This window comes from Salvia hispanica, chromosome 4, assembly GCF_029641045.1.
Source record: "Salvia hispanica isolate PSC_SH4W2 chromosome 4, Shi_PSC_v1, whole genome shotgun sequence".
NCBI lineage: Eukaryota > Viridiplantae > Streptophyta > Magnoliopsida > Lamiales > Lamiaceae > Salvia > Salvia hispanica.
Genome location: NC_142695.1, coordinates 32,774,568 through 32,846,656, shown reverse-complemented (window position 1 = coordinate 32,846,656; position 72,089 = coordinate 32,774,568). Strand labels below are relative to the sequence as shown.

The following is a 72,089-nucleotide window of genomic DNA, read 5'->3' as shown; positions in this document are numbered from 1 at the left end:
ATGCATTGCAGACTCTACCATGGAAGCCGAATATGTGGCCGCTTCGGAGGCTGCAAAGGAGGTTGTATGGCTCAAGAACTTCCTTATGGACTTAGGTGTGGTTATGAATCTGCCCAAGAGCATCACCATTTATTGTGACAATTCTGGTGCTGTGGCAAATTCAAAGGAACCAAAAGCTCACAAAGCGAGCAAACACATTGAGAGGAAGTATCATATCATCAGAGATATAGTGCAGAGAAGAGACATACAAGTGGTCAAGATTGCGTCAGAGAACAACCTGGCAGATCCTTTTACTAAGGCATTGGCGGTCAAACCGTTCGAGCGCCATGTAGAAGGAATGGGAGTTCGACTCGCTCGAGACCTCAACTCGCTTTCAGTATAAGTGGGAGAATTAGACGTAGTGCACATTTTTTTGTATACTCAAAAGCTGTTTTGAGTATAAGTGGGAGATTGTTAGAGTTTGTATACTAGAAATCACCTTTCGACTGATTGAATACTGTTAAAACTCTTATTTTATTTTCCAAATGAATAAACAGATTATTTTTGTCATAATGTTGTTATGTTTTACATTTAATGGATGTTTATTGCATATTTAAATGTATAAGTAACTTAACAAAGTCTAAGTCTTTGTTTTAGTAGACCGGTTGTGGGCGTCGTCCATTTTAAGGTAACATGGTCAGTTCTAAACAAAGAAAAAGAATAATTTCACAACCTAGATAGGCTTAGACTACCTATCGTGAAAGGTTGCAATGTCAGTCCGATTATTTCTAAGCCTTACTAAAATAAGATGACGTTGGTGTGGTATAGCACTGAATGGATCTAACAGCGAGACAGTCTTTATGCTATCTACTGAAAGGCGAGGTCTCGTAAATTATTTCTCAATCAATGTACGTTAGCATTGAGCATACGGTATTGATTATGCACTACTTTGACTTACCAAATGGTGCGGGTTTTTCGCAACCCAATAAACCTGGTATATTGGGTAGTGGTGATTAATATCTAGCGGTGCTAGGATTGCTATTATGTTGAATCGTGCGCGAGGTGAGTCTCGTTTGATAACATCCTCAAGTGAAGCTTGAAATAAGGTTTTATTATTCGGAACCTAGCTAGTTGGAGTTTAATTACTCTATGAATAATAAATAAGATTTTCTTGCTGAGTCCTCTCTTGGAATAAATAAGATATTAATTAATTAAGTCCATAGCAGACAATAATTAATTAATGGATGTTTCTATCTTAAGCGCGGGAAATAAATATAAAGTATTGGAAACCCGAAGTACTTGTAATTTCGGATTTGGATGGGGAGTGCAGTATTACTTTTGTAGTGGCTGCTCGTAATATTCTAATTTTAAGCTTATATTAAATTGGTTTTAATTTAATTAGTAAAAAGCTAATTGGGGGAGCCCATATCCAAAGCCTTCCATAGATCCCTGACTGGGCCCAATATGTGACTTATTATAAATAGGAGAATAAAGGAGACAGAAGATATACTTGTTTTTCTCTCAAAATTTTCGGCCCTCTCTATTCCTAGTAGAGGTCGAATTTTTCTCCTCCGTGGGAAAGGATTTCTGTCTTCTCTATTTAAGTCCTAGTGCGCTGGTGAGATCAACCCACCCTGATATCAGTTCACAGTCCGGGAACCAGTCAGAAGATCCGTGGTTTTGTACTGAAGATCTTCACGTGGAGAAGGCGCTAGCTATCTTCGATTCTTTGGAGAATCATCAAGGTATAATGGCTAAACCTTAGAACAGCATGTTTTAGGTTTCATTTAATTTAAAGCATGTTATTATTTGAGTTATCAGCATGATACGTGAGATAATTACGCGAATAGAATTTGTCTAAATAATCCGTTAAATAGATCTGATTATTATGTAATTGATTTATGCATGCACTTCCGCTGCCAACCCCTTCAGTTACATCTATGTAATAATTATATTTTTGTAGAATTCGGATATTGCATAGTCTTGTCTAATTTATCGAAGTTATATCCCAAAACCCTAAGGCTTTAGTAATCCAAAATGGCTAGGGTGTAGTACCTAAACACCAAATGTTTGTTTACAGTTTTGTACTCCGTACATTACTTTTTGCTATGTAATTTTATGCATAAATTAATACATTAACTAATCCTTATAATTAAAATATTATGAAAATTTATTTTGATTGTAGTTATTAGGTTTCTGCATCTATATTTAATTTGAATGTGTTAAAGTTATTTGTATCTATTAAAAGTTTAACACACGTTAAACTCTAGGGTTATTTAAGTTTATTTATGTTAAATAATGTTGTCAATCAAGAAGTCAGTTGTGATCGCTACATTATTTCAAACTTTAGTAATTTGTTATGCTGTAGAATTATTATTTTGTATTTTATTTTTGCATTGATTATTAAATATGTTTACAGATTTTTTCTTTGATTGTCTAACTTCATTTATGTAATTTAAATAATTGACAAAGTAGTTGTTGCAGTGCTTCTACGTATTTGTATGTATTGAAGGTTGCATAGATAATCTAAATCACTGTTTTTGAGGTGGTTTCATTTATTGTTGATTGACATGTTGTTCAAGATTTTTCTTAATTTAAATTTATGATAGAATGTTTATATGTGTGTATGTATACATTAATTTATATGTATATGTTAAATTTGTAATAATTATCTTTCGGCAGAAAGTTGATATTGCCAATTAATGAAAAACTGATATCATTTGTAGTAATGGGTATTGCATTTATTGCTGATTGACATAAATTAAAAAGTTTAATTGTGAGTATTGGGTAAATTGTGCTATTTAGATTGTGGGTATTGATTTTCGTTTTTGTTTTAATAGGTTCAGAAGTCATGTTTTTAAGTAGATAGTGTTAGTATGTTGTTGAATTGTTGATAGTTTATTTGTTTGTATTTATTTAGTTGGTTATTGATAGTGTATTTGTATATATTTATTGAATTAGTTGTTGATAGTGTATGCAAAATTTTGATTTACTTGTTGTCACGCCCGCATTTTCGAAGGATAGAAAATGCGGTTGATCGCGACTAAGGGAGGGTTAAAGAAACGGGGAAGAAAAGGGGAAACATACATATTTGACCAAAATATCTAAATAACTGAAATAACTTAGAAAAAAAGCATAGTTCATCTCAACAAAGTACCAACTCTTAAGGAAATAAAGACTGGAGCGTAAACAATTTTGAAAGGAGTTTGACTCTCAATGACAAGACAGTTCTAAAGAAAGAAAATGCACTTAGCGGAAGCATTCAAGACACGGAAAATGCCGAGTATGAAGACACGACATATCCAACAATTTCTAAGCAAGACAATAAATAATCCATGAAATCTGCTCACATCCTCCACGCCCGTCGTCGCTCAATCTGCACATTAAGAAAAACAAATATGCAGGGCTGAGTACTTGATGCACTCAGTGGACACATGCCAAAATTTAGTTTGTCAAGCCATAACGAGTGATCTTAGGGGTTTTAATTTAAAAGAACCCAAGTCACTAAAAACATTTTCACATAAAATTCGGTTGCAACCATTTTCTATCCACATCCACCATCATCATATCTAAACTACATGACAAGGAACGTGGCCACGAACCAAGTCACTAGACCGGCCAACTCCGATGAGATAGCGCACGATCTACTGGGTGTACACCAATCCGAGCAGTGTTTGCGGCCCTACTGGGGCCCGAATTCGTTAATAATACATGGCATAGCCACTTCAGATAGGTTCATTCAAATACAAAATATGGCAAGACAAACCATTTTCACCTCCTTTCACATAGTAAAAATATTTAGGACATAGTCCTTATTTAAAACGAAAGCCCACCTCACAAGCTTACTCCTCAATCACCTCTTATTCCAATCGCCAACAACGTGCACAAGCTCACCCTTTGGAATGACAGAGCAACAAGAAGAATTGAAACCACGTCTCTCTCTCTCGGTTCTCCTCTTTCAACAACTTTTCATGGAGAAGACCCTAAAATAACCGCAGATGAGAAGAATGATGAAATTGCGTTGTTGGGAAATATATGAGAAGAAGGGATTTTTAGTTGGAGATTTTTAAGGATGGTGGAGATATGGAAAAAGCCGTGTATTATGAAATTAGGAGTAGAAATTTGGGTTGACCAAGAATTTGATTGCAGGTTTTTAAATATGGATTGGAGATGAATAAAAGTAGCCCAATTAAAATGGGATAAATGGGCTAGGACAAGATAGATAAAAGTTATTGGTACAAATATTTAATTTTAGAATATTGACTAAATTGTGGTGTTATTCCAAGTACTTGTAAACAAATGCCCAAATTTTCCCATCGACGAATCGCACGTCAATCTCACCGACTATTTTCACCATGCGATTAACCAACAACAATTCAAGCATTCAATTTTTCCATCACAGTCAATCAAAACAAAGACAGTATTTTACTCAAGGTCTATCACTCGCTCGTTCTCAAAACAAAATCTTAACATAAAAAGGTAATAATAAAGGCGGGTGTTACAGTTGTTGATAGTGTATTCTTCCTATTGAGTACGGTTTCAAAATTTTGATAGTGGATTTGTATAGTGGATTTGAATAGGTTCAAAATTTTGATGCAAAATATTGAGTTAGTTGTTGATAGTGGATTTGTATAGTGGATTTGTGTTCTTATTTTTTTTATTGTTATATGTATCTATTGAGTAAGGTGTTGATAGTGTATTCTTCCTTTTTCTATTGAATTAGTTGTTGATAGTGGATTTGTATATATTTTAAGTTGTATTTTTAAACATATTGTGTTATTATTTTTTTTATTGTTTTTGTTATTGTTGTTTGACAATTATTTTAAGTTTTGATCGAAGTTTATGATTGATTGTTGAGATGTTTGCATGTATCGTACATATTAATTTGTATATATATGTTAATCTTTTTATAATATTTTGATGATGATTTACAATATGATGCACGTTGCATGTTCTATATATTTGATCCCAGTTTTTTTTAAATGTATAAGTAAACGATTTGTCTCAAATAATTTACTTATTGGTTTACAAAATTTGGTAATATCTATTTATTTCTAATTGTATATTTATATGTAAATCTACTCTTTGTAAATTCATATCTACAGACATGTTTGTTGAGAACTGATATGAGTACAAAACAAAATTCTTTTGCAGTGAGTTGTTGTTCATTTAGTGCTGATTGACATAATTTAAAAGTTAAATGATGCATGTATGATTTGAAGTGTTATCGATATTTGTTAGGGTTAAATGATGCATGTATGTTTACATTGTTGATTTATTGCTGGTTGACATAGTTTCAAAGTTAAACTATGGATGTATGTTTAAAATGAATCCTTATATATTTTCTTCTTTTCTCTCTTTGTTATAGTTTAAATAACAAATGTCTGTAATGCTATTTTTGTGTTAGATGATTACGTAGATGATTAAATCTGAAGAATATTTTATTAGTGTTATATGATTTTTTGGAATGCTATAAATTTTATGTTTGTATATTTATAAAGGGAATTTCAATTAGAAGTTGGAGTGTATAATATTTTATTATTGTTACATGTGTTTTTAATATTTTATTATTGTATCTCGATATACGTCTATATTGTTATTTTATGAATATATCTCGATATATGTTTATTCTTGTAATCTTATCTAATGATGATATATATTGACCCATTTCATAAATTGGTATTGTGTTAATGACATGCACAGTAAATTGACAACTGGCTATTGATACAAAACAGATATGATTTTCATTGATTTGTAGTGCATTTATTGCTAATTGACATTGCTTTAAAGGTTTAATTGTGATTATAATTTATATTGTTTGTTTTTATATGTTTAAAAGTTTTTGTTTTAAGTTAATAGTGGAAGTAAAGATTGTTGTATTGTTGCTGGAAATGAATGTTTGTAATTCTTATTTTCTACATATTTTGTAATTTTATTTTATTTTTTGAATGTGTTATTAGATCGATATTTAAGAGGAAAAATTATTTGATGTTAATGCAGTTTGGTTATAAATGTTATCTATTGTTAAGAATGGTAAAGTTGATATTTATGGTAGATTATTTATATGTGTGTATGCATATATTAGTTTAAAAGTATTGGTAAGATCTTTATTTTGGTTGATGGCTTATTCTTTTTCTGAAAATTGGAAATTGATTAGATAGTTTCATCTTTGTAATAATTATATTTTGCAGAAATCGGATATTGCCAGTTGATACAAATCAGAAATCATTTGAAATGATTTTGTATTGCATTTATTGCTGATTGACATGTATTGATTATATATTTGTTATAGAGTAGTATTATTTTTTGTAGATGTTTGCATGTATTGATTATTTTTATTATATATTCAACTATATTGATTTACATTTTTTTAATGTTTTATTAAATTTAATTTATGATTGTGGAATATTGAGATTTTTAGGTGTTTGTATGTATGTTTTAGGTGTTTGTGATGTACGAATTGTGTTAGTTTCTGATGATGTACTTTTTGTGTGAAAATCGAGATGATTATTCTCTTTATAAACTTAGGGTGATATGTTTATTGCATTCTCTCTAAATTCTCTTTCTGCAGAAATTGTCTACTGGCTATTGATACAAAACAGAAATGATTTGTATTGAGTTGTAGTGCATTTATTGCCGGTTGACGTAGCTTTAAAAGTTAAATTGTGACTATTTGTTTTTGTTGTTTGTTTTAATTAATACTTTTAGAAGTTTGTTGATGGTGAGTTTGTATGTATGAACTTGAGTTAATAGTTGATAGTTTATTTGTATGTATTGTATTTTTAATCAGATTATGTTATTATTTTTTTATTGTTGTGGTTATTATTGTTTGACAAGTGTTTTAAGTTTTAATCAATTTTATATTTATTATGTATTACTGAGATGTTTATATGTATAGTACATATTAATATATACATATATAAGTTAATTTTTTATTTCAGTTGGTGATTATTTGCAATATCTTGCACTATCCATGTACTATATATATGCGATCATAGTTTAATTTAATGTATAAGTAAATTGATTCGTCTAAAATAAATTATTTATCGGTTGTACAAAAACAGATCGAGATGTATAAATATTAATCATTTTATTTTGATGCTTTTTGGTTATAAATGCTAGCGATTTAAAAAAAAAGTAAAGTAGTTATTCCCTGTTTGAGTTTTTAGTTTAGATATGTTAGGCTCAATTGAATGCTAAAATAAATGTTCCTATTTTTGGAGATGCAGTAGATAAATTTTGTTTTTGTTTCAATAAATTTACTGTCTGATTTAAATGGGTTTTTGTTTTGTCGAATGTAGTGTAGTTATTATTTTGCTTTATCGATATATTCACAGTGCAATCATTTTTTTTCGTAACCGTCACCTAATAAATTTTGTGATGCTTGTATTTATTGTATATATTGATATATAATGTACTTGATATATTGATTTATTATATTTTAGTTTAATTATCCTAAACTTAGAGTAATTATCATCTTCGCTTAGTTGTCAACATATGTTTGTTTTTGTTATTGTTTTTAGTGTATTATATTGAGATTAGCATATATAGTTGAGTTTGGAGAATTTATTTATTGGATTAATTAATGTATTAACTTATTGATATATATTGTTATTATTAATATTAAATGTTAATATATTCTGTATTACATATTTCAGTATTAGATCATCTATTATACTAATTCTTTTATTCTTCTATTTGATTTATAGTTCCTGTGTTAGGGTTAACACACAGTGTATTAAATGTGATATACTTTAGTTCTGAGAATGAGCAATGATTAGTATTTATGGTTCAACAGATTGTGCTTTGGTTTTGTTGCGATATAGTTGTAGTATATAATAAAGTGAGTATCAGAACTTGGATTATAATATATTATAATGTTACACGTGTTTTAAATTGTTATTTTATGTATGTAGTACTATATTTAATAAAGGGAAACTCAATTCCGACGTTGGAGTAAATATTTTATTATTGTTACACGTGTTTCTGAGTTTTGTAATTTTATGCATATATCTCAATATCTCAATATCTGAATACATGTCTAAATCGAGATATCATTCGGTGAGTTTATATAATTGTCTTAGGTATATTAGGCTAGATTTGGGTTATAACCAGTGTGTAATATTTTGGAGCCATTTTTTCGATTCAAAATTTTGCTTACATTTTGCTCTATGAATAGACTCATTTGTGACTTTGTTAATCGCTACCACTGATCTCAGGTTTAATTTTTTTTTTTTTGTTGTTTTGATTGTAGTTTTTGCATTTTTTATATGTAATTCTAATCGTTTTTTATTTTAATGATTGTATTTTGTAGTTTGCAGTTGATATGGCGCAAGGTGTTACGTTGCTGGCTAATTTAACGAGGGCAAGTGTTACACAGACTATTAAAGTTAGATGTGTCTATAAATATAATACTTATTGGTCTGGGAGAGAAGAAGTTATTTCATCTCTTGAATGTATAATGCATGATGAGGAGGTATTATTATAATAAATTTTTTTTGTATATACTTGCGTAGCATTTATTGTCAAGATTATATTATATATATATTGACAAATGTCTTTAATTACAGGGCGTTATAATACATGTGTCATTTCCAAAGGCTATGATCAAGAGAAAGGGTCGTTTCATCAAAGAAGGAGATATCTATTGTATCAAGAATTTTTTCGTTAAAGACAGTCCGAAAAAATACAAAACTACTGTGCATGAATTCAAAATTCAGATTTATGAAAAGTCTTCTATCATAAAAGTTGAAGTCCCTGGATTTTGCGTTTGTATGTATAATACTATGAAAATCAATGAGATTCTCAGTATTAATGATGTCGGTGAATGTGGTTTGTTTGGTATGTTTTAAATTTAATTCTTTTTTAGTTTCCAGTCATATATTATATGATTTTATATATATATTTTTTATTTTAATTTTAAATTGCAGATGTGGTAGGAGTAGTTCGAGATTGTGTGAGGATGGTTGATGAAAGGTCTTCTAAATTACTGGAATTGGTTCTGGAGGATGAGCAGTATAATTTTATTTAATTTTATTATATAAATTATTGTTTTGTTGCTTATTATTAGAGTATATCAAATTTTATGAAATTTGTATTTTTTTTCCACCCATGTGTCTATACATTGCACTTTATGGGGAGAATATGTTGATTCCTTCTTGAGTCAATGTGAGTTTGACATTAAAGTTGTACCAATTGTTTTGGTACAATTTTGTAAGGCTACTACTTTCACCGGTAGTTTTTTTTATGATTATTATTTTAGTATATGTTTGCGTTATGAATATTATAATTTTATTGTTCTTTTAGGTCAAATTAGTTGCGGGACCATTTATAATGCATAGAAAGTGTCTTTGAATAAGGATATTGATGAGATCAATCGACTTAGAGAAAGGTGTTCTTTTGTGAAATTGATTTTTGTATTTTATAGATTATTTTTATTGAATGATTAATAGATTTTGATTATTTTATAGGGTAAAGGATGATGAATCTTTTTGTGTTGATTTACCCTTGTGCTTAAAGTCTGTCAAGCCTTATGTGGTTGATGATATTGAAGGAAATTTGAAGTCTATCGAGAGTTTATTTTGCCAAGAAGTATGTAACGTTTTAATTATTTTTGTACCTTTTGTTATGTTTTATTTGTGTTCATTAAAATATTCTGCAGTTATTGAATGAACAGGATGGAAATTACTGCATTTGTGCAAGAGTTGAGGCCGTGAGTTGTTACGGTGATTGGTATTATATATCTTGCAAGAAATGTGGTAAAAAAGTGGTTAAGGAACGTAACCAATTTTTGTGCTCTGGTTGTGGATTATTCAATGGTTCTGGATTTATGAGGTAAAATTTAATATATTGTTTTGATTTTTACATCTTGTTGTATTTTTTTATATTTCAATTTTTTGTTATTATTAATTTGTAATTTTATTATAGATATATATTAAAATTTGAAGTCTTTGATGGGACAAGTACTGCTCAATTGGTTCTTTGGGACAGAGAGTGTGTTCACATTATGAACAAGAAGGCTGCTGAAGTTAATGTTTGAGAGGTATGTTGAGAAAAATTATTTTTTTCGTACATATTTTTTTTTATTTTAGTTTAATTAGTTTTGAAAGCTTTTTTTTAGAGGGAACATCATTTTTGGTCCACGAACTTTGCCAAAGTATCATTTTAGGTCCGTGAACTTTGAAAATATCATTTGAGGTCCATCAACTATGGAGTAATATCATTTGAAGTACTTTTTTACTATTTCCAAATTTTTTTGGATGAAAATACCCTCAATATTTTTAAGGGTATATATTTTTAATAAACTTATGATATACTCATATTTTTTATAAATATCTTTACTATATATTTTTGATGAATTTTCTAAATATAATTTGACTTTCAATATTATCACTTAATTTTGTGACATGCAAGAAATAATCCTTATTCAATTTTTTTATTATTAAAGAAGTTCTATATTCAATTTTAAAATTCTTTAATATAAATAATTGAAGAAGCAATTTAACTTGCATGTCACAATATGGTCAAATTATATTTAGAAAAATCGTCAAAAATATATTGTAAAGATATTTATAAAAAATATGAGTACATGATAAGTTTATTAAAAATATATACCCTTTAAGGTATCGAGGGTATTTTCGTCTAGAAAAACTTGGAAATAGTAAAAGAGTACCTCAAATGATATTTTCAAAGTTCACGGACCTAAAATGATACTTTGGCAAAGTTCATGGACCAAAAAAGAAGTTCTCTCTTTTTTTTATTTATATCAGGTTGTTTCTCTGAACTGTGTGCCGAGGGAAATTGAAAATTTTATTATTGGCAAAGTGTACCTCTTTATGATAAGTCTTAGGAAAGAGGATGATTTCCTGAGGCTGAAACCCTACAATGTCAAAAAAGTTGTTTCTGATCATGCTGTGATTCGCAAATGTTCTACCAATATTCTTTCTAATTTGGACAAAGGGAATCCTTCACAGTCATTAGATGATCTCTTCTTGGAAGAATATGATAGGCTTTCTCCAATTGTAAACTTGGGTCAGGATAATGATTCTCTCCAGGTATTTTTCATTAGTTGTTATTTATTTTTTATAGTAATTAGTGATTATTTTTATATTTTATTATCTTTAAGTAATGTTCCTTATTATTAGGTGTGTGGTGATAAGCTGCTCTCTTCTGGTTCGAGTGATGTGAAAAATTTTGTGGATCTACAGTTGATTGATGATGTTGTTAGTGTTGATGGTATTTGTAAAGTTCCTGAACTAGTGAAGGATGATCTTGTTATCGACGTACTGCAGTTGACGTTTTTCCATCAGTTGAGCGCAAGAAGAGTAGTGTTTTGAAAGATGAATGTGTTGATGTTACAGATGGTTTGAAGAGGAAGTTTGGTGACGACTTTGATGGTTCTGTTAAGTATTCCAAGAAGAAGAGTAAGCTGGTATCTGTTAAGATTGAACCAAAAGATTGAAAGTAATTGTGTTTGATGATTTTGTTGATTAAGTCAGCAATTTATTATGATGTCTTTTGTCGTTTATGTAATTATTATTAATAGTTTTGGTTTGTGGCTTTGCTCATCTTTTTAATTTCATTTTGTTGTCGACTTTGTTTGTATTCAGATTCAAGAAAGATGAGCAAGCGTGTAGTTAGTTCTGATGCTGTAATATGTAATATTGGCAGTTGTTGTATTATTATCAGTGGTTTATTTAAATTTGATATTTCACATATATATTAGCAAGTATGTGTATATTAATAGAATTCACTTTCAATGTTATTTTGTACTACTGTATTTAAGAATGATTAGTAAGTGTGAATTAGTAATATGTAGCCATTTGTATATGTTGTTTTCTTTGACTTTTTATTTTTTGTTATTTTATTATTTTTTATCTTTAGTACTTAGAATAAATTTAAAATTATACAATGTAGTGTACAGTGGTTTTTAAGCTTTGAATATGGTTTTTACATAATTATTTATTTAGATAATTTTTATATTGTCATTTATCGACTTGAATTTAAGAAAATGTATATTTATTTTGTTAAAGAAAATTATCTTATTTAACTTATAAAAAATATGTTTATGTTTGTTAATAAAATACGTTGTTAAAGTATAATCAAGATTACTTTTCTTTATTGTTGTTTTTAATTAATTTGGTTGTTGTCATTGTAGTTGTTTTCTGTAATGGGAATGCCGGTGTTTTTGTAACGATTGGAAGGGAAGGGAATGAGAATATTCTTATTTTTCCAGTGATTGGATTGGGATAGTGTAATGTTTATGATTTTTTGTTTCTAATTTTATTTAATGTAGTATTAGAGTATAATTATATTTTTTACATTGATTCATGTCCTATTTGTAAATATCTTATATATATTTTTAAAGATTATTTTTTTGTAATATATATATATATATATATAGGGACGTCCTAGTATAACAACTAATTTTAAAGTTACAACGTACATCCAATCTGGTGTTGCCATGTGGCACAAAAAATGTAATATTGTAAACACTAAAATGCAATATATATTTGTAGAAGCTATAAATGAATTTTTCCAGATTGCATTTTTGTTATATGCAGATTGCATTTTTTATTGTTGAGTTTTGCATTTTCACATAAATTGCATTTTATATAAAGACGGATTGCATTTATATATGTGAAAATGCAAAACTTAACAATATAAAATGCAATTTATGTGAAAATGCAAAACTCAACACTATAAAATGCAATTTACCTACAACTAAAATGCAATCTGCGGAAATGCATATACAACTAGATTGCATTTTTGTGTTTAAAATATTGCATGTTTTGTGCCACATGGCAGCACTAGATTGAATGTACGTTGTGACTCTAAATAAGGGGGCACCCTAGTGCTCCCCTATATATATATATATGGTTTTGATCTATGAAAACTAGATTTAAATACAGAAACGCAGAACACAGTCATACGTAGGGTATTTTTAGGTCATAGTTAGTTTATTTTTAGGTCATGCTAACAAAGCATGACCTAAAATGATCTTAACATGACATAAACCCGAATTTTATAATATGACCTAAAACTGTTTAATTATGACCTTCCGTATTTTTGGTTAATTATTGACCATTAGATCATCTAATCCTAGGGCCATGATTTGGGCTGCATTTCTTGATTTAAGCACATACTTGTTTTGATCATCTCCCTATATATATATATATATATAAGAGGGGGATGTGATCATATATAACCTATATTTATGGTGATAACCTAATAACCCTCATTTTATGGACGAAAAATATCATTTTATGGAACAGAATATCATTTTATGGAATAAAAGTATCATTTTATGCATGCTGAAAAAATATCATTTTATCGTATATAAATATCATTTTTAGTAAAAATGATACTTTTGACCCATAAAATGATAGGGTTATTAGGTTATCACATAAATATGAGTTATGATATGATCGCACCTCTATATATGGGTGTGTTAAAATAATAACACTCTTAAAATGACATTGTGATGACATGCTATATTGCAATATTATATATTACTGCAATAGTATAAACGTTAGACAACAATCAACAACAATATATAGATTGTAGTCTATATATTGAGGTCTACGAACTTTACCAAAGTATCATTTTAGGTCTGTGAACTTTGAAAATATCATTTGAGTCCCATCAACTGTGTGATAATATTATTTGAGGTCCATAAATATCATTTGGCAAAGTTCTTGGTCCAAAAATCATGTTCCCTATATTTTTTTAGGATATATACATTGTAGTATATTTTTTATACAGGGAAGATTGATTTTATAGATTACTATATGTATATAGTTGTTATGTTGACATATTGAATTAGTTTGTTGCTATACTTATTGTTTTTTTGTTTCAATTTGAAATAAATGAATTGATATTCATGTAAATATTCGAAATTATGTGCAAAATATCTATTACGAGTAGTATTCTCTTTGTCATGTCTATTTTTTTTTTTTTGTCTCAATGAAGATGTTCACTTTCTAATTTTGGAAATAATCTCCTCTATCTCTTCTGTTTTTTAATAAAATATTGAACTACTTTTTTTTCGCGATATTTTATTCTGGTTAACAACTTCTCCTAAAATTCTGTACCATTCAAGAATGTGGTTGAGTATATTATATAATTTGTATTTTTTTATTTGAAAATTTGATTTTTTATTTTCTCATGGTTTTGAATTTTGATGTACAAAAGATGCCATACTTATTATATTTTATGCTTTTTGTTGTATCTATGTTGAATAGGAGTATTTCATTTGTTTCATAATAGATGGCATATTTTCTCTTTTAATTTTTCATGCATAAGATGTTAGATTTTTTTTAAAAAATAAGTTGTGTCTCACGTTAATTGAAGTTTTAATTTTTCCTTTATTTACACACAATAAAATTTCCTAAATTTTTGTGCTGTCCTATAAGTAGCAAACAATTTATGTGATGTTCAGACATTTTTGAGTTATTTCCAAAATAACAAAACATGCAATCATTTTATTTTAGTTTTATTATTTAATTTGAGTCATTATTTATTTTATTTCGGAGATTTACATTTTTAATTTATTATCAATTTATTGTTTTTGATGAATTTCCGAAATTGGATATTGCATGTGTTTCGGAAGTCGTATTTTTATTGATATTGGAGTACTTGTTAGCAGTTAGCACCTAGGAGGTATGAAATTAAAATTTGGATTTTATCAGTATTATGTACTGTATGTTTGTCTACTGTAGTGTTCTTATAAAGTAAAATTGCTACATAGTAATGTTGCAATGAATAGTAGTTGTTATCATTTTTGTGGATTTGTTTTAGATATGCTGAGTTTTCAATGTTGTTGTTGCAGGGATTTGTATTTATAAGTTTTAATTGAATTTGTAGAAAACTAATATTTAGTATTTATATTATATTTTATTTTCAGTTTTTTCATTTTGTTTATTTGTTTTCATATTTCTTTAAATAGATCATATAGTATTACTAATATAATTAAGAAAATAGTCAGTGCAACTACTTAGATATAAATCCATAATTTTAGTAACAATCATTTGATGCAAGCTGAAGGAGTGAATATTACAATACTATTCACACGTAATTTGCAAGATATTTGGGATGAGAAGTTTTTCGTGGCATTCTTGACTTTGTGGATGTAGCAACATTCTTCTTTTTCTTTGTTGTGGTGTCATTGCTGGATCTGGTAAATTTTTTAGTTGTTTTCTTGGATGTCGGTGTACAATCTGCAGCAAAAAGTTAAGTCATGCTATATTATTATAATTAATTTTTTTTAATTAACTTGATAATGAAATACATAATTGAACAATAATTAAAATTAAACGTACCTTCAGGGATTTTAACCTTCTTCCTAATGCCATTGTCATCAGAGAAATGAACTATGAATGTATCCTCGCCGGCATATATGAATGTCAATAAAGTATAATTATCGATGTTGTTGTCAGTCAAAAATTTCTCCCATCCAGTTGATAGATAGGTTTTGATATGGTGGCGTTTTTTTACTTTTTCCAAGTGAACTTTCCATTCTGAATTTGGAGAAATCTTTGGGATGCATTTTTGTGATATTATATTTCCGTATGAATCTTCAAAGTGTTGTGGAAATGGTTGTGATATAAAAATGAGATATAAAAGTTATATAATTATTTAAAATAATAGGTTAATTACATTTAATAATTATTCTACTCCTATTATTGTAAATGTCTAAATGAAATCATTGACTTTTTACTCATTCTAATTTAAATGATTTAATTTCTATATATTCTAAATTAAATTAGTACTAAATTTTTATTTATGATAAACATAATTTTAAATAAAATATTTGTTGTATATGGAATACTCCTATATTGATTGTAAATTAATTAATTGTTACCATCATTTTTGTATGTCTGGAAGGATTGTAAACTTTGTGGAAAGTAGGTCTCTACTTGCATAGCATTAGCACTGTTTCAGATGAGATTTTATTTGGTCTGCAATATTCAAAATAAAATGTGTAAGGTTTTATATGCAAATATGAGTTTAGAATTTATTTAAACAGATTGTGTTAAAGATGGAGTAATATAATAATAAATTTTGTGATTAAAAAAATTAAATTTTTACTGTGTTGTTTCTTCAAAGTCTTCATCTTCATCTTCATCTTCGTATATTCGCTTCATTTGGCTTTTTCCTTGAGATTTTGATTTGAGTTTTATTCCAAATTGCTTGGTTGAGTTGTTAGAGTAATCAAGTTTTCAGGATTTTATGTTGCATCTGCTTCAATCCAACTATAGCATGGACGATGTGCTTTGAAGTTTTTAGGTTGTGTAGAGTAAGAAGACATGGTTTGTTGAATAAATAGTATTTTGGTAGCAATATGAAGTAGTAGTGTTATATAACTAATAGATTCTTGGAAAAGATTAGTTATGAAATGACATATGTCAGGGTAATTGCTAGATTTTGTTTAATTTTTTAGTTTATGATTAATTATGAAATGACGTATGTCAGTTTTTTGCTATGAATGTAAATATTGAGTGTTTTCAATCCTTTTAATAAATGCTGGTAGTCATTATTTTTGTCGTTTCGAGTGTTTATCATTAATTAGTATTATTACTATAAATTTAGTTGAATTACAATATGCTTACAATAAGTTTTATATTTGTAATTTTAATTATTGATGTAAATAGGGTTCTAGGTTTAGTTATTGATATAAATAGGGTTCTAGGTTTATAGATATAGTAATAATTAAGTTGTATAGTCTTGGTAAATGTATTTTTCAGAGATAAACATCCACTCAACTTGATTTATTTATTGATTGTCGTTTTCAAGGTCGTGTATATTTTGTTATTTTATTAATTATAGATATATGTAGAGATGTGTATAGATAAAGATCTGCTCATCTGGGTTAATTAAGGCTGCACCAAGATTACCACGTAATTGTTTTAATTAAATTTATGTTGATTCAAATTTAAATATTTATATTGTTTATTTATAAATTTAACAGTTTAATATTGTTTTTGAAATTTTAGGTATTTTACAATATTCAGGAGTTCTTATGAATTATCAAGGAGGACCTTCTTTTAGTATTATCATTAAAGAAGAAAATCGCTATGAAGTGGTAATTTTTTATATATGCATTTCATAAGTATTATATTTATTTTTATTATTATTTTTATTAATAAGGTATGTTTTTAATAGTTTAATAATTGTTTATTTTGTTTTAAAATTTTATTTTTTTATACATGTTTTTTATTAAATTGAACTTTTTAGTTTAACATGTGTTAATTGTTTCAATTTATTTTTATTTGTTTAAATATTTTAATTTGATTGTTCAAAAACTTATAATCGGTTCAAAAACTTCTAATTGTCAATTGTTCATACCAATGTGTGTACAAAGAAAAATTAACAAATTTCGTCTAATCATTGAAATGTTTAAGAGAGCTGTTGATTCATGAGTAGAGATGTATAGTGTGAAGGACTTATATATTTAAATAAATTTGGGTTCATATATTTTGGCCTAAATATATTTTAAACATTGCATTATCAGTGTTGACATAAGTAAAGCAATTGAAAATATTTTGACATTGCTTGAATAGCTATCTAAAAATGTACTCAATTCATAAGTTTTTAAAACTTAATTAGTTTCTATAATGTTATTTTAAAATATAAGTTTCTATTTTATTTTAATTTTAATAGTGATAAAATAAAATCATTCATAATATATCATTTGTTAGCAAATAATGTGGTTGTTTTAAAATGTAGCAGCGTGTAGTTAACATAAAGATAGACAGATTGTTTAGTTTTAAATTACATTGTTTAGAAAGTTTCAGGAATCTTAATATACATATACCTTGATTAAACGTTGTTTTACATCTTGCTCCGGTAATAAGTTAATACATGTCCTGCATATGTAATATTTGAAATTATTTTTTAGTTTTAATTTTTTAGTAATAAGCAGTAGTGTTATGCAAAAATAGAAAATTAAATACAAATATACATTTACGGTTTACCTTTGTTGGGCTGACTCTGAATTTGATGTCAATTTTGTCCAGCAAATCAAACTTTAGTTTTGTTCCTACATGCAAATTGTTGTCTTTGAAGAATTCAGGCCAACCAAGCCGAAGTGTTATTCTGTCGTCTCTCTCATTTAAAATTGAAACCCACTGTTTGTTGTTATATTCCAGAATCACTAGAACCCTTGGTTTGTTGATTAAGTGGTCTCTCCAAAATTGTATCGGTATATGCTATGACAATTAATAAAGTACTCCTACAATTTATTAATTTCACATTATTTAATAAAATTAAATTATATTACAGTAGTAATGATGATTTAAAACTTACGAAACTTCTTTTGTTTGACCGTGTCATCTTGAATTTGAAAGACGCCAGAATTTTTTTTTGCGATGAACAACCAGCGTTGTAATCAATTTTGTCTGCAAATGTTTATGTTATAATACAATGAAATATTTTATTTAGAGAAATTAAAATATATGCAAAATTATTACCTGTTTGATTTCCGGCCGTTTTAACACAACCTGTGATATGAAATAATTTCACAAAAAAATGACTTTTACCAATTAAATGAAACATCATAAACTCTCCAAAGCTGATGTTGTGATGCGTGTAAAAGCTCTTCCAACCATCGTCCAAAGTCATTCTTCCATCTGGAGTTGTTGAGATTTTCACTTTCCAAATATTTCCACTCTTATCTTGCAAGTTACGTATTGGATCAAGTTTATGTCCATATTTCTCTTGGAATTCAACTGGGAATATCTGTTTTGGTGATTAAGAATAAAAAATTTAATTCAGATTTCAATTAAATAATATGTAACTATAATGAAGAAATCTGACAAATTGCATTAATAGTTACATACCATTTTCGATTGTGCATGTAAATCGAATATCTTCGTAAATTTTGGGATATCAAGGTTGATTGGTATGTTTTTTTTTTGGTTCGGCCATATGCTGCTCTGATTTTATTCAGCGTGAGAGGTTTGGTGATTTTTAGTTTTTTGTTGTGATAGGATATAAAATTTTTGAAGTAGAGATGAAATAAATGATTTTAGAATGTAGTAGTTGAGCGTTTGCAATTTCTACTAAGTGAGTTTGTCTATGTGTATTTAGTCAAATTTTGGACTGTGATACTAAGAAATTGTATTCAAGGAATTAGGTTATTAAAATGAACATAGTAAAGCATTTGATTAATTAAAACTAAGATATTAACGCTATTTTTTTCATTTTATTCGAATTTGTTTAGTTGTGTTGTTCGAATAATTTGTTATAATTAATATATTTCATGATATCATGTTGATGTTAGACATTTAATTCCAGTATTTATTGTAGTATAAATTCCATGATTTATTGATTGCATAATATATTGAACCCTATGGTCTATTAGATATATTTTTGATTTTAGCAGCTTCGATGTAAAAATTGGAATTGTCAATCGGTAGTTGTGTAATAATGATTCGAATATTTGTCATTAATATTTGTTGATTCGTTTTAGATTTTGTTATGTTTTCAATGTGGTGTAGTTGTTTTATTTTATATATGTATATTTTTGTATGCATTGACTGTTATGAAAAAAGCTTTATTCTTGCCTACCAAATATCAATTGTTGCTTGATTCTTGAAACAATTGATTTGAGATATAAAAAAAGCTGATTTTCTGAAACAATGAGATGCGGCTCGATGGGATGAGAATGTCAATAGTGTTATTTATTGATGTGATGGTTCGCTCATCTTCTTTATTGTTGTGTAAATATAGTTTTTGTTACCTATTTATAATTAATGTTGTATTGCAAAATGATGTAGATATATTGTAATCTATTTTGTGTTATTGTTGGTAAAATATCTTAAATATTTGTGAAGATTTTTTGTCTATAAAATAAGTATATGGTTTATTGGTTAATAGAATACATGATTATTTTTTAAGAGATTTGTATAGTTATTTTTATTACTTTGAACAGTAGTTGTTATTATTATTTGTTGATTCATTTTAGATTTAGGTGATTATATATTGATATTTAAATTTTATATTATTATATAGGAGTACAAGATTTGCGATGGTAGTTTACATTACTATATATTTTTACATAGATAAAATATATAGTTTCAACTGATGATATTATATTAATAAATTATATTTATTACTATGGATATAGTTATGGTATTGATATTTAAATTTTATGTTATTATATAGGAGTATGAAATTTGTGATGGTAGTTTATATTACTATATAGTTTTACGTAGAAAAAATACATAACTTAAACTGATGGTATTATATTAATATATTATTTTTATTATTATCGATATAGTTATGGTATAACAAGTCGATAGATTTGTTTGTCATATATTCTCTCCAAAATTGGATTGGTATGTGGTATAATGTTTATTACATTATAAATAAACTAGCATGGTTTTCGTATCAAATGTATATGTGAAGTAAAAAGATAAATTCTTACAATTTTTTTCCGATGTGATGGTTCATTTGAAAGAAAGTGAAAGAATAGAATGTGAAGTTGAAGCGTCGTCCATTTCTTGGCCTATTGAATTTATAAACGAGTAATTAAAGCATGGTTTGTTAAAAATTTTGTTGACAAAGTTAAAAATTATACTTGGTTGTTGGTATACTTTAGCACATCCTGATTCATCAAATATTCTCACGAAGAAGTGATTGCTTGTGATCAAATGAAAAGTCAAGAAATCTGCATAGTTTAACTTGTGATCGTTGTGGAATTGTTCCCATCCTTCATCCAAGCACATTCTTCCAGTTGGAAGTGTTTTGACTTTTGTTTTCCAAGTTTTGCCAAACTTGTCTTCTATTGTGCATTTTGTCCCCATTAACGCTCCATGATTTCTTTGAAAACATTTTGGAAAGATCTGTTTGATCAATTAAAATAAATGTATCAATTTTGTGCATCAAGATTTGTTTTTGTGTTTGAAAATTAAAAGTATCAAACAAGTTTCAATACAAATGATAATCTATCATAAAATATACAGTTCATCATTTATAGATGATTAACAGTTATATACCAGTTTCGATTGGTTTTCTAATGGAATCATCACGAAGAATTCTGGAATATTGTCGTCCATGTATAATTTTTCCGTTGATGTCGCCATTTGGTTATATAGAGAGATTTTTTGCAGATATTATGTGATTTGTAATTTGAGAGGAGATTCGCTTTAGTGTTTGTTTTGTGTAGGTGTATTGGTTGTTGGTTTTATTTATTGGTAGGTGAAAGGTAAGTAACTAATATTATAATTTGATGAATATCTACTAATTGTGCAAAAGAGTATAATTACATTCTTAAAAATCATTGTATAAATATACATTGATGTTCTTCTTGGATCACATTCCTGTTAATATTAATGTTGTTAGTTGTGTTATGCTCAAAACTTATATTTGATATTCAAAATTAATTATTGACATCATACTTTTAGAACATTCAATGATGAAAAGTAATTAATTAATTTTATAATGATATGAAAATAATTAATTAATATCATATTAAGATTATATGTAATATTCAAAATTAATTATTGGCAAGTCATGCTTCTTCAATTTGAAATGTAATCCTATCTTAATTGAATTCTAATGTAGTAAAAAAATATTTATAATAAAAATCTTTAATAAATAACTAACTTTTGTGAAGAAAATTATAAAATAAATTTTCACATTCATAATGATGGCATGAAATATGGTGAGGAATATTTTCAGCTTTTTCAGTATGAATTATGGTGAGGAATCTTGTCAGCTTTGTTTATGTTTTTTCAAAAAGCCTAAAGAATGGGATGACTCACGTCTGAAATAAGAATGCTTTGGAATCCATAAATTAAATGAAAAATTGTTAAATTTTTTGAGAAGTTCGCTTATTTAATGAGCCTTGCGTTTGTGTCGAGGACACCAAAAAATACAATTTCTTTAGTGTTGTGACTCTTCTTCAATTGTAATAAATATTTTGTAATTTTAATTTTCTTTGGAGTTTTGCACGTACTTCTTGCTTTAGGGATCATACATTGTACCGACTCACAGTAGCAATATTATTTATTTGCTTCAGAGTTTTTATGGTTCAATGTTAGATGGAGATGATACGCATGTGCTGTTAGGCATCAGAAGGATGAAATTTCAGATGAGAAGCATTCACTTATCGGAATGTGCGGCATTGGAAATTTTAGGTATTGGTGGAGTATATTTTTTAAAACCTTTTTGTATGTTTAATGTTGATGATGAAAAGTGGTTTGATTTTGTAGGTAGAAGTGGTTAGACAAGCTCACATAATATTGCGGTGTTGTTTAAGGTAATAGTGCGTGGGAGTAGATCTCGCATTATTAAGATTTTTACTCTCTACTAAAACCGGTGCCGAAATGTAATGGGAATCCTATTTGCGGACGGAGGGAGTATTAATCTTGCGCTATATTGATGTAAATCCAAACATGGATTTACAAAATCTTACCTCCCATTGATGTAAATCCAAACATCGGATTACAAGACTGTATTTTCTTCAAAAGTTCATACTCTTGGTATCTTTATATTTATATAGATTGGAATTATTGTATCATGTATTAGCACGGATGATGTAAGAAAATATATTTTGAACTTTGTTATTATTTGTTTGAAAGAGTATGTCAACCGGTGACATAGTCATGATTGATTCTAAAAGTAGATGTGATTATTATATGTAGATTTTATTTTTATTTGTGTATTTTAACTTAATAATACATTTGTATTATGTATTCTGTATGTTTTTATTGTCATTGGATTATGTTTGAATTTAATACATTTATTTGGAATAGTTGAATATATTTTACTCTGTGTAACATTTGTAACTGTGATAATAATATTATTTTAAAAAATTGATGGGGTTTAGTGCCCCTTGCACAGCGGAAGACTTGTACAAAACAAATAAATCAGACATGAGATCTATTTGACCGATTATGCGATTAATCAATTCACATGTTAAACAGATAATTGCATGCTAGAACGCAAATAATTCATGCTCAAAGATAGTAAATCCTAAAACAAGAATTCTATGGTTTAGAGTTACCGATTTGATTCTCCAAAGAATCGACGATTGCTCGCGCCTTCTCCACGTGATGATCTTCGATACTAGACCACAGATCTTCTCTCTGGTTCCCGAACTGTATTCCGATATCAGTGTGGGTTGATCTCACCGGGATACTAGGACTTAAATAAAAGAGACAGAAAAATTCCTCACGGAGGAGGAGCTGAAATTCTCACGAAGGAGAAAAATAATAAAATTTCGTCCTCCTTCAAGAATAGAAGGAACGAAAATTTCAGAAGAAAATATATTGTGTATTTTCTATCTCCTTTATTCTCCTATTTATATTAAGTTCCTTTTGGGCCCAGGCAGGGATCTATGGAAGGTTTTGGATATGGGCTCCCCCAATTAGCTTTTTACAAATTAAATTGAACCCACAATTTAATACAAGCTTATATTGGAATATTACGAGCAGCCACTACAGAAGTAATATTGAACGCTCCCCATCCAAATCCGAAATTACAAGTAATCCGGGTTTACACTTTGTTTATTATTTATTTCTCGCGCTTAAGATATAAATGTCCATTAATTAATTAATGTCTGTTATGGACTTAATTAATTAACATCTTATTAATTCCAAGAGTGGACTTAGTAAGAAACATTTATTTATTATTCATAGAGCGATAAAACTCCAACTGGCCAGTTTTCTGAATAATAAAACCTTGTTCGAGCTCCTCTTGAGGACATTATCAAACGAGACTCACCTCGCGCACGATTCAACATAATAGCAATCCTAGCACCGCTAGATATTAATCACCACTACCCAATATATCAAGATTATTGGGTTGCGAAAAACCCGCACCATTTGATAAGTCAAAGTAATGCATAATCAATACCATATGCTCAATACTAACATATGTAGATTAAGAAAAAATATTTTATCAAGACCTAGTCTTTCAGTAGATAGCATAAAGACACGTCTTGTTGTTAGATCCGTTCAGTGCTATACCACACCAATGTCATCTTATTTCAGTAAGGCTTAGAAATATGCAGACTGACATTGCAACCTTTCACGATAGGTAGTCTAAGCCTATCTAGGTTGTGAAATTCTTCTTTTTCTTTTGCAAAGCATTGCATAGATCTGACCGTGTTACCTTAAAGTAGACGACGCCCACAACCGGTCTACTAAGCAAAAGAGTTAGACTTTTTTTACTTCTTATGCATTTAAATGTATGTAAAACATCTTATAAATGCACAAGCAAACACAATATAATAATAATAGTGATTCTATTCGTGCGAGACTGCTCGAATAATACTGAATCGGGTTAAAAGTGGATTGTAGAGTTTTACGTATACAAGCAAGATTCTATTCGCGCGAAACTTGCTCGAAACATGCTTTTCAGTATACCAAACCTAACAATCTCCCACTTATACTCAAAACATGCTTTCGAGTATACCCATTGCCAAAAACTCTCCCACTTATACACAAAGCAGGTATTGATACTAGATATATCGAACTACCATTCATTTCACAAGGTGAAAGAAGAATCTGCTTGGTTGTTCTCTGATTATATCTTTTTCACCATAATGTCTTTGTGATTGCTTAGCTTTATAAACTTGTGTGTCCCTTGAGTTAGCCTTCACTAGAGTAGTAAAAAATAATACTCGTAGGCATACTCAAACATACGATTAAAGCTATTAGGAAGATATTCCTATGGTAAACACATATTCAGAGGATGACTTACTCAATCACTGATTAGTCATAAAACTAAGACAGTGTAACCCCCAAGGACATTACATGAATGACTGGTAAACTAGAATATAGTTACTAGTCTTGGTAAACTAGAATATAGTTACTAGTCTTTCTCAAGCACTAGGGTATATTCATTACCTCAATCAAAATCCTTTGTCATGGTTAATATGATATATACTTGCTATGCATAAGCACAACTAATATCAAACTTAGTACACATTATAGCATACATGAGACAACTATCTCCAAAACTAGTCTCATAATTTTTGATCTCACTAAGCGTCAAACGACACTTGACTAGAGACAAGACAATTCCATCTTGAGAGGTATAAACCTTTTCATGAATTTCTAATGCTTAAATGTTCCAAGAAATGTGTAGATATAGGATTTCTAAGAGAATCTCAACATTCTTTCTAGCATCTTAAAAGGACTTAGATGCTAAGAATGTAATTAGTTTCTCTTAAATCATTTATCTTAAACTGGGTAGAAAACCAGTTTCCTACGCCAGATGTCAATCTTAGTTGTTTGCAACTTTTGTAGATTTCATCATCGTAGAGTACTAATAATACCATACGTAATGCACTTTCAACTTCCTTGTGCTTACAGCACTGTTAAGGACACAAGTCAAATTCCAAATATTTGACAATTTTGATAAAACACATATACTCTTATTTAGATGCTTGCCTAAGACCACGAAGGTCTATATAAGCTTCCAATCATGCGTTTCTTGCCCTTAAATACATATCCATTAGAATGTTCTAGTAGATGATTTCCTCAAGACTTCTATTTATAGAAGGCTGTCTTGACAATCATAATACATACATTCTAATTTATGTAAGTTCTAATAGACAATATGATCAAATAAATCCTGGCACGGCGATAGCGAGAAGATAATTCTCTTTGGGCATAACCCATTGTCATTGGCTAGCCATTTGAGATCCACATTTACACTTGCAAAGATATTTTTGCTCCCACTGACTGACACAGCCTGCCTGTAGGTAGTATTGCAAGTCTTGTAAAACATGTTGTCTATCTTAGATTGTAATATGGAATCTATCACCTGTTCAAAGATGATTATCCAAATTAACCAATACTACATTGTAGTTAAAGAGATTATGTTCAAGTTAATCTAAGACCGAGTCTTACGACACTCTTAGACCCAAGAACTTGTTGTGTTCCAGTGGAACGCTCCCACTACGATATGGTTCTTACAATCTTAGGTACTGAAGTTGATTTTATTAGTGCAAAAGTTTCTAATGGTATGACTTCTTGGTAATGTGGAAAATCCGATATCTCTTTCTTTATTTTGAGAGTTATCACGCTGTTAGGCTTGTAGTTCATCTCTTGATCTTCATACAAGAATTATATCTTTGAAGATTACAGAACTTATAACCTTACATCATTTGGGACAAACCTTAAAACATGCCTCAGTACTCAACTCCAATTTCTTGGACACTTTTCCAACACATGTTGGAACAACATTACACCTTGAGATGTGCTAGACTAGAGACGATCTAGTCCACAACTCGTGTTTTGTAGAAGGTACTGATGTTGGTAGTTTCTTTAATGTTTATCCCACCAATGATAAGATTTTAATGAGTACAACTCTTCACATAATCAAACTTGTCTTAGAAAGACTTTGATTCCTTCTTACATAACTATCACATTCATTAGATGAATGCTTGGATTCGTTAATGGAGATTAGACTCCCACTACTGATCATAACCCTTTGCTCGTCTCCTTATGGTGTAAACCATTGAGACTTGCTAGTCTTTCTATGTTGCACTTCTATAAGTATTCTGAATCTCTTGAAAAATCAAATGATTCTAACTCATAGTGCATCAAATAGACTTTCTCAACTCTCAAGCTATTTAACGAAATGTTAAAATCTTGATAGTCTAGATCAGTTCGAACAATTTCTAAGTATTTTCTTGGCCTTAAAGCTAAGAGCCATAAATACTTTATCATTCAATGATTAAGAAGTTGATGTGTTTTTGAATACTCAACCTTGTCGCACTTATATTATTTTAATACTATGATGCCTTAAGCATCAACCATAAAACAATAGTTGAGCATTAATAGCTCCCACTGCAACAAAAACCTAACTGGATCAAGATCTCTTACTTAGAAGTTGCATTGTCATGTAAGTCATTGTCCTTCTATAAAATAGGTCAATCCAACTCACAAAACATCTTTTCTCGCTTTAAACAAACTTCGATGACAATCAAGGCTCTCCCATTTCCATATCTAGTCTTTTGTTCAAATGAACTAGGACTTAAGAAAAATGCAGCCTTTATGAATTCGTCATCTATCATGTTACTTTCCTCTAATAGTAACACAACGACTATTATTCTGAAGATTTTCTACTTTTCAGTTAAACCTTCTTATAGTCATTTCTTGTTACTTTAGGCGATTACTTGTGTCAGAAACTATTTGAGTGATCAAAAGATCCTCAAAACATTCTATCACTCTAGGATATTCCAATCGAATCATCTTGACAGATTCTATTGATATCCATCTTTCATCGTCATTAACCAAGACTTGTCGAGCTACTTAAAGGAAAATAGCTTGATCTTATTCCTCAAAGAGCTTGTCAAGTACATGCATAATGCATTCTCGAACATTCTTCGTGGAATTATGTCGAGGAAATGGAGGACATGAATCATTGAGTATAAACTCCAAGCTTTCAGCGATGAGAATTTTATCCATTTTCGTTTTTGGTCTACATAATTTAGGCATTCGAGTTTTCTTTCTTTAAGGATCGCAGACAAATATTAAATGACATAATAAAGATTTGACAAAGAAACTTATTATCACATACTCATGCTCAATACATAATCACAAATAACCACAAAACAATTATGTATCTTACAACAGCAAAATTAATAAATTGTATCCTCCTCTGGAGGTTAATACGCATTAAAATTTTGACAATACATAAGAGACAGGTAGGGAGTTTGTATTAGTAGATGTTTATATTTGTAATCAATGTTATGTAATTGATAATTGCATCATAAAAGAAAACAAAATAGACATAATTTATGAGGACATGCAAGAGTTGGTATTATTACTAAAAGTGATAAATTTTTTAAGAGTTCGTAATTTACTTTATTTTTCCCACTACTATGTATTTTGTTTAACATAATTCATGATATTTATATGTTATTAGATGTTTATGTTCTTAATAATTAGCATGTTGTCTATAATTGCATTGTAAATATAATACAAAATAGATGCTAAATCATGAGTACATACTATATTTTACCTACTATTAATAGAGTACTTAAAACATAATTAATTAAAAATACATATTGATTGTTGCACAAAGCAGTGTTTTTGAAATTGTCTACCTGATTAGCAAGTCCTCAAAAGATTGTATGTCGTCACCTGTCATCACTACGTAACATAATGCAAGATTAATTTTTTATTTATCAATCAAAGAAATGTTGTTGTATTGAGTTAAAAATATAAATTATGGACTAATTATGATTTACCTCAGCCATAGTAACTTTGAATTTGAGTGTAGGGTTGCTCATTATCATCTGAAAATTCAATCGCATTCCAACATGGAATGAGTTCTCATTTTAGAAACCTATCCATCCTTTGGAGACGATCACCCTATCTTCAGCCTTCTTCAATTTTGTTTGCCATGTTTTCTTTTGGAATTCAAAGATTGCGACTTCAATATCTTTGTCTGTTACATGTGCCCTCCAGAATTTGATTGGTATGTTCTACAATGTTGATTGCATTAATTTATCAATATCAGTTGTTCAGTTTATAAATATGTAAACACAATTATTATTAAATATATTTATGAAACAGAAATATTAATTCTTACCAATAGTTTGTAATTTGAGGCTGTTAAGATCGAGTTGAAAGAAGGCGAAGTAATAGGTTCTGGAGATGATGCTATGTCGATTTCAATGATAGCTCTCTCTATAAAGGATTGGTTAAAACATGGAATATTGAAATATTTTGACAAAGTTGAATTTACTGTAATTACTTACCCCAATCTGGTTGGTATCTTTACCACATTGCGTAGTACCATTAAATATAGTCACGTAGAATCTATTTGGGGAAATCAGCTCCAAAGTCAAGAAATCTCCTTTTTCCAAGTGCTTATCGTCGTAGAACTTTTTCCATCCGTCTTCCAAGCACAGTCTTCCGCTTGGAAGTATTCTGACTTTTGTTGTCCAGAATCTGTATAAACCGTTTTCGAGTTCACATGTTGGGCCAAGCTCATTTTGATATTTTGCTTGAAATTTTTGTGGGAAGGTCTGTTGTATTATTTAACATAAATATCATTATATTTTTTAATCTAGATGAGATAAAGATTGTTATATAAAAAAAACAAAAGTATTAAATAAATTTCAATACTTACCAGCTTTGATTGATTTTCGGATGAAATTACTGTAAAGAACTGTGCAATGCTATCTGCCGAGTATCTCTCCTCTGGTTGCATAGCCATTTTAACAATTTGAATGTTTGAGATTTACAAAGAGAATAATTGAAGATGAAAATGGCTTTTGATAAGAGAGAAAATTTACAGAAGTAATTGTGGAAGATAGAAGTAGTTGTTGCCTTTATTGAATGGTAGGTGAGAAAGATTTTAAAATTTTATATTGTATTCGATTTTGTACATGCGTGTCATTACTCAATTAAAAAAAAATGGAATTGAAGGTCTTCCTCTCTCTTCAACCGTGGTCTCATGATGGGCAACCTCCAACCATTTGATTGCTCTGTCATTTATTGAGTTAGCCAATGAGATTGCGCCAAATGGAATAATATCATTGGTTCATATTATGATATGTCTTATAAAAGTTAGTAATAATATTGTACAAATCATGATATATCAAAGTAATATTAATAGCTATTTACTTATATTCAATTCGTTGTATTTTGTATATTTATAATAATTTTTCTATATTGTAAAGTTTTAAATAGATTGAATCATTTATTTTTACCACAAAAAGTAATAGTAGTAGTACTTACTCCATAATGTTAAGTATATAGCCTTAAAATATTGTTAAATAATTTCCTTCATTTACACCTTTCTCGAATTATACGATTTACTACGAATTTTCTCAGCTGCGCAACACGCGGGGGATATACTAGTTATTTATAAGTTTTAAGTTTGTTTCCTCGTTTTGAATTTGTATGAGTTTTTGTATCTAGTAATTATTTTTATGTAGATATTGTTTGTTTGGGAATTTGATTTGCAGTTGATCAATGAAGTATTTCTTCTAAGTAAATAAAGTTCAACCAATGTTAGATCCACACTGTTTGCTCAAAGATCTATAACTTCTACTTATACATCTACCAAAAATAATAAAATTTCTAAATCATTTGCTCGTAGATTAATTAATTTATCGTAGGTATACTACTACTCATTTCCTAGGTTTTTTTCCCATGATTGGAATAATTTAATGGAGGCCATAAGTTGTAGTACATCCTACATCGCTGATCTTCCACACGTGAACGCCAACCGTTCCAATCCGGCCCCTCACCAACTCCAGCAACTTTAATTGATCCAAGGTTATCCAATTATCCTTCTTCGTAATATTAGGCTCATATCTTCATGTAGTTTTCACCATTGAAAACTTATTTTTGCTTCCTCATTATCTGTCAAATCTACATAAGTTTGTAAGTATTTTACGGAGAAGGTATGATGACATAATAGAATTAATTTTTTCTTTGAATTTTTCATTCTTTTTTATCGACTTCCTCATCCTTTGCTTTATTGCCATTTTTATGAGTGCGGATTCACTCAAAAAAATTTTGTGAAAAAATTAAATTTCAATTTTTTTTATACACAAAAATATTTCAGAAAGTAAAAAAAAAAAAATTGTATGTCAAGGTATTGCTTACTGTTCTTCTCCTCTTTCTCTATTCTTCTACTCTTCCATTCTTTTACTTCTCTCATTCTCTTTTTGCCAACTTGAAAATCAGACCTGCATGGACCTCCAAGAATTATATGATTCTTATATTTAGATTTTATTGATAGAAGATTAATTAGTCATACCATTTTCATAGGATGATCTATTGGCCTCTGCTTCACTTCATTGCTTCTCACCTAGATCACTGCAAAAAGTCAAGAAGAGGTTGTAAATATATTGTATTGTCAATAATCTGGATCATGAATACAATATCCAAACGAAAGACACCTTGAAAGATAAAAATTGAAGCAAAATAACATGCTAAAGAACATAATAACTATGGAGTATATTACTTCTTGAGAGAACAGTATAGTAAATTTGTTCACACGATGTTTTCATTGTGGTATTTATAGAGGTTCAAAACTTAGTTTGTACACTAAATCAATGCACTGTAATTTATAGTGGTCATTTTCATTACATGCTAAATAAATACTCAAACCACCTTTACTCACTCTTTTCTTCTAAAGTCATGTCATGTCTACCACTACCTTACCTGTCATAATGTCATTGTCAATAAACCAAAACATATTGTAAATTTGTTTTACATGATTTTTGATGTTGTCCAATGTGTAAAGCTTTTTTATTCACTGAGTAGTTCTTTTATCTATCTTATTCGATGCATATCAGTATATAGCATAAACAAAAGTTAGTGTTACAAAACTTTAACCTAGCTTACAATATTGAGAAATAAACTTTTGGTAACATTTTATGAAGTTGGGCGCCAAAATCAGTTTGGAAAAACTGTGGCTTTATATATGTATAGATATAGATTCATACCCTTCATTTATGGTATATTCTCGATTGTATTTTGCTTTGGCATGGTTCATGAAGATTGTTTAATGGTTCATTGTATAGGAGGCGTTAATTGGAATTCCAATGATATAAATTCAATAGTGTGTTAGTTAGTGAGTCAGATTATGTTGAGTTTTGGAGAGAGATAATTTGGCTTAGCTATGTGTTAGGACTAAAAAACCTCTCCCACTTCTTTATATTTCCACCTCCTTAATGCGTGGCAAGTCGAAAAATCAAACAGAAATTTCAAGGACAATTTCATCAATCAGGTGTCCAATTCTTGGTCAAGTGCCAACTCCAGAATTGAATACCACGCTTTTCTGCCGATATAATTCTTGCCTTCTAGTGATGGAATAGCGTAGGCCTCATCCAAATATTGGGTCTCCGCGAATTGAATTAGGTATGACATGATTTTGCCTAGATTTGGCCACATAACTTGCCATAGTTGGGAAGGTGAACGCCCCTTAAAAACAAAATACTCAAATCTTGGCCTATTTCTTGAACAATGAAATAACATGTAAAGTTCAATTGCATGGGACCTAAGAGCATCTCCAATAGCGGCTAGCCCACCGGCTAGCCGATTCGCGGCGCTAGCCGATCGGCTAGCCGAACTATTGCAACCGGCCAGCACACTTTCGGCGAGAAATTAGGCGTTGGCCGATGCGCTCGCCAATGCGCTGGCCGCCATTGCAGGCTGGCGATCGGCCAGCGCAATTTTTTACTCCCTCTGTCCCGCTTAAGATGACATGTTTTCCTTTTTAGTTTGTCCCAACCGAGATGACACATTTCCTTTTTTGGAAACTTTCTCTCTCCAATTAACACACACAACCATTTTTTTTCACCCCTATTAAAATATTCACCTTTCTTTCTCTCTCTATTTTAATACTTCCACCCACCTTTTCTCTCTCCAATTAAACACATTAACCAATTACTCCTAAAACCCCGTGCCGGCTAAGGAATGTGTCATCTTAGCCGGGACGGAGGGAGTATTTTTTTTTTTTTTTTAATTTGAAACACTATATATTCGCGATTTTCACGTCATTTTCATTTGCACCACTTGTTTTAACGAGTTTTTCTCTATCTAAATTTTTGTACAAGAGCAACAAGGCGAAATGAGTAACGCGGGTGGTAGTAGTGATGGTAGTGGTGGGGATGTTGAGGAGTATGAACGGCGAATGAACGAGGCATTGGAGGCCTACATGAACCACGAGATGGAGCGGTACATGCAAAGGGCCTTGAAGCCGGCGGTACCTCGCCCTCGACCCGTTGTCCACCGCCGAACAGTGATTGATCGGGATCACGTAGCTGCACATCAGCGGCTATATGACGACTACTTCTCAGAGAACTCGCGGTTTGGGGCCAACCTGTTCAGGCGGCGTTTTAGAATGCGCAGGGAGCTGTTTATGCGTATCGTTGACGCTTTGGAGCAGCGATATCTGTGTTTCCGCTTAAGGCACGATGCGGCTGACAGACCCGGCCACACCCCTATTCAAAAGTGCACGGCGGCAATCAAGCAGTTGGCCTACGGAGGCGCGGCAGACATGTGGGATGAGTACCTCCACATCGGTGAGTCGAGAGCCTGATGTTTTTCTGCTATGGCGTGATTGAAATATTCCGTGATCAGTACCTTCGAAGCCTTACTCCCCAAGATTGTCAGGATCTGATGCAGATGCACGGGGAGCAACATGGGTTCCCCGGGATGTTAGGCAGCATAGATTATATGCATTGGGAGTGAAAGAACTGTCCGACTGCCTGGAAGGGGGCTTACACGACCGGCTACAAGGGAAAGAATCCCACGATGATCCTCGAGGCCGTAGCTGATTACCGGCTGTGGATCTGGCATGCGTATTTTGGGGTAGCCGGGTTGAACAACGACCTCAACGTACTCAACTCGTCGCCCATCTTCAACGAGCAGTGTCAGGGTATCGGTCCGGCCGTCTCATTTGTGGCCAACAGCAACCGGCATGATATGAGATACTATTTGGCGGATGAGATATACCCTAGGTGGCCCGTCTTTGTGAAGACGATCAGCACGCAAATGATGACAGGAAGGCCTACTTTGCGAAACGGCAGGAGTCGGCGTACAAGGACGTGGAGCGCGCATTTGGTGTGCTCCAGTCTCGATGGGCGGCAATTAAGGGCCCAACACGTTTGTGGGATGTCGGTTGCATTGCTGATATAATGTACGCCTGCATTATCATGCACAACATGATCGTCGAAGACGAAGGCGTACAACTGACTAATTGGGCCAATGACTATACTGATGCAGCTAGTCCAAGCCACAGAATGGCCACCCCTAACGTACGACGTGGGGTACCTCACGATGAAGCCGGCCGCCTCCGGGCACATGCCGACATGCGCCAAGTGAATGCTCATATTCAACTCCAAAAGGATTTAATTGAAGAGTTGTGGGCACGGAAGACTGCACGGCGATAATTTTTTCTTTATTATGTATTTTTTTTTATGAATGTACTTTTTTTTAAATGAAATTAATGTCTCGTAAATTTAATTCCGTAATTTATCGTAAATTTAGTTATTTTTGAATTATTTTTATTGCGGCTAGCCTGTGGCTAGCCTTAGGCTAGCCTATTTGCTTAAAATGATGATGTGGCAGGTGGAATTTTAGTGCTGATAACGTGGCAGGAAGAGAGAGTGACTAGCACGTGGCTGGCCTAAAGCATTGGAGATGCTAAACCCACGATTCTAACCGGAATTCATTTCTTGAAACCATATAAAATTCAGTGAACACACCCTTAAATGAGAGATTATTTAATGATTTAGTTAATATCTTATATCGGCATATAACAGAAAAAGAATTAATTGGTTGGTAAATGAGCCAATGGACTAAATAGTTGTATTTACTATTGTCGTCCTAGTTTTCTAGTTTCCAACACTTCACTTTTTGTGGATCTCTGTGAAAATGCAAGTTTGTACGCAAATATTAGATGAGTTTTGTCCAAGTGTCTCTGCTCATGTCTCATACAACTCCAAAGCTCAATTTCAACTGCACTTATGGCTAGCGGTAGGGTTGATCGACCTCTCCGATCCCCCGGCTCTGTCCCTAGTTGCACATTACCATGTGAATGGAACACGTTTGTTGTATAGAAAAACTACAAGGCAAAACAACAAGCAGTTGGTGTCTGTAATAAAGTGGGAAATTATAGAAATGCAGGTATACCAGACTTATTGTACTATAAATATTGAATTTTTGATATACTGTGATTTTTACTAAGATATGATACGTTACCAAAAATTATTGGTACATGACTGAAATCTTGATGCACTTTTATAGCATTAAAATACTATTGCAAGTGGACAATGTTATTCTAGTATAGGTAAATGTATGACGGTTATCTTGTCCACAAAGTTTTCGAATGCTTTTTATAAAACTAAATAAACATAAATAAATGCAGAAAAAAAACAAATGAAAGAAAACTAGATTTCGATCAATGAAAGAATTAGATTGTAGAGTATTGATCTCAATGACTCTTTAGTTAATTCAATTATACTCTCCATGCAAATATTTGCACTTTCTCTTTTCATCCTTCCCATCCTTCCCACAGAAATACGTGCATTCCATTTAAAAAAGCTATCTCAATTTATTACTCCTATACATCAACTTATTTATAACTTATACTACCATTAAACACTACTAATAATGTGGGTCTCATTATCCACAAGTACTACTTTAACTACTCTTCTCCTCCTATCTCTTAATTTATCAATTTTGTTTTAGTTCTCGTATCATATCAATTGCCCATATATTTATAGGATGGAGAGAGTATATTTTAACATTCAATTATAACTCATGTTTTACTATATATGCACGATATACATTGACCATACTGAAATATTTCTGTTGCGAAAATCACGATATACTAAAACTCTGTTATTAACTTAAGTAAATCGATATTCTTAACTTCACCAACTAAGTTTTTAATATTTTAATGTTTAACCCTCCGACAATGGATGCCTAGCACGTGAAATAAAAAGATTATAAATTTCGGTAAGTATGAATATTTTTATTTAAACTAAAAGTACTCCCTCTATCCGTAATATGAATCCCGTATTTTTTTAGTCCGTCCGTGAATATAAGTATCGGTTCATATTTACTATAAATGGTAATAAGTCTCACGTTCCACTAACTTATTTCACTAATATTTCATTCGGACGTAAAGAGTAAATAGTAAATAAAAGTAGGGGTGTGCATGGGTTTCGGTTCGGTTTTTTCCCCAAACCGAACCGAACCCAAAAAACCGAATTTAGGTTTCAACAAAAAAGCAATACAAACTCATGAATAAACTGAAATTTAACTAAATTTTTTTGTCTATCTAGAGAAACTAAATTGAATCCTTATATGTATAAAGGTTGAAGAAATTAGCTATCTTAAGTAAAATGGATAGGAGAAGGCGTGAAGTTGTGGGGGGCGACGGCGTGAAGCGTGGGGATGACGGGCGACGGGCCTAGAGCTCTCTCTCTCTCTGATGGCGTGGAGGGGCGTCGTGCCGGAGCTGGCCGCTGGAGAGGCGACGGCTTGGTGATGGAGAGGTGGAGAGATTCGGATTTTTATTTCGTTCGAACTGAATCGAACCGAAAAAACCGAAATTTTTAAATATCTAAAATCGAACCGAATTTTAAATTTTCGGTTTTGATCGGTTCGGATATTAGGTTTTCGGGTTTTTTGCTCACCCCTAAATAAAACACAGATAAAGATAATGTCGAAATGAGGAGTGTGGGGAGCAAAGTCTTGAATCTTGAGACCGCTGCTAGAGCTACGGGCACATTCTGCAATGTTCAATGCTCCATTGTAAGCGCCAATACTCATTTTTCTTTTATAAAGGGAATTTCCATAATATTTTTAGCACAATTGGAATCAATTTGATTTTGAATTTGTTGAAGGTGAGATTGTTCTTTTGTCTGTGTGTGGAACGGAGCTATGATTTTTTCTGGATTAGAAAGTTTATATTCTTCCTGCACCTTTGTTCCTAACCAATGTATTACTCCCCTTCTTAAAATTGTATATGAACAGAAGATTAGATTTTTATGCCTCTGCAATTAAAGGTTAATAGGTGAACCTATGTGCAAATTGGGCGTTTTCATGTGTTGCGATTTCAGCTCAATCTCAGCTGGAAATGCAACACTTCTCCCACACTCACACACCACAACCAGAGAGCACACCAAAACAACAATTTATAAGACAAAATGTAGAAATCGAATGGTATTGAATTGATAATCAACTGATAAAGGGAATGGCGGTACAATAGGAATTGATGACGATAAACAAGATAGAAGTAACCAAGGTAAATGCTTCGGATCCACGATCCTCAGCCCAAGCGCTCAGCGCACACAACACGCATTTTTCATGAATGAGAATATGCGGCTCCTTTCTCTCCTTTTATATCCAGCTCTCACAAGCCCCTCTCTCTCCTCTTTCTCCCTCATGGTTGTTAGATAGTTAGATCTCCAGCTGTTATCCCTTATTAGCTGCTCCTTTTATATCCAGCTCTCACAAGCCCCTCTCTCTCCTCTTTCTCCCTCATGGTTGTTAGATAGTTAGATCTCCAGCTGTTATCCCTTATTAGCTGACGTGGCGCTCAACCCCAGCCCACTCTTATCTGGCGTGCCTCTTCATCAATTTCTGATCGTAACAATCCATCCCCCTTAAGATTCCTTGTCCTCAAGGAATCACCGTCTTACCAGCAGCAGCACCAATTGGCCAATGAAATATTTGCCAGAGGACATGTAATTTGATTTTGCAGCAGAAAAACCTAGGTGATCAATGGCCTGCTTTGTGAAGTTGAATGCCATAAGCTCAATTAGAGGCCTTGGACTGTAATATGCTGCACCAACTCTTATTCTAGCAAACCTAGCCAAAGTGATGGTTGTATCGGCCACCCTATACTTGTCAAGAAGCAGTTTTGTAATCTTATATGCACCCTGATACTCGCCAACCTCTTCACCTATTACAAAGACTTGTGAATCAGCTGATATCTCTCCACCGAGTGCTGAGTTTAGAGCATCACGAACTGTCATCGTCTCCTTTGTTGAAGAAGGAAGAGCCTTAAATGTAACCACTTGAAGTCCTTGCTCCAAACCCCAAGCATGACAGCCTTGGCAGACAACTTTTCTCTTCAAAACTCCCAACATATCGGTTTTTCTCAACAACTCCCAAAACGAAGATAATACTAACTTCATCTTTACCATTGGCTTAGGAAATCTAACTGAAAACCCCTTCGAATTCCTTATCATACTTAAAATGGCAGCTCGCTCCCTCGATTGGGCATTTTGTCTAGCATTTGCTAGAAGTTCAGTTTCCTTAAATTCCTTTGCTTGTGAACAAGTTTTGTAACCTGAAAATTCAACTATGTATTGCTTCAATTCAATTCCACACACATTGCCATGATTTAGCCTCTCCCCAGGCCTTGAATCAGCACCAAAATATAAGAACAAATTCCTGGAATTGCCAAGCTCCTCTTCATAAATTGCAAGAGCATCCTTCACATACATAATCAGCTTTCCCTCCACAGCCATACTCTTCCCATAAGATTTCCATTGCATCTTCCATTTAGTTGTTGTCAATACTCCCCCCATAGAATTCCTTGTCCTCAAGGAACAATGAAAGTCGAGTGTTGATCTCATCCGTGAATTCCACCAAAGCGCTTGGCGATGCCATGTTGCAGCGTTGCACGGCTGTGAACTCATACGAGCTACACTCAGAGTGTGGAGTATCATATAGCATAAAATTCCCATGTGGAGCGTACATATGAATGGCCCATCCATGCCGCCACCGTCGAAGACCCTATTAGCTACGATTTGCAAAAGCTTCATCTTTACCGTAGATAAAGGAAACCAATACAGCCATTGTATGGCACCATTTCCGGCGGTTTTCTCATCCGTCGCTGCAACAATCACTATTCGAGTCTCCTTTTCAACAACACTCACCATTCCAACCCGAACAACAACCGCAACAACAATCTCCTTAACCTTAGCAGCCACAGTCACAGGGCATTCTTTGCAGCTTCCATCCAGCCACTGTTTGTTGTTGTTATCATCATATACCAGGCCCAAAGCAGTGACAATGAGGTCCATCAGCGTAATCTCATAATCTGAACTAATGAACTCAAGAGATAAGTCTTGCTCCTTCCAGTCATCCACCAAACTGAAAGCACCAGCCCCCTCATCTGTAATGAGTCCTCCCGTCACCTTTAACAGCCTCCCAACACCAAAACAATTTAACATATCTCGAACTTGTGGAGACCCAAACTGTCCATACACACATTTGTGAAAAATCTACACAATCTCTGCCCAAAATGCACATAGAAATGCTCAATGGTCTTATTCAAATTTTCATCTCTATATTGAAAAATCTTCAGCTGCCTTATCGCTGCACTCTCCACATTTAGATCAATTTATTTTCCCAAATTCCCACCAATTACTTCACCATGTTGAACTTGCCTATAAGCAACTCTAGTCATACCACCTCCTTTAAAGACCCTACAACTATCAACTGAGACCACCATGTGCTTCATCTTCACTTCCCCGTCCCATACACTCTGCATAAGGCCAGCCAGCCTAGAATCCTTATCCACCTTCTTCATATCTGCAACCTCCCCTTCCATTGCAACATTCACTTCTATTCCTTCAATCTGAGGATCACGAAATGATTGATCCCTGTATATCTGAATTTGGGTATTTTGCAAGGATTTCGATTCCCGGTGAGCAGAATCTAGAGAACATTCCATTAGTACTTCAGTTGCAGCTTCAACATAAGCAGCTGATTGATCCCTCTCTGTTTGAATAGCAATATCAGAAGCAATTTCTGCAGTAGTTACATCAGTTTCCTTCTCAATGTAATCATCCCAGTCAGCTTCTTCCTCTTCAAATACATCAATTTCAGCATCTGGGTCAATCTTCTCATCTGCATATGTTTCATCTTCCATTTCACTATCCAATTTCCATTCAGTTTTAAGAGCTGGATTCCGAATACTATCCTTCTTAGAATAATCTACTTTATCCTCATGTCGCTCTTTACGGTCACACCAGAAAACACCAGTTATTGTAAGCTCTTGAAGCTTAGAGAGAGCATAAGCATCAGCTAATGTTTCTGGTTCAAACATACAAACCGGTACCCTATTTCATCTACTAACCCCGACAAAAATATACTCAATGCTTGATCCTCCTCTATACCAGCCCTAGAATTTAACTCATCAAAAGCTTCAATATAACTTCGAATATGTGATACCTGTTTTAGACTCCGCAATTGAACGATCGGATCATCTTCTTCCACAAGTGATTCACGGTTAGATTCGACATCTACCATGGCAGTATCCCCACCGCTCCCCTGTAATTGATCTTTTATAGCCGTGACTGCCTTCAACATCTCGTCCAATCGAGCATTAATGATCTTCCCCTGTCGTTGGACCAGGTCACTCAAACCTTCCCCAATTCGCCTCTCAACCTCCTCGATCAACCTTTCCCCAATTCTCCTCTCAGCCTCCATCGCCCTAGAATTTCACCTCCGTAGCTCACGTCACCGTTCTGTCCGAGGATGAACAGCTCTGATACCACTTGTTGCGATTTCAGCTCAATCTCAGTTGGAAATGCAACACTTCTCCCACACTCACACACCACAACCAGAGAGCACACCAAAACAGCAATTTATAAGACAAAATGTAGAAATCGAATGGTATTGAATTGATAATCAACGGATAAAGGAATGACGATACAATAGGAATTGATGACGATAAACAAGATAGAAGTAACCAAGGTAAATGCTTCGATCCACCATCCTCAGCCCAAGCACTCAGCGTGCACAACACGCATTTTTCATGAATGGGAATATGCTGCCCCTTTCTCTCCTTTTATATCCAGCTCTCACAAGCCCCTCTCTCCTCTTTCTCCCTCATGGCTGTTAGATAGTTAGATCTCCAGCTGTCCTCCCTTATTAGCTGACGTGGCGCTCAACCCCAGCCCACTCTTATGTGGCGTGCCTCTTCAGCAATTTGTGATCGTAACATCATGGTTATGATTTGATTTTTAGCTGTTAAATAAACGTTTATTACTTCATTTTCTTCCTAAAATTAGGCTATGAGGAAAAATAAAAGGTTATGAACTCTGTATTTTGTTATTGAAATGGTTATTGCTTGCAAGGTTGAGTATATGATGGATTCTTGACAGGAAGCTTTCTATTTCTCGAATCCGTATCAACTCTGCACCCCAATTTGTTCTCCCGAATTTCTACAAGGCCAGAAATTCGAAATTTAGTGCACCCCTTATGAAGAGTGTATAATGTAGTAGTCGATGATTTCGTCTCTAGAGGGGTCTCCCTCCGGCTTCTCTAAAACCACGAGCCAGTGCTCGAAATCACAACCGTTGAACAGATTCGTCTCCTTGGGTGGATGATTGGACCAATTAGGGTCCGGATCGTTCAGCGATGAGGTGGTCTGGCGAGTCGAGAGCGCCCTTGTGGAAATCGCCGGAAGCAGGCGACCACAATAGGGCGGAGACGGGATAGAAATGACGAAGAGTTCGGCAGAACGGAGAGAAGGGAGCGGGCGAGGAATCGCGTCGCCATTTTTGGGGGAGTGAAATCGATAAACCCTACGATAGAGGTGGAGCTCGTTCAAGGGTTTTGGGGAGTGAAATAATTGAAGAATATAATTTTAAATAAAAAGTATAACTTTAAATTTAAATAATATGAATATACACACTTATTAATGTAACTAAATAATTATTTTTATTCTAGGATTATAAAAATTACTACTGCTACTTTATGATGTTACAATGACAATTTTTACACAAATAAAAATTATATAACTAGAAAAAACATAAATAAATTAATCTAGCCGATAAAGAAAAAAGCCATGAATAAGTCTTTGAGAAAATCCCAAAAATGAACATAAATCTATTTAGTTGCCCTAGCTTTGAGAAAATCCCAAAAATGAACATATATTCGCAACCGCAAGGAATCGAACCCGTGACATCCCAACTAATTGACCAACTGAGCTATGGACTAACTTACTAATTGATTTATGAATACTATATATATAGGAACATCGAAAATGAGTGGGGGTTCCAAGGGCCTCCCATGCCCCTTAGTGGGTCCGCCTCTGGGTACATATATATAATAGGGTACGTTAGTAGTATTAATGTTTGACCATGCATACTGTGTTGTATAAACAAATGAAATATAATCTGATTTTGTCGCTGCCCGGAAAAATTCAACAATTATAGAAGTTTATGATATACTTTATATTAAGTTATACTTCACATGAATAAAAAATTAAGCAAATTTTAATGTATTTAACGTATGAATCATACAGTATTTAATTTCAATTATAAGTTGAATAATAATAATTATAATTATAATTATATTTAATATTGTTTTGTTAGCTAATAACTTATTAAGAAAATATTGATCAAAATTTTAAAATTATGAATCATACTGTACTAGTTATGTGTACTAGTTAGTTTATTTATTTATTTATTTATTTATTTATTATTATTATTATTATTATTATTATTATTATTATTGAATATTCTCAATCAATAATTCAATTAAAAAATCATTGCTATAGTTACATATAGTAAGAATATAAAAATTAAATACAAGTTGAGAATTTTAACAATTTTCCTTAATATTCTCAAACACAAACACATAGGAAGTTGTAGTAATATAGATCTGAAAAATCATATTTTTAGGAATCATATTTTTAGGAATCATAATTTTATAAATCACATTTCTTAATAACATAATTCATGATAAATAAATAGGATTTAAGGTATTATAGAAAAAGTAGCAAATTGTATGTAAAGTCGTGAACTTTTAGAATAGTTTAGTTTTTCCCGTTAACTTTAAATGTTACACGAAAAGTCACGAACTTTACCAGATTGTGCAAATTTCTAATCTGATCCGACCCGATAGACATCCGACACAAATTTATCGTACATGGTGCGCTGGAGGTGTGAATGACAAATGATAAATTTAGGGTTTAATTCAAATTGTGGAATTAATGCTACTTTTATGCTGAATTCGAATTGTGGATTCGATTTATATGTTTATGTCAATTTGTATGTTGAATTCGAATCGTATGTTTTCAATTAATAACCTATTAAGTAAAATTTTAATGTAATTTTAAAGTCATGTGATATTAAACGTCAATATTTCATTGATATAAGAGTAACTTGAATTAATTTTCTTAACATATCTATAAATTCTCTCAGTAATCTAGATTAGGTGAATCGAATCAATCGTTCAATTAACCGACTTTCTTGAATTATTGGAAAATTAACCGGAATCGTAACTGAGAGAAATAATCTTATGATTATACCACAAGTAAAATACCTTTTCAGTAATCGGAAATGATATATTTAAATATTTTATAGCGATTCTAACGAAATCATAATTGTATGCTATTATATCAAAGGCTGAAAGAACAGACATTATGAGTGGTGAAAAGTGATATTGTGGTTCTTTAAAATGATATATTTGTGATCGTAGAAGAATAGATTTCATTTTCTTTCAGTTCTAGAATTTATTTTATCCATAGTCAAAAATGTCATTTCTGATATATCCAGATATTATTGTTGATGGCTTGTTGTAGTAGTAGTATTTATCCTTATTAATATTCGATTTTAATGAACATGTTGCTTATTTGCTTAATTTGGTACTAGTAAATTGTCCAACAAATCACTTATTAAGTGGCAATACGTTAATCGGGCTAACCCGTTTGGGTATGGACCAATCCATCCAGGTTATCAGATTATTTGGGTGTGAGTTATAAATTTTTTGGATCATAAATTTTCGTCTCTAACCCTAACCCACCTGGTTTCGGCTAACTCATTGGGCTATTCGGGCCTCAAAAATTTCAGTAATAATCTCTTGTATCAAAATTTCCTCTATAAAATGATTTTAAATTTTAGATATCTTAATCTTATTAGTTTTAGAATCATATAAAATCTTCAAATTGTATAATTTTCTTCAATAATAGTTGGAGAGAAGCATTTCATCTCGATCAACTACAATATAAATAAAGATAAATTAAAATTAAATCAATCAATTTGAATTAAAGCTTGTGTTCAAGTCATTATTTTAACATTGTTTATATTTAATTATTTATGAAAATAAAAAATCATATCTTACATGAATCATTATTAAAATGACAAATATATTGAGATTTTGATGTATTAGTTTTTAATTTTGTTTTGATTGTCTTTGGTGGTGGTAAGTGATGGGTTTGGTGTCCCCTGCACAGCGGAAGTCATGCATAACCAAATCAATCAGATCTACAGATCAATTTGACCGATTATGAGATTATTTAACCACATATTAATCAAACAATTGCATACAAGAACGCACATAAATGTTAGATTTGGTATACTAAAAAGCATGTTTCGAGCAAGTCTCGCGCGAATGATATCTTTCTTGTATACGAAAAACTCTACAATCCACTTTGAACCTGATTCAGTATTATTCTAGCAGTTCCGCACGAATAGAATCACTATTATTATTACATTGAGTTGCTTGTGCATTTATAAGATGTTTTATAAACATTTAAATGTAAAAGAAGCAAACAAAGTCTAAGTCTTTTGCTTAGTAGACCGGTTGCGGGCGGCGTCCACTTTAAGGTAACACGGTCAGATCTATGCAATGCTTTGCAAAAGAAAAAGAAGAATTTCACAACCTAGATAGGCTTAGACTACCTATCGTGAAAGGTTGCAATGTCAGTCTGCATATTTCTAAGCCTTACTGAAATAAGATGACATTGGTGTGGTATAGCACTGAACGGATCTAACAGCAAGACGTGTCTTTATGCTATCTACTGAAAGACTAGGTCTTGATAAAATACTATTTCTTAATTTACATATGTTAGCATTGAGCATACGGTATTGATTATGCACTACTTTGACTTATTAAAAGGTACGGGTTTTTCGCAACCCAATGATCCTGATATATTGGGTAGTGGTGATTAATATCTAGCGGTGCTAGGATTGCTATTATGTTGAATCGTGCGCGAAGTGAGTCTCGTTTGATAATGTCCTCAAGAGGAGCTCAAACAAGGTTTTATTATTCAGAAAACTGGCCAGTTGGAGTTTATTACTCTATGAATAATAAATAAATGTTTCTTGTTAAGTCCACTCTTGGAATTAATAAGATGTTAATTAATTAAGTCCATAGCAGACATTAATTAATTAATGGACATTTATATCTTAAGCGCGAGAAATAAATAATAAACAAAGTGGAAACCTGGATTACTTGTAATTTCGGATTTGGATGGGGAGAGTTCAATATTACTTCCGTAGTGGATGCTCGTAATATTCCAATATAAGCTTGTATTAAATTGTGGGTTCAATTTAATTAGTAAAAAGCTAATTGGGGGAGCCCATATCCAAAACCTCTCATAGATCCCTGTCTGGGCCCAAAAGGAACTTAATATAAATAGGAGAATAAAGGAGACAGAATCACACTTTTTTCTACATGAAAAATTTCGATCCTTTCTCTCTGCGGAAGGAGACAATTTTTTCTTGTTATTTTCTCCTCCGTGAGAATTTTAGCTCCTCCTCCGTGATGAATTTTTCTGTCTTTTTTATTCGAGCCCTAGTATTTTGATGAGATCAGCCCACCCTGATATCGAGATACAGTTCAGGAACCAGAGAGAATATCCGTGGTCTAGTATTGAAGATCATCACGTGGAGAAGGCGCGAGCAATCGACGATTCTTTGGAGAATCAAAATCGGTAACCCTAAACCATAGAATTCATGTTTTAGGATTTAGTTTCTTTGAGCATGAATTATTTGCGTTCTAGCATGCAATTATCTGTTTAACATGTGAATTGATTGATCCCATAATCGGTCAAATAGATCTTTATCTGATTTATTTATTTTGTACAAGTCTTCCGCTGTGCAAGGGGCACCAAACCCCAACAATAAATTCATGTAAAAGGAATTAAAACCTAAACATGAATTTCCTACGGTTTAGAATTACCGATCTGATTCTCCAAAGAATCGACGATTGCTTGTGCCTTCTCCACGTGATGTTCTTCGTACTCAACCACGAACCTTCTGATAAGTATCCCTAACTCAGATATTGACCTTTGGGTGGGCAAAGTTTGTCAGAATCGAAAAGGGCTTGATTAGAAAGAAGACAAAATATCAGTTATGTCAAAAACCGATTTTTCGTCCACTCCCAAAGGGGGAGCACGAAAATTAACAGTAAATTCTTATAAAATCTCCCTTCCAATCTCCTTTTATATAGAGTTACGATGGGCCAGACTAGAGATCCATGGAGGTTGGACTTGGCCAAACCTGTTGGAATTTTATTAATTAAATTGAGCCCCAATTTAATTCAAATCCAAACAGAATATTATTATCATCCACTATAGTATAATATATTGATTGCTCATCCAATCCCAAGTACGATTAATCTGGGCTTTACCTCTTTAATTTATTATTTCTCGTGTTTAAGATATAAATATTCATTAATTAATTTAAGTCCGTTATTTGACTTTAATTAATTAATATCTTTTTCTAAGAGATATCTCGTTCAAAATCTTTATTTATTATTCTGAAATAAATTTCAACCTGTCGGACTTTTGAATAATAAAACTTTTTTCGAACACCTCTTAAGGATATTATCAAACTGAACTCACCCAGCGCATGATTCATTGCAATAACAATACTAGCACCTCTAGACATTGATCATCACAACCCAACATATCAGTATTCTTGGATTGCGAAAAATCCGCACCATTTGATAAATCAAAGTAGTGCATAATCAATATTGTATGCTCAATGTTATATCAACAATGATTAAGAAATAACAATCACCGAGACCTCGTCTTTTAGTAAATAGCAAGAAAGACTTATCTTAAGTGTTAGATCCTTCAGTGTTATACCACACAAGTGTCATATATTTCCTAAAGTAAGGAAACATGCGAACTGACACTGTAACCTTTCTTGATAGGTAGCCAAAGCCTATCTAGGTCGTGAAATTCTATTTCTCTTCTACAAAGAACTGGTTGCATCACCTTCTGTGAACATCGTTCACGACCAATCTACTCTACAAAAGAATTAGACTTGTTTGCTTCTTATACATTTAAATGCTTGAGAAACATCTTATAAATGCATAAGCAAACACCAATGCAATAAAATTACTTCTTCTCGCCTTGGGTTAGAAGTGGATTGTAAAGTTTATTGCATACAAGCAATTCTATCCATGCGACCTGCTCAAAATGTGTTTTTCAGTATACCAATCCTGACAGATAATGGGACAATGAAATAATGAGTCGAGGTGGAACTTGAAAGTTGATAATGTGAGATCAAGTGAAAAAGTGTACTTTGAAGATTGAAAAAGACTAATGATTGTGCCACATAAAATTCAAAAATACAAAAATTCCCTAAAACTTAAATTTTTTAATTAAAAGTTGCAACCAACTTGTTCAACCCACCAATCCGTTCGGGCCAAGCCGTTTAACCCGCCAATCCATTCGGGCTAACCCGTTTAGCCCGTTATGTATTCGGGTTATAAAATTGCAACCCTAATCAGCTAATTTTACCGGGCTATTTGCGATGACCCACAAGTTTCGGGTTTGATTGACATCCCTAAATGGCAGTATATAGTTTGATTTAAATATCAATCAAATAGCAATGCAACAACATTGTTTTTTCATTCGAAATGTATCATTTTCAATCAGCAAAATTATCATATCTTACCATTAAAAATGTCATTTTTTATTTAAACAACCAATCAACATAATATCATTATTCATTCAAAATATATCGTTTTCAATCATTTAAAAAAATTATCATTTCTTACCACTCATAAAATCATTTTCTATTTAAACAACACTACAACAAAATATCAATTTTCTTCCAAAATGTTTCATTTCAATTAACAAAATTATCATTTCTCATCATTTAGTTTGACATTTTTATATTATAAAAAAATACTTTATATCAACGTATGTAATTAGGATTTTGCTTTAAATTCTCGTAAAATTATTTTACTTTGATAGACTCCCTCCATCCAGCAATAGCAGTCTCATTTCTAAATGGCACGAGTTTTATAAAAGTTTTAGAGTCTGTAATAAATGGTTTGTGATAGTGGAATTTGGGACCCACCTCAATTGTGTTTAAATTTTTGCTCCTTGCGGGACGTTTTTTGCATCGAGAAGGAGCTGTCAAAAATTTTTTGTTGATTCATTGCTGGACGTTGCAATATCATTAATAAGAATGACATTTTTAATTTCCAATATATTCATGCACATAAATTAAAAACTGAATTTAAAAAAACACTCAACATAAACAGAATGCCTTCAATTACTAATTCATCACATTAAGTTCAAATCTGTTCAAAATAAAAAGAGGGAACTGAAAAATTCAAATTTCCCTCTACAAAGAGTTTGAGGGAAATATGAACTCCAAAAAGTACAACTCCAAATCTGCTATAAATACATCACCTACACTCATTTAAGACATCTCCTACCAACCCCAAATCTGAAAATCTCCTAAAAAAACTCCCAACACTTATGTAAATTTAAATCCCCCATAAAAAATTCATCATAAGGATGGATAATGGGCAGAGGCAAACCCTACACTTGAGCAGCAGCATCAAGAACAATGTGGTGCAGTTTCTACTCAAGCACAAATGCTCGTAAGAGGGGATGTAATGGAGGCAGCAGACACATTTAGCATCAGTAGGAAGACAGTGTACAGGCTATGGAAGACAGCCAAGGAGCAGATGCAAAGGGGGAACCTGCAATCATAGAAGGAAATATTAGAGGCTACCATCATGTTGACAAATTAGATTAGAAACTTATCTACTCTTGATCTTCCGTGAGAAAATGACAGTAAAATTGAAGGTGAGCAAGAGCTCATTAGGTCAGTGGGTGAAGCAAGTTAAACTACGGCCACATACAAAAGCAATCAAACCTGCCCTCACTAATATGAATAAGCTAGCAAGAGTTAGATGAAGTCTTAGTCAACTTCAGCCACAAATTACTCAAGGTAGAGTTCAATATCAAAGCATGCACAATGTAGTGCATATAGATGAAAAATGGATCTATATGACCAAGGCATCAGACAGGTACTACCTCTTGCCGGATGAGGATGAGCCATATAGGTCATGCAAATCCAAGAGATACATCACCAAAGTGATGTATATGTGTGTTGTCGGTAGACCACAGTTTGGTATGGATGGGCAGGAAACTTATGATCGTAAGGTGGGAATATTTCCCTTCACTGAAGTACTGCTAGCACATAAGAAGTCAAAGAATATGCCTAGAGGGACCATGGTAACCAAAGCAATCAATTCAGTCACAAAGGCAGTGATGAGGGACTGCCTTATCAACAAGGTATGTAACCTTTTTCATTCTATTAGATCTTAATAACTCAATAAAGATCATCATTTAGCTATGTTATTCTTCTTTATGCCAGATTATACCCGCAATTAAGGCCAAGTGGCCTGTTTGGGAGTAAAGACATTTACATTTAGCAAGATAATGCAACCCTACACATAACTGCAATGGATCCGGATTTTCAGGCTGTTGCCAATTCAGATGGATTTAAAATCCAACTGTTTCTAAACCACCTAATTCCCCTGGCACTAACATCTTAGACCTGGGCTTTTTTAGAGCAATTCAGTCACTGCAGCATGAGAAACCATGCAAGACCGTGGATGAACTTATGGGGAATGTGTGTAGCTCTTTTGCAGAGCTGTCACCACAAACTCCCAATAGAGTTTTCCTAAGCTTGCAGGCTTGCCTCCCTGAAATCCTATAGTGCAGAGGTGGAAATGGCTACAAAGTTCCACACATCAACAAGGATAGACTACAAAGAACTGTGGGACTCCCCAATGTGCTGGAAGTAGAGAAGAATGTTGTGAGAGATGTGTTGTACTACTTAAAAATGCCAAAGAACAATGATGGGTCAATGTATTATATTGGTCCTCTGTCAAATGCATTTGGCTTCTAGGTCAGCCAAAGTGATGTTTATGGAATAGGGTGATCTGATCTTTTTGGTGTGTTGGTTAGCCCCTATTATTTTTTTTGGGTTAGGGTCTGATGTTTTTATTTTTTTGGTATATAGACATAGTGCAAACCTAATGTAATGCACATATTCAGGATGATGATATAAGACCCTCAGAAAAATTTCATCATAGGGATGAACACAAGCCTCCAAACCAGATAAAGGGGTGGCTTTTACACATAATATAAGCAGCATAAACAAATCCCATCAGCACAGCAACAACCAATAACAAATTACAGCATGTATATCAACAATACACCATCACAAAAGCACCTAATAAAATTTCATCATAGGGCAGTGTGAAAAGCCTCCAAACTAGATCAAGGGATGGCTATTTCACATAAAATAAGCACCACAAACATACCTCATCTGCACAGTAGCAACCAACAACAAATTCCAGCAAGTATATTAACAATTCACCATCATGAAAGCACCTTAGAAAAATTTCATCATAGGGCAGTGTGAAAAGCCTCCAAACCAGATCACGGGGTGGCTATTTCACATAAAAATAAGCACCACAAAAATACCCCATCAGCACAGCAGCAACCAACAACAAATTCAAGCAAGTATATCAACAATTCACCATATAGCAATAGATTAATCGGCCAAACATCACAAATTTCATCATATAGTAGTAGTTTAAACCTCCTAACCCAAATTGGGGTTGGCTTAATCAAAACACAATCACCACAATACATTAGAATGCACAAATTCCAGCAACCAACAACAAATTTCATCAACATAATCGGTCAAACATCACAAATTTCATCATATAGGGAAAGATTAAACCTCCTAACCCAAAATGGGGGTGCCTAAATCAACATAAAAAAATTAGAGAAGATCTTTCATGCCGAGCAAGAGAGTCGGGAGAATCTCCTTGAACCCTCTTCCTCAACAGGATGCCTCCGCCTCTTCACCTGCGGAGTTTCACGGACCACAGTGGAGTCAGGACTTTCATAACCTGGCGTATCATGGACAATAAGCTCAGAATCGAGCATGGTCTCCGGCATGTCAGGAACTATGGTGGAATCAGTCACCATCCACGGCATAGCTTCCAGATCTGGAGTTTCAAGGAACATAGAGGGCTGGGAATCGGTCCAGTAAGGGCCTTCGACCATCGGAGTTTCAGGAACTACAGTGGATATCGAATCACCTGCCTCCCACGAGTATGTGGGGATAGGAGAAAGGTGGGTTGCAATAGGAGTCAGGATCGACCCCTCCGGCGTGTCGAAGTTCCACTCCGGCGTCGGATTCAGACAAGGCCAACGTGGAAGTTGAATACGATTTCCGACCGAATCCAACCCATAGATGGGGGATAGGGTTTCAAAGGGCACATCATCCATTTAGGGAAGAGGAGGAGACGGCGTGAATTAGGGTTTCCACGGAGGAAGAGGAGGGCGAAAGAGTGAGAGTGAGACTGAGAGTAAGAGAGAATGAGGGTGAGAGAATGAGGCCGAGAGAGTGAGAGAGTGAAATCAAGGTTAGGTGGGTGAGTGCTTTCTTTATGTCAATTGAGTAAATTAGTGAGAAGGGGGAGAGTAATTAAATTGTCAAATTATGGTAAGTAGAACCAGGACTCCTATTCTCGGACGTCCTAAAAAGAAAAATAGGACTATTGCTGGACGGAGGGAGTATTTTGTATAAAAAATAATTTTAATTGAGTGTGTTACGTGAAATTTTATATTTTATAATTTTTGGAGAAAATAAAGTTATTATGCAATGCTTGAATACGTGAATTACACCCCTCTTTAATTATGCACTGTTTAAAATATGTTTCCAATAGCCAAAAATGACATATTTCAAGCCTAGATGTCATGCTAATGCATTCCTTATATCTTAATGCACATTTATTTGCTTAATTATATCACGATAGTTTTTCATTCAGGTAAGATCACTCACAGTAGCCGCCATCCCACCGGCTGTGCCGCCGTCATGTGGCTCGGCGGTTGGGACGGCATCGATGCGCGCGCCATAAAAATAATGGGGTGGGATGGGCGTCGTGACTTTGGCGGTCGCTCGGCGCCCATTGAGCGTTGTCGGACACGAGCAATTTTTAAAAAAATTAATTTGAACATTATATATCCGTGTCGTTGCAGTTCATTTTATTAGCACTTCTCGTTCTATGTATTACAAAAACCTCTCTCTCTCTAGATATAATGAATCCCGATAGCGATTCCCCAAACACCGGCGAATCCCAATATCTCCCGTACGGGACACAATACCCTAGCGGCGGGAGATTCGTCACCGCCGCCGCCAGCGGGACCAGAGGTGGAGGATGGGGGAACGTTGGCCCCAATTTTGGTACCTTCGCCGGCGGGAACCAATTTCCCACCGGCTTCATTCAAGTCCCATTGGGTTTCGGCGCCGGATCCAGCAGCCTGTGGGGAATGAGCGGCAACGTCGGGGGCAACGCCTCCCCATGTAGACCTAGACCGGTAACCCTCCAATCGCCTGTCTATCCGCCCAACATGTAGGGTTGGTCGTTCGAGCGGATTATTCCACTCTGCCGAGCAATGAGGTCTTCAACGACAATGAATTCTCACTGGAGGAGTTAGGGATTTCTCCGTACAGAGACATGATAAGGCTAATTTCATGCATTGGTTATAGGGTTAAATTCTGCGATTTCCCAGGTCTAAAAACCTTTTTGAGCCAGGTGTGTAGAGAAAATGCCAGCCCCAGGAAGAAGACAGAGATCGCCTAGATCGCCTGGTGAAGGAAGCTGGCAAGGACAATTGAGCAGAAGGATGAAGAGCCACTAGGCTGAGGAGCATCGATTGGAGGGCAAAATAGGAATCACAAGAACAGTCTAGAAGCTCTATCCACTATAAAAAGGAGCACGCAATCAACATGAAAAAAAAGTCTTGATCATCGCTTTTCAGATCCTAGTTTAGTTTTCCAATTTCTCTCTACACACTCACGCACTTGGGGGAAATCTGAGGGGGGGGTTCTCATCTTCATCTGAAGTTTGTGGTGCAACACCGTCTCTAAGGAGGTGAGGAAACACTTGTTTTAAATTTTCTGCTTACTTTTGGTACTCTCCGAGTCCTCGCTGTTCGAGGCTCGGTATTGGTGTTGTTTCTATCGTTGGATATTTCATATTTTGCAATGGATATGTCTGTTTATGTTCCGTTTATCTTATCGTGTTGTTTTGGGTTTGGTTTGCTGATTATTGTTGGATGATCTGAGTTTGAAGTTGTTTTGTAAGAAATTGATTGGTTGTTGTGGATGGCTTGGATCCGGAGTGGATTAAGCGTCCTGTGGTTGGATCTGCTTGTTTGTGTTTCATTTAGTTGTTTAAATTCTGCATTCTCATTTTGCCTCGTCTAGTAGTTGTAGATCTGCTTTAGTTTTATCTGTTCTTAATTTCTGTCGGTTTAATTTGGTTACGTTGTTTCAATTCTCGCTTTGCTCTGTTTTAGCTGGTTGTTTCGTGCAATATAATGGAGAAGATGATGTCGCTGTTAGTTAATGCTTTAGTTATTTATTTTGCAGCTTTTTAGTCGTACTCTACCTTTTTCAGAAAATGGTCCCCACGTTTAGCTTCTTTACCGAGTCTAGGTTAATCAAGGAAATTGTTCATTAGATCTGGTAATTGTCTTGCTCTATTTCGATTTAATATGCATGTTTTTTTAAGTCTATGCCTAGATCTAGCTGTTAGAGTATAATATCTCAATTACCAAGTCTAGGAATTAGAGCTCAACCCCAAAATTGCGTGGCAGCAGCCAACAAAAAAATAGTTCCCGAGTCTTCGAACATGTTTACTTGCGCATTCATCTCCGTGGATTCGATCCCTACTTCCATGTACTAGTTTTTCTTAACTAAAGCAGGTTGAGGGTTTTTGAAGAGGGAGTTAAAGTAGCGATTGTGTGCCCAACGACAGGTAGCTTAAGGTTCTCTGAATTCCTAGACCCAGTGTCTAGTGGATCCCTAGACCGAGGGTTTTCTTTATAAATTTCGGAACACTCTTTCGCTAACCATCATTAGCTTCTAACAACTAAAACACGACTCTTCAAGACACCACTCCTCAGCCGACGGAGGGGGGAAGGGGAAGGGAAAGGGGGAGGAGGAGAAAGACGGGCGGCTGGAAAGAGAATGAAGTTGCTAGCCAGTCGTCGCAGACCGACGCTCCTGCGGGGAAGGGGGAGGAGGATAAGGATAAGACGTCGGTGTACAGTTTGGCGGAGTCCGCTGCTATTGCCAAGGTTTGGAGCTCGATCGTTGATGATCCCCTTGAGGGGAATAAGCAGACACGGAAGGGGTTGTGGGCTCGTATTCAGGACAGCTACAATAGTTGCAAGCCCAAAGGCTCGAAGGAACACAGTCCCGACGAACTCCGGAAGGCATGGGATTGGATAAGGAAGGTCGTATCCAGATTCGTCGGCATCTACGAGAACAACATTCGCTCGATGACCAGCGGCCAGACACTGGACGACATCAAGGAGTTATCGTTGAGCCAGTACCCCGAGGTCGGGTGTTTTCCACAGTTTAAGCACTGGGATTCCTTTCTGGTCTTGAAGGATTCCCCCAAATTCCAGTAGGGGAGGGCTGAGGGCTTTCCGAAGCGGATGCGGCTCGGTATCTCCGGCAACTTCAGCAGCAGCGGTTCCGTCGACCTCTCCGAAGATGTCGATGAGGTGCCTCCCCCAGTTCCCCGCCGCCAGCGTTCGATCGGCCAGAAAACGGCGATGCAGATATCGAGAGGATCGGCGAGCGGGTCCGCGGAAGTCCAATCTTCCGCCGCCTAGACTCTTTCCTTAAACATCATGATGCAGCATGAAAAGCACATGTTAGACGCCGTCATGCAGTGGAGCGTGGCAATCGAACCCAGATTCAAGAAATAGTACTTCATCATGAAGCGCACTATGGAGTTGCCACTGGACGATGGTGGGGCTAACGCTGGGGATGCTGCTGGGGAGGACGCCGACGAGTGAACCGCACAGGATGACATGTTTAAGCTTTTGGAAGGGTTTTTTTTAGTGTAATTTTTTTTTTAATTTTAATGTAGTATGTTTGTGTTTCCTTCTTTTTATGTCCAAGTAATTTCGTCATCGTTATTTTAAATATTTGATCAAACACCAACAAAAATGAATTAAAATGGTTGGGTTGTTTGAAAGGCTATTGGGAGGGCTGAAGGTATTTTTGGTAAGACTTAATGATATGACATGAGGTATTTATGGAAAGGCTGTTAGGAGGGTGTCTTCCCACTCTGAGCCCTAATACATATTGTATGATGATTGGCCGATAACAAACTGCATTCTTAACAGAACATGACGTCATATGTTTATACTTTAAGGGTGTATTTGAATTGGTAGATAGAAACATTTAAAGGGTATTTACTGGCCCAATCTAGTGTTTGAATTGCATATAATTATTCAGTGTGGTCCATCATAGGGCAAAGGCCCGTTGTATTGGGGCAAGAAAAGGGTGTATTACCATCAACAAAAATTTTGTGATAGCAATAAAATGTCAGTCTTAAATTAACTAAAATTACTAATATAGCCTTCAGATTCAATATACTATAAAAAGTCAGATGATAGTTTTGGAATTACACACTATAAAGTGCTACTCCATATACATATCAAACATATGTTATTAAAGACTGGATAATATACAATCAATTCAAACACCATAAATAGAATTAGAAAACCAAGAAAGCATTGTTGCAAAATAATTGTGCTCTTTCTAAATGAAATATAAACTCCAATTCAAACACATTCTAACTCGTAAATTTTATACAATGTGTGTTTATAAATTAGATTTTTTTGGCACCAAACTAATATTTTTATGACATATCTGCAGTTTTATTACTAAAAAAGAGTATATCCCCTACCCACACCTCAGGTGAGCAACTTCACACAAGCCAAATTACAACAATTTATACCTAAAAATGGATAAAAATCCGTCACATATTCGGGCTATAGCGCAGGGGATGACGACGATGCAGGATTCGCTGCAGCCAGCGCCTGCGCGGCTCCGGGGGCAAGCACACGAAGCACTCTCTTTCTCCAGCATCCTGCAAAATCTCGAAAGCATCCAAGTACATCTCGCTCGACTGAGGGATATCCTCCATCTCGTTCAATGATTTGAGAGCAGCAGATAACGAGTGATCAGGAGCACAAATTGCCAATGGCTGAGGCGATAGCACTGGAACCTTCCCGCTATTCAGCTCCACGAGCTTAGCTACACACGTCCTGAATTCATTCATCCATGCGTCTCCTCTTGGCTGAGACTTCCCTGCAGGTTGCTGAGGGAGTTTACTCCGTAAAGGCGCTGGAGTTCCATAGTCATCTTCGGCTGTCTTGAACGACTGAAGTTCAAGATTACCAAGCCTCTCCGGCGGTAGCATTTCGGCCTCAACATCCAAGCATTGTTGGGCGGAGGTTTCGTATTTCCATGGAATAGGGCCGTTTCTTGGATAGCTCGATATTGTTACCGTCTTATCCTTGTCTTTCTTATAGACGGGGCAGATCCGGGCGTCTATGTGGCGTTTCAGATGAGTCGTCCCACTTCTGCTCGAACAAGTGAACAGCTTCCGGCAGTGATTACACTGGCATTTCTCACATGTTCCGTCCTCCTGGATAACCTTCGTGAAATGCAGCCAAACTTCGGATCTCAACTTCCCATCTCGCTTCCGCTTGTCCCCAATGCTTGCTTCGGAATTGTAGTTTGTCTCCAGATCAGTTTCATTATTCGCATCTTCTATCTAAACACAAGAACAAAAATCAACCTAAGCAGATATCAAATGCCAATCATATTAACCTAGCAACAAAAGATACGTTATCCTTAACTTCAACTCGCGCCAAGGCACCTTGCACGTTACAAAGATTGTTCTTTATTATTTCACCAATTATGACCAGTTTCATTGATTTAGCAAACGTAAGATACGATAGCCTTAATGGTAACTCATATCACGGCAACTTACAAGTTACAATGATTGTACTTCGATATATCGCCAATTATGACAAGAAGCATAAATTCACTACAAACCGATCTCAGCAACGTAGCAACATAAGAAACCATATCCATATCTTTAACTGCATTCAGCGCACCTTACATATTACTACAAGTTACAAAAATTGTTCTTCAATAGATCACTAGTTACGACTAACTATCTTATAATTCAACACAAAATTTTGAACTCGAATGCTGTTTACTTGTGTTATATGTTCAATCATGATTTCACAAGTTACAAGTTTGTTCTTGGATATGCCAAAAACTATGACTAGTATGTTTTGAGCCGATTCATTCTCCGTGATTTTAGCTATTATTCTTATGCAATTACACTAGTTTTGAGCTCTAATTATCTGTACTTATGTTCGTAGAAAAGAAACCACCAGATTTCTGCAAGCAACAAAACTAAGTTACAGGAAAAAAAAATTCAAGAACACAACAAAAGCAGATTGGCATGATTTAAATCAATCAGTTGGAGAAAGATCTTACTTCAGTCATCCCAATCTTCATGATTTCCTGGCCATGATTTCCGTCCTAAAAATAAAAATAACAATTAATTACGATTAAATTCTCCATTAAAACAAAAGGTTGATTCAGTTCAACTCTGTCAAATCCAACACTGAACATAATAATCAGGTAAAACTACTTCGAAAAACAAAAATCCTAACTACGATCACTAACAAAATCGCTAAAATTCAATCACAGCGCATAATTCTGAATCACACACAAATTAGTTGGAACAAAATTCGACGGAAAGGGAGTAAAATTACCATGATGCGGAGTGCTACGAAGCAATAATCGGAAATCGAATCGGAGAAATGCAATAAGAACCCTAGTTGGATTTGCTTCGGGCCAATATGGCAGTGCGGTAATGGGCCTGAATAAGAATTCGGGCCCGGCTCGGCCCAATTTACGGCCCTCCATTCGTCCGCCAGTTTTCTTCTTCTTTTTAACTATATCTATATAGATATCGATATAAACAGTCCATTTTCTTCCCTCCAAGTTTCAAAAACATCGAGTGAAGAAGAAGAACAGGAGAAATCTCCAGCAGCAGTAAGAGCGGCTCAGAGCTTCTATCAAATGAGAATTTTGATTAATACTTAGTACTAACTTTATTTTTATTTTTTGAGTTAATTAATTTTACTTAATTATACCTAATACTCTATGTCCATGATTAGAGTGTCAGTTGAATTTGGGACACTGGATAAACAAAATAGTGGATGTAGTCTAATATACTGCTGCCCAAGGTTTACCGAACCGGCAATTAAACTTGAAACCATAATCGTCGGTTACAATTCTAAACCGAAACCGCAAAAAATATTTCGAACCGAAATTGTGAATTTTAGAACCGCGGTTCGGTTCAGGTTCCAAATTTTTCGAACCGAAACCGCGACCGAACCACCGTTCCGGACGGTTCCGAAACCGTGAACCATGAATACAATGATAAATTTAAACATAGTTAATCTTTATATTAAAACTATAACTTTATAATACGATTTCCAAGTTTATTAATTAAAGAGTAAAGGCCAAATATGTCCCTAACATATGGTCGTTTTATCAATTTAGTCCTTAACATTATCATTTTGATTATTAGGTCCCTCACAAATAAACTCGGACCCGAATCGGCCCTCACTTAACAGAACCGTCAAAAAATAGACGGTGATTGCAATTTGACTATATTAAATTACTAATGGTAATTAATTACACCTAATTATAATTCTTAATTCCTATTAAATTACAAATTATTCATTTCATTTTGCAACTGATACTATCTTCTTTCCAATTTTGCTAATAGGAAAAGAATTATAATTAGGTATAATTAATTACCATTAGTAATTTAATATAGTCAAATTGCGGTCATCGTCTATTTTTTGACGGTTCTGTTAAGTGAGGACCGATTCGGGTCCGAGTTTATTTGTGAGGGACCAAATAATCAAAAAGATAATGTTAAGGACCAAATTGATAAAACGGTCATATGTTAGGGACCACATTTGGCCTTTACTCTTAATTAAATTGTTTTTTATTTATGGAGTCTATGGAGTGTGGATCATTATTAATAAATATTTATCAACATTATTTAATAAAACTTAAAAGAATTGATTACTTTAAATAAAACATAATATTCTAATTAACATTGATTAATAACTCGGTAGTATTCAAAATTGATTGGTTGAGTCTTCAAAATTGATTGGTTGGCGGTGGGCGATGGCTGCACTATTCAAAATTGATTGCACAAAAAACTATTTCTTTTATTTTTTTATTTATTTAAATGTTGATTTTAAATTCAAATTGGATCCAATTTTCTTCTATTTTTATCTATAAATACTTCCATCTATCCTCATTTACACTCACCCTAATTCTTGTGTAAATTGTAAATTTGATACTCCCTCTATCCTTCCTTGGGCAGCATGAGATTTTATATACTCCCTCCATCTCCCATAATTTGTCACTATTTCACCCGGCACGAGTTTTAAGAAATATAATAGAAAGTGGGTTGAAAAAATTGGTGGCATGTGAGTCCTACTTTTATATATTAGTTTTATAATAAAATGTGAGTGAGAATGAGTTAGTGGAATATGGGGTCCACCATAAATGGTAAAAGTGAAAGGTGACAAATTTTAAGGGACGGGCGAAAAATGAAATATGTGACAAATTTTCAGGGACGGAGGGAGTAGTTTATTTTGTGTGTCAAGTGGAGAGAGTAAAGTAAGAGAAATGATTAAAGTAGATAAAAGGGTGTTTCCATTTTAAGTTATGAGGTCATCTTGGTTGGGACACACCAAAAAGGAAAGTGAGTCATTTTCAATGGGACAGAGGGAGTATCATTTTCACCTTACTCGTCTTAATTAAATTTAAACTATCCATTTCCTTGCTCCAATTTATTTTATAATTTCAAACTACAAGGCAAAAAAAAATTAGAGAAAAAACCGCAAAACCGCGAACCCGAACCTAAACCGCTACGAACGGTCCGAAAACTTGCGGTTCGGAACCGAAACAGAAACCGTGAAACATCCTCATGGTTCAGTTCCGGTTCCATATTTTCCAAAACTGGAACTGGCGGTTCCGAACCGAAACCACCGGTTTATGAACCGTGGGCAGGTCTAGTCTAATACTCCCTCGGTCCTATAGAAATAGGTCATCTAGGGTTGACACAAGTTTTAATGTGTAATTGGTAAAGTGAGATGATGATAAAATGTAGTTGAAATTATGTAGTGGATGATGGGGTCCATAACTGATAAAGTAAAATAGAAGGAGAAAAGGAATTTAAATGAATATGGACTATTTCTATGAGACAGACAAAAAAGAAAATATGGTCTATTTTTTCTATGGGATGGAGGAAGTATTTATATATTATTTTTGTAATAAAATATAAGTAAATGAGTTAGTAGAGATGAAATTTACTTATCATTTAAAATTTTGTTTTTATATGTTAACTGTAAAAACAAATTGGTCCCAACATCTTTGAATTTCATTCCCAATTACATAATAACCATCTAAAATTGACCATCATAATTAGGGGTGTCAAAATGGATATCGGGAATTGGAAACCCAATATCCAAACTCGAAATATTGGGTACCCGATACCCGATTTTTCGGGTTTCGGGATCGGGTTCGGGTATAGGATTTTTAGATTATCAGGTATCGGATAACCCGATACCCGGTCGGGTATATCCAAATTACCTGAATTACCCGATTTTTTATATTTTATTTTTTAAATTTAATATAAATGTATTTATTCTATTATTTAAAAATTAAATAATTAAATATACTCCCAAAATCCTTCACTCTTAAGTCATATTTTGGGTTGATGTATGAATTGAGATGTTTATTATGGATAAATAAAGGGGTGTTATAACTTATGAATTTTTTATTTCTAAAATTTGCAGTAGTTTTTTTCTCTTAAATTTGAACTACTTTAAGTTTGTATCAAATTCGAATGACAAGTCTATTTTTTTTAAAGTTTGTAGCTTAAACTAAAAATCCAAAATTGGATTGGATACCCGAATTTTCAAGACTGGATATCCGAGTCTGGTATCCGGATATCTGAAATTATTTTCGAATCGGGTATCGGGTATTAAATTTTGGAAAATTCGGGATCGGGTACCCGGAATTTTCGGATCGGATATCCTGACAGGCCTAATCATAATATAGAATAATGCTTAATTTATCAAGAAGTTAACGAAAAATTACGATTTAAATGACAAATTTTTATTAAAAATTTAATTGTATGGGAAAATTGAGAAACGTGCAAAAGTTATGATTTAATTAGCTAGTTTTATTAGATATGAGATTAACCAGAAGTCAACTAAAAGTTAGTACTAGTATAATTTAATTGACAATCTTCCCTCTATCTTATCAACACATTTTATCCCGACAAAACACATCTAGAGGTCTTTGTATACATTTTAATTCATAGGTCATTATACAAATTTTTGTTTTAATATGTTCTTATACTAATACATTTTGTTTCATTGAGTCCTTTTACAATTTTTAGTTTCATTTAGGTTCTTATACTAATGCATTTTTATTCAAGTATTTTTTGGTTGGATGTATTTAACAAATTTCAAAATTTAATTAGCTTTTTTTTGTGTTAATAAAATTTATTTATTTTTCGCTCTCTCTTGTTTATTTTAAAATTAATTTAGTTACAATATTGACTCAAGAATTATTAAAAAAATGAAATATTTATAAATTGATAATGGGCAATATCTATAATTTTTAGCAAAAAGTATTTTCTCTCTCATACTTGATCCTCCCTCTTAATTTATTCTTATTTCAACTCTTTTGTTTTATTTTCTCCACTCAATGTATTACACATATACTCTTCGTGTTGAAAAGAAACTCCTTTATTACAAGAAACAAAAGAGAATATTTTTTCAGAAAACTTTCATGAAACCTTACCTAAAATAAAAAAACGAAGCAACTACTAACAATATAAAAGAATGAAAACCTTTGAACTAATATCCAAAAAAAATCGAACTAATCAAACAAATAAAAATATTAAACTAAACTAAAGCAAGCACGATACCAAAAGCAAAAATAAGTTCTCTTATTATTCTAGTCTTAGAGCAAATTCAGTCTTTGGCATGACTTGGTGTGAACTTTGATATAAATGACTAATTCAGAAGTCATGATTGTAATTACTACATAACCATTCATTACTTTGCTATATTCATAACTTGACTTGAATTATTCTATTTTATGGTTCTGCGTAAATTAACCACCACCGCACCTTTGACAACTGAATTACAAACTCAATTAACAAAAGAATATAAATTATACAAAACCAGTAACTAATTCAATTCCAAATGCAATTCGAAATTTTCTAAATTGACATTTTGAAGTAGACTGAAATATACTATTATCACTTTAATACAAAGATTTTCACTCACAAAAAAAGCCCAACAAAAATTTGCCATATCACTAAACATTGTCTCTGCTTAATTACTCCGATCATATATTGAACTGAAAGTCATGGTACCATGCGACACATTTGTAACTTGTAATGGAGAAGACCCATCTGGTGTTCCCCAGCCTGACGATGATCCGTGTGGTTCGTAGCTCGAGCTCGTCAGACCCAGCAGCTGCGTCACTAGGGCCGGCTTCGTGATGTTCTCATCGTCCACATCTATCTCGCCTTTCAACATTTTCGCGACCTCAGACATGGCGGGGCGCGTTTTGGGCATCACTTGGGTGCATAGAAACCCGATCTTGAGATATCTGCAAGCCTCGTCAATGTTGGCCTCCCCCTCCACCGATGAATCGACCAGCTCGGACAGCAGGCCCTTCTCGTATAGAGTCCACGCCTGAAACGAGGAACTGATATTTCAATCGAAATCCAAACCAAAATAACCGTAACATTTTCGTACCAAGACTCTAACTGAAACACCGAATCAAAAAGTTCCGAACCATTTCAAGGAGATTTTGTGCTCCGGCTGGTAATCTCTTGTCTCTGTGGCTCCTTCCGCTGACGATTTCCATTAGGAGAACGCCAAAGCTGTACACGTCTGCTTTCCGTGTCAGCTTTCCACGAATCGCATATTCTGGGGCTAAATAACCACTGCGCACGACGACTACTAGTTAGAACCATATTCAAAATCGCATTGTGATAAAATGAAGCATACAGAAAAGAATTTGAACAAACTTCTAACATCATCTAAGATGATTCATTTCCACTCATTATCAAGATTAGATGGTGATGCTCAAGAAGTCGGCATTCTATGAAGCCGGTAGATTAGAAAAGGCATCGTAAAATGATTTTGTATGTGGGGTTAGCTTCAATTTCGTTGGAAATTGAAATCAGGATAAAATACAAACAAAACCACTATCAGAGCAAAGTTCTGAGTATTTTAAACCAATTACTGAAAAATGCAGACACATGAAGATCTCTAATGAATTAGACACCATTAAAATTGCATTATCATCCATTTTACTAGTCATATAACAGATAAAACACAATAATACATCCAATTCCTAAGTTAAGGAAATAAAAATGGGATAGGAATTCACCAACTTACTGTGTCCCAGCAACACGTGTGCTGATGTGCGTCGCGTTGGTCGGGAAAAGCTTCGCCAAACCGAAATCTGAAATCTTTGCCTTGAAATCTTTGTCAAGGAGTACATTGCTTGCTTTTATATCTCTGTGAATGATATGAGGCCGGACTTCCTCATGAAGGAAGGCGAGTCCTTGTGCCACCCCTATGCAGATCTGAGACCGTATTTTCCACGTGAACTGAACACGGCTGGCTCGTCCTCCTACATTACAAGTTAATAAGTATCCTCTCGAATTAGAGTAGCAAACCAAACGTGCACTCATGGGAAAGGTCACCTAGAAGAGTTCGAGCAAGGCTATTATTTTCGAGATAGCCGTATACCAAGATTCTGTGGCCCCCTTCCGTGCAGCAACCGTACAACTTGACGAGGTTTTCATGTTCGACTCCTGATATCGAGACTATCTCATTCAAAAATTCCTTCACGCCTTGCTCTGACTGGGCAGAGAGAACCTTTATAGCCACTAAAGAGCCGTCTTTTAGCCTTCCCTACAAGTTTGAATGAGAATTTAGTTGATCCAGCAGGACAACAAAACAATTTGCAGCATCAGATGATGCAGCAAGGAATTGCGCGCGTACCTTGTAGACCAAACCAAAGCCGCCTTCGCCAATCTTGTTAGACTCATTAAAACTTTGAGTAGCTATTTGTAATTCTCTGTAACTGTACAGCTTAGCATCTTCAACGCTTGAAAAAATTTCTGCATTTGATTTCAAATTCCATTAGAAAATTCTTCTCTTTAAGCACATGATGCATAAACATCATTCAAAAGATGCATCGATACGTCCATGTTGTGACCAAATTGCTTCATGGATTATCCCACCACACGGTTTGAACAGTCTGGACATGAGATATCTACCTTCGTTTATATCTGTTGTTCGCTTCTTAGGTGAAGATATTTTTTGCCTACAGCAAACGGTGAAGCAACTCATCCCACCAATCTCTATATGTCCATTAAAACTGCAATGTACATATGCATTTGTATCTAATGTTAACATACTTCAAAAATTCATTTCTTAGATAAGCAAAAGGAAATGCTGATATTCTGAGTCATTTACCAAGGTACTACTAAATTCACACTTTACATTAAGTAAAAGAGGAACTATGCATCAAATTCAAGAAAATCTAGGAAACTAGATACTCTTAGGGATTTTGACATAATAAGCATGTAAAATATTACTCCACAAAATGCAATCTCTCAGTTCTAAATTAAGGCCTACAGAAAAGGGAAAGGCCTTCCAATCTTCCTTTACTTCATAGTTCATACAGCAACGCAAAAGCAAAATTCCAAGTAGTTACGAAATAGAAAAATGTCATCACACATTTCTCTCAAAAACTATGGTCTTATCCTAATACAGAGCGAAAGACGGGTGGACCGTATATTCATAAAAATATGTTGCCATAAGTAGCATAACGCATTGCCACTCTGAAAACTTAAGATGGAAATTATCCTTGACAGAAAGCCCTCTTTCCTTCAAGAAAAACCTCAGGCGCAAATTTTCGTTCAATACTATATTCAATGATGTGTCCCTTCTCCCAACTCTACACAACATTATAAAGGACTCCACTTTCTTTATAACCAAGCAACGGGGAACCCTTTATTATCCTCCTCTAACTCCATCATTAAGATGAAATGGTTGTTTCACGAATGCCTATCCACATTGGTTGCACCTCAGGGCTAGAAATGGAACCTAAAGATGTTGCATTATTCAATGGAGGCTCATACTTATGCTTGCGGGATTGAGGGAAAGGGCATAACAAAAGAATACCACGACAATCACGAAAGAATACTCCCTAAGGGGGCATTTACCATTGAGGATGAGGAATAGCCTAGACAAGCAAAAACTAGTAAAGGTTAACCAATTGTTTACTAAGATGGATTGGAAGTTTGAAGATATCCTAAGGCTCTTGCTAATTTTAATTTGAGCTATCTTGCTTGATATTGACAAGGGGTAAATTGGACAAAATTCCAGCGATGAGGATTAAAAAACTCAATCAATTCATGTGTATCATCAAGTAAAAAACTCCTAAAATAACAGAAAAACGGTTGAATACAATACAGGGGGAAAAGCCCTTCAATAATTTCATGTACTACTAAAATTTTACAGAATGAGAGCAATATAATTAAAAATGGAAACTTTCCATTCAACTCTAAGTCCCATAACTAGAAATGGAAGACACATCTCAGAAGGGGGAAAATCATAAATACTAAACAGAAACAACACATATTATGCACACAGAGGGAGAGAGGCCAATATAATCAATCATTATGTTATAAGACAAATAAAGAAACTTGGAAGAATGGAAAACTATGAAGAAGGAGAAGTATACAACTCCCATAAATAAAAAATGAAGACAGCTGAGAAAGGGAAACATAATTCTTGAATAGACTAAACTAGTACTCCTACTACAGATTTGGGGGAAAAAAGAATTTGGAATCGAAGAGAAGAGTTCTGACCATATCGGTGGAGGATGGAAGAGCACAAATGACGCAATTTTGCAATTGCAGTTTTAATTTTATTTTGTGGGAGTGTCTGTCCTGTCCTGTCCTACTACTTAGTTGCTTCGCTGCAATGCCGGCCCACTCTATATTACATCCAAGGTCAATCACGCCATCTCAGACTTTTCTTCTTTCGCTCCAATTCTTTCTTCTCATCTCACACATCCAATTTCACAGTAGTAAAATTTTACAAAGGTCAAATCCTATCAAACTTGAAGTACCCATTCTGTTCCAAGAAAAACAGAAACTTTTGAAAACGGACACATTTTTTAATGTAAAATTTGTAAGAGCACTCACGTTATCTGAACTTAGGGGCGAGCAAAATAACCGAAAATCGAATATCCGAATCGAACCAAACCGAAATTTTGAAATTCGGTTTGGTTTTTTCGGTTTTTCGATTCGGTTCGGTTTTAAAAATACAAAAATTTTGGTTTTTCGGTTCAGTTCGGTTTGGGCGAAAAAAAAAACCAAAAAATCGAAAAACCGAATTATATTTTAAATATATTATTATATATTTTTATCCTATTAATTTAGTATATTATATCATATATATAACAAATATTCTTCTAATATATTTTTATATAATAAATATTATATATATTATATTAATTTTATATTATATATATTTATATTCTATTAGTATATATAAAATAAAATAAATTAGATATATTAAAATATACTATTTTTTTTCGGTTTTTCGGTTTTGTTTTGAAATTTCAGTTTTTTCGGTTTAGTTCGATTTTTTAAGTTCGGTTTTTGATTTTTCGGTTTTCGGTTTTTCGATTTTTCGGTTCGGTTTGGGCGAAAAACCGAACCGAAACCCGAATGCACACCCCTAGTTGTAGCCGAATTTGCTCCGATAATGTATCCATACCTCTGATAATGGACTGAATTTACTATAATACCCCCTGCTAACTCCTGCCTCCCCTGCACAGCCATTCTCTCTCTAACCCAACTACTCTATTCTCTTTCCCCGGATCTTCTCTCTCTAACCCCAAACTCCCATTCTCAATGGGGTGGGTAGGTACGGTATACCTACCGAAACCATCATACCGTATACCTTATCGAAATTTCGATATGAGAAAACATCATACCTTTACCTTACCAAAATTTTCGGTATAACAAATTTCAATACCGATACCATACCTTATTTTCAGTATGTCATACCTAAATTTGATATACCGAACTTTTGCGGTATACCAGAGTTTTACGGTATATTGGACTATGGTACGACATACCAAAATCTCATTATTTTGTAAATAATTTTAAATACAAAAGCAATGAAAATAATAGTATTAGAAAACATGAAATTTAATCAAACTCAAACATATTCAAATAATGTTAAAAAAACTGCAATAATTAAACTCCACGCAATCACACAAAGTTCAACGATATTTGTTTGAAACTAATTTAACTTTTATATTATAATAATTTTTTTGAAACTAATTGATTCAACGATATCTGTAACACCCCTTACCCGATTAATTTAATAATCGAATAAGTGATGTCACATTTTGGTACAAATATCTAATTACCAGAAAAATCTTAGACTTATAGAATTATTTTCCATTACTTGGTAAATGGACAAACCGCTATATAACGTCTATATATATATATTTACAGACACAACCTAGATAACTATTTACAAATTATATATGTTTAACAAAACGTGCATGAAATGATTAAGACGTCCCAAATACATTACACTTTCTATACATGCCACAACTAATATATCAAATAATTATTCAAACGCGAAAGATTAGATAGTGACTCGACTTGAGCAGCTATGAAGCAAATGAGCTAATATGATCACCTTATCTGCAAGGGGGAAAGAAAGGAGTGAGCTTCAACAAGCCTAGTAGTATACCCACATTAGAGCTTAATTTCCGAAGTTAAGTAAACATTGTACAACCTATACATTTACATGATTAATTATGAAAACAACCTATACATTTACATGATTAATTATGAAAACGCTCCAGAACCTACATCATTATATCCATGCACATATATTTCATTCATAAACGAACCATTATTTGTCAATCTTTGATCACATGGAGTTTACCCAAAAAGTTTACAATTCACATACTTAGAATCAGATAATGAGAATATAAAATAAATTACATAACACCAATTATGTGAAACACAGAATATATAGCAACATTATCCAGCCATCAATATATATAAAACACATAAGCAAGCAGATCACCAATATTTTCACATATTCAAACACATATAGCCCCTTTGAGTGCTTAGTGACAGACTAGGGTACGCGGACCAGATCAGAAACAAAGACAGATGCAGACGCGGATTTTTGTCCTTGAGAGGACTCCGCACAGACCACCCATTAAGGGTGCAGAATCACAGAGTTCAGAGGCAGAATTCAGAGACAGATCAGAGACGATCCTCGCTTCGGTTATCCAGAAGACGAGAGATCACAGATAATGCAGCGCTGCTGTCCTATGGCATGCCAATTGTACCCACAAAATACACTAATGCACGGGGCATAAACACAGTCAAGTATACTTATTTTCATCTCAATGCATATTTCCAATAATCTTCAACATAACAGATTTGCAACTTCTTTTCACACTGTATCATATCAAATAAATAGATAAATTTCAATTCTCAGAATACCATCACATTCCCAAAATTCACATATTTCACGCCATAAGCAACATGTACAGATCACATAATATATCACCAATTAGTACACAACATTCTATATGAAATCAAGCAAGACTTAATTAAGAAATTAAGACCTAATGTAGAATACACTACCTTAAAACCGAGAATGCCTTCATGGAATCCATTTATCCCTTGCCTTCTCATTGCTCATGCTATTTCTCGGGGAAGAATTTCCTTTCAATATATAACTTTTATCAAGACCAACACCAAAGATAATTCAAGCTTAAAATAAGTTATCTCTCAGTTATCTTTAGCTACTAATTTATTCAGCTTACTATTTTCAGATCCTTACTCTGAATTCCCAACCAACAGTTAAAACCAAGTTATAACTAAAATATCACAAACCTGAGTCCTAGACCATAATAAGTATTATAGCATATAAAGATTCACTATTTTCACCAACTTTAACATAAGCTTATGGTAAATATTTCCAAAAGTGCATATCTAACTTATTGTGAACATCTTTAGTCAAAAATATATCAACATCATCAAGTTTCACACTTAGCTATAGGCTGTCCCAAACTTCACCATGCCAAGAATGCTCATTTCCCTTCATTAAGGTGTAAATCATAGATAAATTCTAAAATCAAACCAAGTAGCATAACAAATTTCCCAAAATAGAAAGGGGAATCCTACGCCTTCCCTACATTCACACATCAAGGTAAACTTCCATTCTATTTCATCTCTAAATATTTCTAGGTAGGAAAAGTAGAAATCAAAATGTCAGATTTGCACCTATTTTACTTAAATTCCAAAATGGGGAAAAACTTGATTATGAACCCTAGCTTCAATTTGGAGAAGAAATTGAATAATTTAGAGGTATCCGAGACTTGCAAAGTGGAGGCAAATCTAATCTACGGCTGCCGGAAATCGGCGACGGCGGCTCAGGAAACTGGACAGCAGCGGCGCACAGCGAGGAGTCCGGCGTGTGTGTTTGAGCAGCGAACAGGGTTGAGACAGAGAGAGATGTAGAGGATTCTGCTTGGGCGGTCTCCGGAGGAAGCAACGTTGAGTGTGTGTGTGTGAAAAATGGCGATCCCCCTTGGTGTAAACTGAATGTGTAGAAAATGTCGGTCTGGATCACCTAATGCATTCCCTAATCCATTTTCTACTCCACCCCTCACGAACATATTTTATTATAGTGGGGTCCACTCTCATGTGTGTGAGAGATGGAGTAGGAAATAAATTAGGAAATGCATTAGGTGATCCGGATTGAGAAAATGTGGGATTGGATCACCTACAACTTTTCATACATCACCCCCTATTCCACCCCTCACAAACATGAAATATGGGCCCACCATCATATTTTATGCTTGTGAAAAGATAAAGATGGTGTAGGAAAAGTTGTAGGTGATTCCTACTGGAAAATGTGAGGGAGAGATTACTCTCGTAAGTTCTAGAAGGGAGAATATATGAAAAAAATCTCATTCCCTTTTCCCCTCTTTTTTTTTTTATAAATTTATTCTTACTTATTCTTCATTTCCTTTTCCTTTAATCTTTCCACACACTTATAATAAAAATGCCACACAACAAATAATTCATATGAAGAAACTATCTAGACAATTCAAGAATTTAATTTTCCGACTAAACCAACGTTAAACTAATTAAGACCTATGAAGTACTCCCTTTGTCCCGGATAATTCGTCCCAATTTTCCATTTCGGTCCGTCCCACATAATTTGTCCCATTGCACTTTTACCATTTTTGGTAGTGGACCTCATATTCCACTAACTCATTCCTACTCACATTTTATTATAAAACTAATATATAAAGGTAGAGCCCACATTCCACTAACTTTTTCAACCCACTTTTCATTACAATTCTTAATACCCGTGCCCGGTCAAAGTGACCCGAATTATCCGGGACAGAGGGAGTAATTTATAACTGACCTCCATCGCATTTGAACTAATTTAAATTTTTGAAATTTTCAGGTTGTTACAATATCAAGTTTTCCTAATTGAGTTTATTTGATTTTATATTTACATGACTATAATGAGGCAATATTTGATTTCTACATGTAAATATTTATTTGTTTGGTAAAAGTATGAATTTACTTGATATAATTTGGCATATATTGATATCGGTATATACCTTATATTACGGTATATACCGTATTTTCGGTATACCCCGGTATACCTCGATATATGCAAATTCATACCGTTACCCTATCGAAATAAATCGGTAAGGTATCATACCTTACCGAAAATTCCGGTATACCAAAAATCCGATATTTTTGGTATTTTTTCGATACAATAAGGGCGGTATTTTGGTATTTCGGTATTTTTACCCAGCCCTAATTGTCACTATTCTCCTCTCTCTCTCTAACTCCACTCACCCTCTCCTTCTCCCTTCTCTAACATATTAGATCTGATGTGGTAGTGACTCCATGTCTTCTCTCGTGGTTAAAGCTTTGGAGTTGGCTGGTGGTGGTTGTATGAGGTGGTAATGGAGGTTCTCCACGGCCGAGATCGCTCCGTAGCCGTCGCCGGAGCTCCGAGTCCATTTCTTCCTAACCCTATTTCTTTTATGCTACAATCTAGCACCGACACACACACACTAAATATCTCTCTACTAAACACACACATTACACCCAAATACACACAACGACACATTCATACACACGCACCCTTCACTCCCCTGCTTGATGGTTTTTCCACCCACCGGTACTGCTGTGGCTGCCGGCTAGCCTCCCTCCACTTAGCTTCTTCATCCCCATCTTCCATAATCTCCATCAAGGTTTGAATCTTTCTCAATTTCAATTTCTTGTGATTTAGTGTAAAATGTGAAATAACTCCTTGATTGTATGACATCCCATGTTGTGTTTATGTTCTTTTTAATTGAAAGTTTTATGAAAGTATGTAATGAAATGGTGAGATATAAGATAGAAAATTAAATCTCACAATTTCTTTACATGCTTTGTATCAGAAACATTTAAGGGGAAGTATCATTCCTACTCTGCCACAAAGCCACATCCATGCATTCTTGATATGCCGTCCATACCTATTATCAGTCTCCGCCAAAAAGAAGGCGGAGAAACCACCTTAAGCAAAAACTGTACCAAAAGAAACACATATGTGACATATGTAAACAAGTTTTCGACTCCTACAAAACTCTAGTAACACACTGGGGCATGAAGCACCCGGCAAACAAAAAGGAGGGAAAGCTTTGCAAGACTTGTGGCAACTTCAAAGCGCCGGGCAGTCCTTGCAATTTTCTACAGGATCTTTTGAGAGCGACGAAGATTGCCCTAACAACTGGACAGATGAAAAGCTTTATACTACGTTGAGAAAGATGTATGACGAGAAGAAAGATCTCAAGTATCCAAAGGGTCTGGGTTTGGCTGAGGAGGGTGTAGGGTAATTGTGAAGCTATAGGTGTGTACATTTTGCTACCTCGAAACCCCTTCTCTTGAGTTCAATTACCCAGCTTTAGAGCTTCTTATTATGATTATGATGAATGCATGATGGTTTTGGTGATTATGCATCGCATTTTCCTTGCTCTTATGAGCACGTGCATTCTTGTTTATGCCCGCGATTGCTGTGTATAGGGCTGTGCAACCCTGAGAAGAGGATGTTGGAACTCCACAAGCTAGAGACTTGTTCAAAGAGTGCAACTATCCCATCCGATGAAGACGAAGAGTGATGGACGCTCCCACATCCAAAGAGCTGTACCAATATAGCTTTTGGGCCGTTGATGAAAGACGACACAGGATTTTTAGTTTGTTAGAAGATGTAGGTGGTGGTGGCCAGAGCTTACAATTCTTGTACCATACTTCACTCTTTCTATGAAATACTACACATTTTCTTATAAAAAATCATCACTTTTTTCGATTTTCACAAAGCTGAAACATTCTTATCATACATAGTTCAAAGAGAAAAAATACGTGGCACACCAACAATCGAGAGGACAAACAAGACAGAAGATTTAATAAGTACTATAAACTTGCAAGATA

General features: G+C 33.8%; 3 protein-coding genes and 2 long non-coding RNA genes across 5 annotated transcripts; 1 reads left to right on the top strand and 4 right to left on the bottom strand.

The window, feature by feature from the left end:
- Positions 1 to 29,955: 29,955 nt before the first annotated feature.
- Positions 29,956 to 30,950, bottom strand: LOC125192405 (uncharacterized). The gene is made up of 4 exons (XR_007171392.2): positions 30,863 to 30,950; positions 30,721 to 30,779; positions 30,567 to 30,649; positions 29,956 to 30,329 (listed from the first exon to the last, which is right to left on the bottom strand). It is a non-coding gene; the product is annotated as an uncharacterized LOC125192405 (long non-coding RNA).
- Positions 30,951 to 35,849: 4,899 nt separating this feature from the next.
- LOC148928478 (uncharacterized) lies at positions 35,850 to 36,398 on the top strand. Its single transcript, XR_016137790.1, has 2 exons — positions 35,850 to 35,974; positions 36,133 to 36,398. It is a non-coding gene; the product is annotated as an uncharacterized LOC148928478 (long non-coding RNA).
- Positions 36,399 to 36,631: 233 nt separating this feature from the next.
- Positions 36,632 to 38,675, bottom strand: LOC148928477 (uncharacterized). Its single transcript, XM_089070113.1, has one exon. The coding sequence runs from the start codon at positions 38,663 to 38,665 to the stop codon at positions 37,112 to 37,114; it is 1,554 nt and encodes a 517-aa protein (XP_088926239.1). The 5' UTR covers positions 38,666 to 38,675; the 3' UTR covers positions 36,632 to 37,111.
- A 16,549-nt stretch (positions 38,676 to 55,224) lies between these two features.
- LOC125192771 (uncharacterized) lies at positions 55,225 to 57,469 on the bottom strand. Its single transcript, XM_048090416.2, has 3 exons — positions 57,172 to 57,469; positions 56,891 to 56,935; positions 55,225 to 56,153 (listed from the first exon to the last, which is right to left on the bottom strand). Exons 1-3 carry the CDS (start codon positions 57,172 to 57,174, stop codon positions 55,353 to 55,355), a joined length of 849 nt encoding a protein of 282 aa, XP_047946373.1. The 5' UTR covers positions 57,175 to 57,469; the 3' UTR covers positions 55,225 to 55,352.
- A 4,191-nt stretch (positions 57,470 to 61,660) lies between these two features.
- Positions 61,661 to 65,548, bottom strand: LOC125191866 (cold-responsive protein kinase 1-like). The gene is made up of 7 exons (XM_048089293.2): positions 65,409 to 65,548; positions 63,810 to 63,910; positions 63,532 to 63,650; positions 63,231 to 63,441; positions 62,920 to 63,157; positions 62,312 to 62,462; positions 61,661 to 62,208 (listed from the first exon to the last, which is right to left on the bottom strand). The coding sequence occupies exons 2-7, from the start codon at positions 63,880 to 63,882 to the stop codon at positions 61,843 to 61,845; spliced, it is 1,158 nt and encodes a 385-aa protein (XP_047945250.1). The 5' UTR covers positions 63,883 to 63,910; positions 65,409 to 65,548; the 3' UTR covers positions 61,661 to 61,842.
- Between the last annotated feature and the right edge of the window lie 6,541 nt (positions 65,549 to 72,089).

Bases quoted from the DNA above. Each gene is read 5' to 3' on its own strand.
- LOC148928477 (XM_089070113.1), bottom strand. From the start codon at position 38,665: ATGTTAAATTGTTTTGGTGTTGGGAGGCTGTTAAAGGTGACGGGAGGA.
- LOC125192771 (XM_048090416.2), bottom strand. The intron at 56,154-56,890 runs GTAAGATCTTTC...TCTTGTGTTTAG, and splicing joins TGAAGATTGGGATGACTGAA to ATAGAAGATGCGAATAATGA.
- LOC125191866 (XM_048089293.2), bottom strand. From the start codon at position 63,882: ATGAGTTGCTTCACCGTTTGCTGTAGGCAAAAAATATCTTCACCTAAG. The intron at 63,651-63,809 runs GTAGATATCTCA...AATCAAATGCAG, and splicing joins AACAACAGATATAAACGAAG to AAATTTTTTCAAGCGTTGAA. The intron at 62,463-62,919 runs GTAAGTTGGTGA...CGTCGTGCGCAG, and splicing joins ACACGTGTTGCTGGGACACA to TGGTTATTTAGCCCCAGAAT.